This window comes from Oratosquilla oratoria, chromosome 18 (genome assembly GCF_046742065.1).
Source record: "Oratosquilla oratoria isolate Oo_2021 chromosome 18, ASM4674206v1, whole genome shotgun sequence".
NCBI classification, from domain to species: Eukaryota; Metazoa; Arthropoda; class Malacostraca; order Stomatopoda; family Squillidae; genus Oratosquilla; species Oratosquilla oratoria.
In genome coordinates, this window is record NC_134794.1 from 56,355,967 (window position 1) to 56,428,055 (window position 72,089).

The 72,089-nt window shown below is 37.0% G+C and overlaps 1 protein-coding gene across 2 annotated transcripts; it reads left to right on the forward strand.

The window, feature by feature from the left end:
* The first annotated feature begins 13,185 nt into the window (after positions 1 to 13,185).
* LOC143035252 (uncharacterized) lies at positions 13,186 to 55,712 on the forward strand. 2 transcript variants are annotated; one of them, XM_076202060.1, is made up of 7 exons: positions 13,186 to 13,265; positions 17,192 to 17,341; positions 31,080 to 31,222; positions 42,627 to 42,789; positions 45,607 to 45,804; positions 45,916 to 49,109; positions 52,007 to 55,712. In XM_076202060.1, the coding sequence occupies exons 3-7, from the start codon at positions 31,098 to 31,100 to the stop codon at positions 55,626 to 55,628; spliced, it is 7,302 nt and encodes a 2,433-aa protein (XP_076058175.1). In that variant the 5' UTR covers positions 13,186 to 13,265; positions 17,192 to 17,341; positions 31,080 to 31,097; the 3' UTR covers positions 55,629 to 55,712. The 2 variants fall into 2 exon arrangements, with proteins under 2 accessions (XP_076058175.1, XP_076058176.1); XM_076202061.1 differs by lacking the exon at positions 17,192 to 17,341.
* Positions 55,713 to 72,089: the final 16,377 nt, after the last annotated feature.

The window sequence follows — 72,089 nt, forward strand, 5'->3', positions numbered from 1 at the left end:
AATGAGCTGAATGATTATTTGAAAGAAAAAGAACCAGACATAATGGGAATTGTAGAAACAAAATTAAAAGGTCCACTACCACCCAACAGTGTAGGACATGATGCATATAATTATTGGATTAGAAACAGAGTGAAAAAGGAAGGGGGTGGAGTTATGTTCCTGACTAAGAAGGATATAAACGTGAAGTGTGTCACATATGGAAAGAATACAGTAGAGATGATAATGATGGAAGTAGAAGACAGAGATAAGAAGAGCAGAAAGTTTGTGATAAATTATGTGCCCCCGAAAACAGCCTCATGGGAAGAGAGTGAACATAAAAGTATGTTAGAGGACACAAAGATAACATTAAACAAGATAATGAAAGAGGGAGGAAAAATAGTTATGATGGGCGACTTTAATTGCAAAGAAATCTGCTGGGAAGAAATGACAGTAAAGGGTGGAGACGGCTCATGGGGAAACGCTCTACTTGAGATGGTCACTGACCATACAATGACACAATGGATACAGGAGAACACTAGGTATAGAAATGAAGAAGAGCCATCGAGACTAGACCTAATAATTACATCCGAACCTAGAATAGTGGACAAAATTTAATATAAAACACCAATAAGTAAAAGTGACCACATATTGATTGAACTGGAACTTAATGAAGAAAAATATATGAAAAGAAATGAATATAGAAAAGGAAGAATGTATGAAAAAACAAACTTTGATAAAATAAGAGAATTCTTTCAAAAGGAAAACTGGGAAGAAAGATACAAAGAAGAAACAACAGTAGAAGAGAAATGGAATATTTTGACAAAAATTTAAAAAAAAAAAAGGAGTGGAAAAGTATGTCCCAAGACAAAAACAAGAAAAAGAATATGTAAAATGCTGGTACAACAAAAGTTGTAGGGAGTTAAAAGACAAAAGAGACAAAGCCTGGACCAGATGGAAAAAAGACAGAAAACCTGAAAAATGGAAAATATATACCTGTTATAGAAATGAATATGTACAAACGTGCAGAGAGGAAAAGAGAAAATATGAAAAATATATCATAGAAAAGTGTAAATATCAACCAAAACTATTCTACAGATTTGTAAACAATAAACTGAAAAACAAACAAGACTTGGAGAAATTAAGACAAGAGGGAGTTGAATACACTGAGGAAATGGAAATGGCGGAAATTATGAACAAACATTTTAAATCAGTGTTTACAAGGGAGAACATACAACCTGAAGAGAACGAATGGAAAGAGAAAGTCCCCCCTATGGAAGAAATAGAAGTAACAAAGAATGAAATATTAACACACTTGAGTAATCTTGATGTCAGAAAATCGCATGGACCAGATGAAATAGCAATCTGGATACTGAAAGAATGCAGGAATGAACTGGCAGACAAAATACATAGCATACTAAATAGTTCCTTGAAAGAAGGAAAAGTTCCAGAAGATTGGAAAAAAGCAAATATAGTACCTATATATAAAGGAGGAAATAAAGAAGAACCTACCAACTATAGACCAGTCTCTCTAACAAGTACAATAGCAAAAATTTGTGAAAGAATTATCAAAAGTAGATGGGTAAAATATTTAGAAAAAAAACAAAGTGTTAAATCCAAGGCAATTTGGATTCAGACAAGGACGATCATGCGTCACCAATTTAATATGTTTCTATTCAAGGCTAATAGATATAATACAAGAAAGAGATGGATGGGCTGACTGTGCATTTCTAGACCTAAAGAAAGCTTTTGACAAAGTACCACATAAGAAGTTGCTTAAGAAATTAGAAACTGAAGGAGGAATACAGGGCAAATTACTAAATTGGATGGAAGACTTTTTGCAAGAAAGAAAAATGAGAGTAGTGATAAGAAACCAGCACTCAAAATGGGATGAAGTAATAAGCGGTGTTCCTCAGGGAACAGTTCTGGCCCCAATAATGTTTGCTATATATATTAATGATATGGATGAAGGAATTGAAAGCTATATGAGCTTCTTTGCAGATGATGCAAAACTACTGAAAAGAGTGAAAACTGAAGAATATTGTGAATCACTACAGAGAGATCTAAATAAAGTACAGGAATGGAGTAGGAAGTGGGAGATGGAGTTCAATACAAAAAAGTGTAGTATAATGGAATTTGGAAAAAGCAAAAACAGAATGACAAGAGCATATAAATTGGGAGAAGGAATAAAAAAAGTAGAAAATAAGAAGGACCTGGGAGTCATTGTTATGAATAATATGTCACCTGAGAAACATATAAATAAGATTTTTGGAGAAACTTATAATTTAATAAGAGCAATCAAAGTTGCATTTACATACCTGGATGAAGAAATGGTGAAGAAAATCCTAATCACCCTGATAAGACCAAGATTGGAATATGCAGCAACGATATGGTCACCAAGTACAAAAAAATGTATAAAAAAACTTGAAAGAATACAAAGAGCAATTACAAAGCTGGCACCAACACTCTCAAAACTATCATATGAAGAGAGACTAGAAAAACTTGAACTACAGACACTAGAGCAAAGAGAGAGAGGAGATTTGATAGCTATTTACAGAATCATGAAAGGCATAGAAATTACTGATAGAGAGAATCTGATAAAATGGGATGACAGAAATACAAGAGGACACGGAAAGAAAATAAAAAAAGACAGCTATAGAAGAGATTTGAAAAAGAACAGTTTTCCTCACAGAGTAATAGACAGTTGGAACAAGTTAGATGAGAAAGTGGTGTGTGCAAAAACAATACATGAATTTAAAAATAGTTTACATAAAATGAGATATGAAGACGGGACCTCACGAGCATAGCTCCCCTTCCCGTAAAATACAACTAGGTAAATACAACTAGGTAAATATACACACACACACAGACACACACACATATATATATATATATATATATATATATATATATATATATATTTATATATATAAATATATATATATATATATATATATATATATATACCAGCCCTGTGCAACCTGCGGCACTCAAAGGCTTTCATTGCGGCCCTTTCTCTTAAAAGTAAATAACCTATAGTGCGGCCCACAGAGAGAGAGAAAGAGTGTGTGTTACCAACTAGAACCCACTGAAAGTTTGACTAAGTTCATATTCTTGTGTACCAATTTCACCATATTTTTTTCTATTTCGTTCACTAAGGTACAGATCTTAATTATATTAGAACAGAAAATAACATATTACTTGAAAATTTTAATTATTAGATTGAGTGATCCTTGGCTGTCTGTTTATGGGTCTGACACGTATGATTCACGCACTGTTGTATGGTACGTGTGTTAATCATCCCAGTTAACCAATATCAAGTAATTATTTATGTTTGTACATTATAATAATAAGGTACGGTAGCCTTTCATTTGCTCATTTATAGTAAGGAAAATACATTTGTTTCGGACAATTATTATTTTTCTGACCCCAATCTAAATAAAATCAGTAGCAAACTAATTATCTATCTTTATTAGTATAATCTCACATGATATGTCTTCGATCGTAAGGTTATGTGGCCCTCCATACCAAGAGAGTCGTGACTAGTGGCACTTTTGGAAAAAAGGTTGCACATCCCTGTTTTATATATATATAATATATATATATATATATATATATATATATATATATATATATATATATAATATATATATATATATATATATGATATATAGTATATGTATATATATATATATATATATATATATGTAATTATTGGGGCAAGAACTGTTCCTTGTGGAACTCCACTAATCACTTCATCCCAATTAGTGTCTCTCTTATCACCACTCTCATTTTTCTTTCATGCAAGAAGTCTTCCATCCACTTCAGCAGTTTGCCCTGTATTCCTCCTGCAGTTTCTAATTTCTTTAGCAATTTCTTATGTGGCACCTTATCAAAAGCTTTTTTCAGGTCTAGAAATGCACAATCAGCCCATCCATCTCTTTCTTGTATTACATCTATTAGCCTTGAATAGAAACACATTAAATTTGTGACGCATGATCGTCCTTGTCTAAATCCAAATTGCCTTGGATTTAGTACGTTGTTTTTTCCAAATGCCTTACCCATCTAATTTTGATAATTCTTTCACAAATTTTAGCTATCGTACTTCTAAAAGAGACCGGTCTATAGTTAATAGGGTCTTCCTTGTTTCCCCCTTTATATATTGGTACTATATTTGCTCTTTTCCAATCTTCTGGAACTTTTCCTTCTTTCAATGAACTGCTTATTAGACTATGTATTTTGTCTGTTAGTTCATTCCTGCATTCTCTCAAAATCCAGTTTGCCATTTCATCTGGTCCATGCGGTTTTCTGACATTGAGATTACTCAAGTGATTCATTATTTCATTCCTTGTTACTTCTATCTCTTTCATAGGGGGGACTTTCTCCTCCCACTCAATATCTCTAGGTTGTATGTTCTCCCTCGTAAACACCGATTTAAAATGCTTGTTCATAATTTCTGCCATTTCTATTTCCTCTGTGTATTCAACTCCTTGTCGTAGTTTCTCCAATTCTTGTTTGTTTTTCAGTTTGTTGTTTACAAATCTGTAAAATAGTTTTGGTTGATCTTTACATTTTTCTATGACATCTTTTTCATATTTTCTCTTTTCTGCTCTGCACACTTGTACATATTCATTTCTATAACTAGTATATTTCCATTTTTCTTTTCTTTTTTCATTTTATCCAAGCTTTATCCCTTTTGTCTTTTAACTCCCTACTTCTTTTGTTGTACCAACACTTTACATATCTTTTTTCTTGTTTTTGTCTTGGAACATACTTTTCCTCTCCTTTGTAATTTTTATCAAAATATTCCATTTCTTTTCTACTGTTGTTTTCTCCTTGTGCATCCTTTCCCAGTCTGCTTTTTGAAAGAATTCTCTTATTTTATAATAATAAAAAAAATGTCCATACATCAATCTTCCCTTTCTATATTGTTCGTTTTCTTTCATGTATTTTTCCTCATTTAGTTCCAGCTCAACCAACATGTGGTCACTTTTTATTTATTTATTGGTGTCTTATATTCAATATTGTCCACTATTTCGGGTTCTGATGTGATTATTAGGTTCAGTCTCAACGGTTCTTCCTCATTTCTATACCTAGTATTCTCTTGTATCCATTGCGTCATTGTATATTTTATAATCATATCAAGTAGTACATTTCCCCATAGGTCGTCTCCACCCTTCACTGTCATCTCTTCCCAGCAGATTTCTTTACAATTAAAGTCACCCATTATAACTATTCTTCCTCCATCTTCCATTATCTTATTTAGTGTTATCCTTGTGTCTTCTAACATATTTTTGTGTTCTCTCTCTTCCCACGAAGCCGTTTTAGGAGGCACATAATTTACTACAAACTTCCTGCTCTTCCCATCCCTGTACTCCACTGCCATCGTAATCATCTCTACTCTATTCTTTCCATATATGACATTCCTCACATTTATATCCTTCTTAGTCAGGAACATAACTCCATCCCCTTGTTTTACCTCTGTTTCTAATCCAATAATTATATGCACCATGTTCTACACTGTTGGGTGGTAATGGACCTTTCAAATTTGTCTCTACAATTTCCATTATGTCCGGTTCTTTTTCCTTCAGGTAGTCATTAAATTCGTTCAAGCCTGTTATTAAGCCATCTATATTTGTGTAAGACCCTTTTAATTTTCTGCTACTTCCATCGTGTTTTCTGTTTCCCTTCCGTTTTGCTCTGCTATGAACCATTTCCTCACTTTAACATTCATTACTCTCCAATAGAATTTCTCTCTGACTCCGTTCTTTTCTCGTTTTTTTTCCTTACCTTCTAGTTGTTGTTTTTTCATCCTCTCTTTCCTCTTTATTCATTTCTCCTTTATCCATATTTGTTTATACTGATAACTTTTTGCTAGTTTCCCTGTTTTTGCTAAGATATTCTTTGCTGTCGTTTGTGACCTGAATTTAACCTTAATTGCTCTTGTCTTATCTGTACTGTATTTCCCTATTATATATATTTCTTCAATTTCTTTCCTGTTTCTTGTTAATCCTCTTGAACTAATTTTAATAACTTGTTTACCTTTTCCTTCTCCTCTTTTACTCTTGTAGTCCTATTTGGATTATGCTTCTCTTCCATCCCTAATATAATTATACATTTATTTTTGTCCGCCAAGTCTCTTACTATATTCTCCTTCCCTCTCATCACTTTAATAACTGTGTCCTTAGTTTGTGCTTTCATCTGTTGTGTCACTATATCTCTAAATACAATTTTGTTGTTCTCTTGGACTTTTCTCCAACCCTGTGCTTCTTTTGCTGTGGAGTCTTTATTCTCTTTACTATTATTCTTTAATTCCTCATTTTCATCTTTTACTTCTTTTAACTGTATTTTTAATTCTTCTATTACTTTATTTAGGTTTTGGTTCTCCTTCTTTAATTCTTCCAAATTATCAACTCTTTGCGTAATCCGTGTAAGTTGGCTGAACCTAATTTCCCAGCGTTCGATCATTTTCTCTAGTTTATCATCTATACTGGCTAATCGGGGGAGGTTGGCATACCCTCCCTCATTAAATCCATGGAAACTATTATCTCCACTTTCTATTGTGTTGTTCTTATCTATATTTCTAATTTTTGTGCCTTTACTGATATTTTCGACTTCACCTTCGTCGTGTGCAGCCCTCTTGTTGACATTTCTTCTGGCGTCCGGGGGAGCCCGTTCGTCTCCTTCCTCATTTCCCTCCATTTCCCTCAGTAACCCCCCCCCCTTTTCTCCTTTTTCCTCACCTTCCCTCTACACCTCGAGCTTTCCCCTTTCCTACTAATACAACAAAGGTACTTAGCTGCTTTTACACGTTTCAGTATACCATTCAAAACAGCTGTAGCCATCGTGTTTAGTAGTTCATTCTGGGTATCTTTTCTTAATTAGTGATTATGAATTTCGTGTGTTTTGATTTTTGGCAAATGTGTATCAAGAAGAGAGTCAAAATTGCTAAGCACCTCCACAAGACCTAAAAAGTTAATATTGTGCACACTCTCATTACTAACATTTCTTTTGTTCCTCTAAATGTTAAATTTCTCTCAGCAAGAAATAGTACTATGGCTAGTAACATTTTGAATACTTGCTGCCAGTGCTTTGTATGTTCAATAACGATTTTTTCGTGTTCTTTGTCAATGGGACCTTGCGCAGTGAGCGAGTTGATACCAGACACCGCCAGATTTTGTCATTCTTCCCGGAAAATGAATACTTTTTTGGGCAAGTTTTATAAGCTTACAGAGGTGTATCGTTGTACATTATTGTGTCTGAAATTTAAGTCAATTAATTTCATGATTGCAAACGGCATATAGCATTGTTTGAGCCTCTATTTATAATTACAGATGGTATTCGTAAAACAGCCTATAATTGTATCAAGCCAAGCAATTTGTCATTTTCTACCGACTTCAATGGACGTATACTGATATATACTTTCATTTGAATGCACCAAGCAATAGGCAAATCCATGTAATGTATAGAAAATATAATTTTGCATCGAAGACTTTATTTTTTCGGTACGATTACGGTTTGTCTTTCTCTTATTTTTTTCTTGAATCTGACGTGCAGTCTGCCACGGCACACGTAAAATTAGTCATATTTGTTTGAAAATAGCTCCCAGCAGATCTAAGAGGCTATTCTTTACACAAACGTCGCTCACCTCGTACGTCCGCCACCACTGTTATCTTTTATCTCACTGATTATCTTCATACACAGGACGTGACAGTAATATCCATTTTTCAACACACTCAGATAAAATGCACAAACCGAAATCAATATCCTCTTATTTTTACTGCTCATATTTACTTCAGTAAAAACAATTACCTATTTTTAGTTTTATCTTATAATTAAATCAACAAAGCCTTATCACACACCAGTATGTAAAAATTATAACATTAAGAGTCATGTTTTTAATTTTGAATACACTTATGCAGCAATTTATGTCGTACTTTTTTTTATCTGTTTCCAAATTAGCTAAGTCACCCCTTTGCCTCGTGAAATCCGAGATAATTGAAAATTCTAGCACTAATAGGAATCTACGAGCCTGACAGCGAAAGGTCCCATTGTCTGTCCACTACAAAGTTATTGGTGTAACTGCAGTGACACGTCAATACCTCCGTTTTATGTGGCTAAGTTTCCCGTCCCCGCCTTCTGAGTCGCTGCCCACTGAGTCGCCGGCCTGTCCTGCCCAGCCGCCGCCAGCTGAGTCGCCCCGGCCTGCCCTGCCCAGCCGCCACCTGCTGAGTCGCCACCCTGGCCTGCCCTCCCAAGCCGCTGCCTGCTGAGTCACCGAGCCGTCACCACTAACGCCGCCGACCCCAGCCACCGCCGTGAGAGCTGCCACCCCGAGCTGTCATCACCCAAACCAACAGTTGGTGACCCCGGAGATATCTCAAACCTACAAATGGTGACACGTGAAAGTGAACTCCACAGGTGCTGCTGACGGACGACGCCTGCTGCCATCACCGCCTCTACCAGTCGCTGTACTCCGAACCGTCGCCGCCCTGAGCCGTTGCCACCCGGTGTCGCCGCATGTCCCGGACCGCCCTGCCCTGCCGACAACGCTGTTTCCAGCCACCACCGCCGCTCCGAGCTGTCGTTGTCGCTGCCACCGCCGCCTATTCCGCACCGCCCTGTCAAAAACGCTACCTCCAGCCGCCACCACCGCCCAGAGCTGTCGCTGTCGTCGGCTCCAAGCGCCGACGTAGCCCCGGGCCGACGCTGCCGTCGCCGCCCGAGCTGCCACCGCCGGACTTCCCGCCACTTCCGCAGCCGGCTGCCTCGGAATGCCTGCTGCGCCAACACCGCCTGCTACGAACCAATGCACGCCACCCCCCACCCCCTCGTCCACTGACTAATGCCGGCCACTCCTACTGGAATGCAGCCTGTCCTGCTGGACAGACGCCAGACGCCAACAGCCGCTTCCGGATTGCCAGCCGGACCGCCTTCTCGTCCACAGACCCCTGCCAGCCGGACCGCCTGCCAGTCCACAGACCCCTGCTAGCCGGACCTCCTGCCCGTCCACGGACCCCTACCAGCCTACACGCTAACACCAGGCCTAACACCTCCTGCCATGTCGGTGACATCCGATCCTGCTGACAACTTCTAGACAAAAATCTCGTTCCTCCTACCTCGTGACTAGTGGGGGAGTATTGTAGTAACACGTCAATACCTCCGTTTTCTGTTGTTAAGTTTTCCGTGTATTCTGTTTTTACGTATTCCGATGTATTTACTCTGCCAATCTTATTGTAAAATTTGTATTTCACCAACATCATCAAATTACTCCATATAAAACTATTTATTTTCATATTTATTATAATCTATTTTTGTATAATCAAGCCTATGTACATACACATATAAGACTATATTTGCATATGTAATCTTTTCATCATCCACATGGAGGTGTGCACTACGATGTAATGACCTTCGACAATAAATTGATCTTATCAAATATTTCCAAGTAGGATCTGTTGGCTGCTCTGTTGTCATGACGGCAAAAGGTCCATCTTACTTTGTCCTCGTGAGAAGTCTAGCGCGAACTATCAAATCGTCCATACACTCCGACACTACATTATTTCCTGTAGTCCAGCGGATATACGATCTGGAAAGCCATTCACAAACACCATCTTAACGAGTTTATCCAAACCTTCGCTTGTGAATGTCGACAATCCAGCTAACTTCCTAATTTCGTTAGCAAAAACATCAACCTGTTCGCCAGCCCAGAGAATTGGTTGCAGCCGATTAAACGATTCGAACGGACTCTCGTCGAAAGCCTCTCGTAATCTTTACCTTCCCCGCATCCGCTTAATCACTATACCCGTTCCACTGAGAACTGGCCGTTAGGGCGGAGCACTGGGAGTTCCCCTGTGGTGCCACATCTGATTATTTTATAATTTTATTTTATTTTATAATTCTATTTTATAATTTTATAATGTTGCCACATATGATTATATTATAATTTTTGTCACACACCACCACTGAGGTAAAAATCAAAGCAATGTTTTCTATACAAAGGTTTCGTTTCTTTGAGTGTAGACATGGCATATGGAAAAGAGAGAGCGACGTTGCCGCTACATCTAATCTCTGGCCCCGCCCCCCTCACACTGCATTCAGAAAACATTGCATCCACACGCACGTTCTCGCCATGGATGCCCATGTGTGGCAACACCGGGAAATCTAGCCCCGCCTTATCGGTCATTTCTCCTTGCGCTGACTATAGCTGCCATTTCCAAGTAGATGGTCAACGCATAGTTCTCTAAGTTAAGGGCAATATAGCTCGCGACGTTCGTGACTCCGGTTAATTCAACCACTAATTCCCCCTTTTTGAGCCACCCAGCGACGTCTTCATTGCCGTCAAATGGCTTTAAGGTGATATTCTTCATCTTGAATGGCTCCTTTGTGCTCGTTACCTCGGTCATCTTTGGCGCCTAGACAACTTGTAAGAGTTGTCGACCACTTACCTGATTTCTGTGGGAATGCCGTTCTTTCAGTTGCTTCTGTTTCACTCGTTAATCCCCCTTCGTTCACTTCTGTCACTCCCTATTCTAGCTTACCTGAAACCGTTGCCTATTTGTAAACCTAATTCTAGTACAGTTCCACTTGCTTCCCCTCGTTTCACACACACACGCACACTGGGGCCCCGACGCCGTCGTGTACCAGCGGCATTCCTGCTTCACTGTGACTTTTTTGACCCCGTGTCAGGGGTGCCAGCTGCGCTCCCCCGTCTGTACCACATTCACACCACAGAAAGTAAAAAGTGGAAGAACCAAAAAGATAACATGATCCGCCAGCGTAAGACAATAACGTCCTTGGAGTATGATGGGGGGAGGGTTAAACCTCATAGTAAAATTCTAGAAGTGCACACCTACGCGATATAGCAATAGAAAATTAAATAATATTTTTGTAATTCAACAAAGACCCACTGTTTTGGATAAGAAATGAAGTAGACAATATCCATATATTTCGATCACAGTCTGTGATCGAAATATATGGATATCGTCTATTTCATCTCTTCTTATCCAATACAGTGGGTCTTTGTTGAATTTTACGAATGTGTTACGACATTAATTTGTAGTTATATTTTTGTAAATTATAATACATCAATGTAATATGCGTTATTCATGGCGGAAATAAATAATCGGAAAAAAGGCTAAAAGTTATACATAAACAAATGTAGGCGCTTCGATTGCTTGAGACGCCATCTTTCTTTTGGTTGATGCAGAGGTTGAAGAAATGAAAGTATGATAAATTCGTCTATTCTAATACACCTACCTATATAACCTAACCTAACCTGCATTAAGTAATGCGGTACCTGCAGCTTTAGAGGTCGTCAGGGTCGTCTTCGTCCTCCGAATCTATCAATACAAAGATGGCGTCTAAAGTAGTCGATGCGACTTTGATCGCTTGTGCATAACTTTTAGCAACGTTTTATGTTATAAATTTTCACCAAGAAAAAAATATTAATTACATTGATATATTACTATTTACAAAATAACATTTAATTTTTCAATGTTATATCGCGTAAGTGTGCACTTCTAAAATAACAGTGAAGACTGTATGGGGCAGAAACGTGGAACATAAGAGAAGAAGAGAGAAGGAGTTTGAATGTGTTTGAGATGAGGTGTCTGAGAAGTATGGTGGGGGTTACTAGGCTAGATAGAGTGAGAAATGAGGAGGTGAGGAGGAGAACAGGGGTGAAAAAGGATTTGGGAGAGAGGGTTGATGAAAGAATATTAGGATGGTTTGGACACATGGAAAGAATGAGTGAAGAAAGACTAGTAAAAGAGGTATGGAAGGCAGATGTGGAGGGAGTGAACATGAGGGGACGTCCTAGGATGAGGTGGATGGATGGGGTGAAGGGGGCTTTGGGGAAGAGGGGAATGTCTGTTGAGGAAGGAAGGGAGAGGACGGAAGACAGAGGTGAGTGGAGAATGGTTGTATATGGATGATGTTGTGACTGCATGAGGAGGAATGGGCGGGGGGTGGGGGGGGGGTAGTATGTGTGAGTAAATTTTGACGCAGCCCGAAGGGATTTCTCCCCGTCCTCTCCTTATATGCAAAGGGGGACGGAGAGGGGGGGTCGCCGATTAAATGAAGCGGCCTTGCTGTGGATGTACTGTGTCTTGCGACACTGCTTCTGACCCAGGGCGGTGGGCAGGGTGCAGGGATGACCCGTCATCCAGGAGGTGCTCAGATGAGAGGAAGGGTGGGAGGGGTGTGGAGTGTATTTAGGGATGAAATGGGTGGGAGTGTTTTTATGCCTTTCCCTTTTTGGCTACCTCCCTTGGAAGGGGGAAAAAGCCTTGGTATATGTATATATATATATACATATATATATCATGTATACATATATATATCATATATACATATACATATATATATATATATATATATATATGACACACAGGAAACCCACAGTCGGAGAAAATAAACTTCGAATGAAAGAAGATTCTACATTTCGGCTATCAACTGTAGCCCTCTTCAGGAAAGTACATAAGACAGAAGACAAAGGTAGAAACACAGAAAATAGAGGGAACGTGGACTGATGGCATTACTCATACGCGGGGGTGCCGGAGGAGGGTGAGGGTGAGGGTGAGGTGAGGGGGGTTGTAAGCTTCGTACCAGCCTACTCACTGCCGCGCGTGAAATAATGTCAGGAGCCCACTGCCCTTTAGAAATATTAAAGTTGGGGCATTCCTCAATTAATGCTGATTCAACTATTTTTCTCATGAAACCGCAGTGGGACTTGAACACTAATCCGGCCTTACCCCAATCGAAAGAATGATTCTTACTTTTGACATGAAGAAATATGGCCAGGTTAGTGTTCAAGACCCGCTGCGGTTTCAGGAGAAAAATAGTTAGTTTATTCAACAAAATAAAATACAATTTACATACATATATACAAAAATTTTACAAAATTAGTTGTTGAATCAGCATTAATTGAGGAATGCCCAACATTATATACATATATGTATTTTTTCCTTCTTCTTTTTCTTCTTCTTTTTCGTCAATAAAATTTGCACACAAAATCCAGTCAGTACTGTTTTTATGACTTACCAGAAATATCTGACAATGTGTATGTAAATTTTTCCTATGCCAATAAAATCTGCACACAAATATGCCTAATGTTTACTTACACTCAACATTAATTTTATGTCTTGCCAGATATGTCAAAAAATCTTTAGGTGTAAATGTGTTTTTTGTTTAAGTTCGTTTCCCCAAAAACGATGAAAGAATGTTTACGTTTGTGTGGTATAAATAAAGAGATACGTTCCAGGAGGAAGCGATAGAGCTAATGCAATGTAAGCAAAATAACAAACCATTTTGAAGGGAGTGAATTCGGTAAAATTCCAGAATCACGCAAGCACGGAAATTTAACATGAAACTAAAAATGTCCAATAGCTCCTATCCTAACAACGATTTGAAAGAAAAATATAATGAAAAATAAACCTAATAAAATAATTTGCGTGACTAGAATGTTACCGATAATTCAACTAGTTCATATTTTAAGATATAGACATGTTGAAAAAATAAGGTAACAAGAATATATATATATCTATATATACATCTATATATATATATATATATATATTATTTATATATATACATATATCTATATCTATATATATATATTTATATATATATACACATATATATATATATATTTATATATATATATATATACATATATATATATATATATATATATATATATATATATATATAAATATATATGTATAGTAGCACATTTGATTTGTGGGTTCTTTGTGATTATAATATATATATATATATATATATATATATATATATATATATATATATATATATATATATATATATATATATATATATATATCACTTGGACAAATGTAGTAGCACATATGTGGGTTCTTCATGAATATATATATATATATATATATATACATATATATATATATATATATATATATATATATATATATATATATATATGCAAAGTAGACCACTTGGAAAAAGAAACTAACAAAGCAGAGCACTTTCGTATATTACATCTTCAGTGCAAAAAGATGTAATATACGAAAGCGCTCTGCTTCGTTAGTTTCTTTTTCCAAGTGGTCTACTTTGCATAAGTGAACACACATACCCGTGTTCTTATTAGCACATATATATATATATATATATATATATATATATATATATATATATATATATATATATATATATATATATATATATATATATATATATATATATACATATACATACATTTAGGGGACCACAATTGTTTCACATGCTTTATTTGTGATCTCACAAATTTTATACAATGTAACAATGTATTTTCATATGTGTATATAAAACCAAACCAAACATGGAAATAATTTTCAAATATTTTTGTGTCATCCTCACAATTTTACACTGCATTTTAACATATGTATCCGATTGCAGAATAAAAAAAAAGTAAGTGACTGCTCACAATATGTAAGTTGTGTTTCCTTTTGGCAACATGAAATGCACCCGCAACCATCCATTCCTGTAATACAAATTGGTGAACAGACAATACTCCAGTGGACAAAATCCCAATCAGTATGTTAGGTTATATCCTCCCTCAATTTTTTTTTATTGGGGTTTTGTCTGCTGTGAATATTAGGGTTTTGTCCATTGGGGTTTTGTTATGTGTTCCAGTCAATCTGTTACCCACAGTCTCTCCTGCAGAAGACCATGGCTCCCAAGTCCCAAGTGACCAGCAATCCAGACAGGCCCACAGATCACTCAAGGAAGAAATATTGTGTTGTTGTCTTGGGATAGTGTAGGATAAGGTTTTAATTGTTCTCTATCTCATGGTTATTGTGGCCATTTCCAAATTTCCAAAAAGGAGGACAGTGCATATCGATGATTATAATATACAGTAATATATATATATATATATATATATATATATATATATATATATATATATATATGTGTATATATATATAAATATAATAAAAAAAAAATGAAAGTGAATAATATTTTTCACTTCTGATAAAACCAACAAAAAACAAATACCTGTATTTCTTACTAAGTTACAACACAAACAAAACCAAGTTGTATCCTCACCTTGATTGCCTGGAGGTTTATTTCTTTTTGTATTTCTGCCCTCTACTGGCCATCTCAAATATTTTCTTGTTGGCCAGAAGTATTTTGTACGTAGCTGTGCAATCTTCTGAGAGGTTGATATGGATTTGAAGCTCTGCCTTGACTGTGTCCACTTCCAAACAGTTTCTCTCGTTCCTCCAAGCTGATTTCATCATTGAAAAAACTCGCCCCGAGTGAGCATTACTGCATGGAATGGAGAATATATAAGCACTCACTTTCTTCAGGTTTGTGAACGGGAACTCAGATTTATATTTACTGAACAGTTTGAGATAGCGTTCATCACTGTGGCAATCTACCATTTCAGAAGTATTAATAATTGCGTCCACAATCCCATACTCTTCATACAAATCATCCATATTAATATCTGGAAGGTTACAGGTCTCAACTGCATCACTGAATTCTCCAAAAGATACATCACTTGTCAGGCCCAATTTTGATACTTTATTGTGAAAACGGTTTTCAGAGAAGTCATATCTGTCACCTAAGTACTTTCTGGCCCTTTCATAGAAAACAGTGAAGTTTGTTTTACATTTCTTAGCTACGTCTGGAGTAAGCTGGGTAAGCTTGGTGTTTATTGAATACCCAAAAAACTAATCCTTCAGTCTTCCCTCAAGCTTGTGTTTCAGGTCAGTCATTAGCTTATATACTGAAATTATGCTGAATGATTTGTCTTCTAGTGCTTCAATAATGTCTGAGAACAATTTAAGAGAGTGACTGAGGAAGAGGAAATAGATCTCTGACACTTCAGAGTCATTTCTTTCATCTCCAAAGCACTTCCACAGAACCTTGGGACATTCCTCTTCTCCTAAGCTCTAAAAATAACTTTTTAGGGCTTTCCAGTACTTCAGTATTCTGTCAATTGATGGCAAAAGAGATAGCCATCTAGTTACAACATGTCACAATAGATTGCATTCATCAGACTCCACAAATTCGCAGAACTCCTTCAACTGTTGTGTTCTGCTTGCTGAGATGCTGAAATGGCTGTACACCTTGAGCACAATATTTTCAACATCAATGTCCAGTTTTCCAGCAGCAAATTTTGTTGCATTGTGCAAAACATGAGCCAAACAGTTAGCAGCAATAATGTTGTTTTGGGCCAGTTTCAGTTTCTGATAAACACTGTTGTATTTTCCATATTGTACAGTTGTATTGTCAGCCATGTGTGCCAACACTTTATTCAGATCCAAACCCGACATTTCTAACTTAGACAATAACAGATTTGTGATAGCTTCTGATGATTCATCATTAACAGTGTAAAAGTCAAGTAACACATGTACTCCCTCCTCAAAATTAAAGTATCTCAAAAGAATTGGGAAACATTTTGTTGCACCTTTGTTTGAAGCATCAGTTGTTATTGAAAAGTCCAAGTCATGTTCTTTTACATATTCCACGTGCTTCTGTACAGAATATGGTGCTAAAATATTTCCACACAGAGCTTTTGCTTTCGCTACCGAGGAGTCACTATACACCTCTGTCAACATTCACTGCACAGTCAATGCTCCTATATGACTGGTGATGTTTCACAGTATGATACACTTTACAAAGTTCTGCAGCTGTAATTTTGTCATCCTGAGATGATCGAGCTGAAGAAATAAATGATAGCAGTGACGAGGTGCCAGCACTGCGAGTGTTAAGTCTATGTTTGTCTGTGGCTGCGTTTCGTTCAACTGCACTCTTCCCTTTACCTCCTATCTCCACATCACAACAACACAGTATACAAAAAACATGAAACTCATCCTTTCTGCGTTTAGAAATGAATCCAAACTCTTTGGCCCAGTCAGAGTTAAATATTGTCTTTCTTTTCACCATTTTCAGACTCCTTAACCTCATAAATTAATTACCAAACCACACTGCACCATGGCCACCTCAGGACTGCAGCCCAATGTATGAGATGTGAATCTTGTAATCACACATTCACAACATTGGTCCTGTGCAGTTCCTGTCTACTTCAGCTGCCGAGTTCCGACGTTGACCTTGGCCTGGGTACTCCCACATAATTTAATTGTACGGCATTATTGTATACCTAGGATTATTTATTTATTTATTTATATATTCTTTATTCATTTTTTTATTTATTTATTTGTTTATTAATTTATTTTTATCACACCCCAAGAAAGGACAAATGCATGTCCGGCATGAGGTTATGCCGGATGGAGGACAAAGTGCTCAAAAGGAGGACTGTCCGGCCTAAAGGAAGACGTCTGGCCACCCTAGTCATGGTTGTATCTAACACAGTTTGTGTGACCAGGCCTATTCTGTGCAGGTACTGTTTTAGAGCTGCATGGTGTCCTGAATGCAAATGTGTATGTAGTTCTTGCTGCTCATGAGAGGGATTTTTCTGTGGAGCTGATGTCATAATGTGTGGGGGATTGAGTTTGGTGATCTATCTTGAAGAGCTTGTATTGTGATACATGTATGAATATATATATCTTTTTTGTGGATGTATTGTATGGTACAAATTGTAGATTATTGTATATGTTTTAGTAGCATGTTGCCTCTTCAGCTGGTATTGCTTATGAGATATAATGAAATGGGTGAGTGGGGTTAAGGGCTCTAGCATAGTACTGTATACCTATCTATTTCATATATCTTACACTGGTGGCATAATTAGAAACCTGCTAGTCTTGCATTTGCTTAGTTGTAGGTTTATCCTACACTCCTCTCCAATTTCCAACAGTGACTGTTACTTAGTCCAAGTACATAGGAGGGCAGAAGTGATGGCCTTGGCCGCAGCTTTGTGCCTCCTGGTATAGGTTCCTGACCACTGTCTGTGGAGAGGATTTTGGTTTCTGAGTACTGGTGTCCTCTGCCATGGTGTAGGGGTTGGTATCTTGGTCAAGGTGTAGCAGTTTGTCCTAACCAGGTATTACACTTGGATGTGATATCAGTGGACTTGTAACCATCAAGAGAGCTGTGCCTGAGAGGCACTAATTAGCAGGTAAACTAAAAAATAAACAAGAAATGGAAAAGCTGTGCCTGGGAAATTATGAATATACAGAAGAACTAAAAATGGCTGAAATTATGAGCAATCATTTCAAATTAGTATTAACAATTGAAAGTTCGCAGAACTGTGAGGGAATAGAGAGAGATTCCCCCCTCCCCATTGAAGGAAATAACTGTAACACAGAAGGAAATCAGAGACCAAATAAAAAAAAAACTTGATGTCAGAAAATCACATGGTCCGGATGGAATTGCAAATTGGATACTGAAAGAATGCATAGAGTTGATGGACAAAATATACAATATAATTAAATACTCAAAGAAGGAAAGGTACCACAGGACTGGAAAAATGCAAATATTGTACCAATATATAAAGGAGGAAACAAGGAAGATCCAACCAACTACAGACCAGTCTCCCTAACAAGCACAGTAGCAAAAATATGTGAAAAAGTTATCAAAAGTAGATGGGTTAAACATCTGGAAGAAAAAACTATACTGAATCAAATCTAATCTGCTTCTATTCAAGACTAATAGAAATAATACAAGAAAGGGATGGATGGGCAGACTGTGCCTTTCTAGACCTACAAAAAGCATTTGATAAGGTACCACACAAAAAACTAATAAGAAAAATAGAATCAATAGGTGGCATCAGAGGAAAATTATTGGAATGGTTGGAAGACTTTCTGACTGGGAGAAAAATGGGGGTAGTAATTAGAGACAAATACTCGAATTGGGAAGAAATGATAAGTGATGTCCCACAAGGTTCAGTATTGGCTCCAGTCATGTTTGCCATATATATAAATGACATGGATGAAGGAGTGGAGTGTTATATGAATTTCTTTGCAGATGACGCAAAAATACTAAAGAAAGTAAGAACAGAGGAGGGTTGTGAATCATTACAGTTAGACTTGGAAAAAATATGGAAATGGACTCAAAAGTGGGAAGTGAACTTTAATATCAAGAAGTGTAGTATGATGGAGTTTGGAAAAAGTAAAAATAGAATATCGAGAAATTATACAATTGGTGAAGAAGTAAAAAAAAGTGAACCAAGAAAGAGACCTTGGTAATAATCAGCAAAGACATAACACCGGACAAACATATCAATAAAATAGCCAGAGAAACCTTCAACCTGTTAAGGTCAATGAAAGTGGCATTTGACTACTTGGATGAGGAAATTATTTAAAAAATATTAGTTGCACTTATAAGACCAAAACTGGAGTACGCAGCAACACTATGGACACCCAGTACTAAAAAGAATATAAAGAAATTAGAAAGAATACAAAGAGCAACGACAAAGTTGGCACCAACTCTCTCCAAATTAACATACGAACAAAGATTTTCCAAATTGGAATTACCAACTCTGGAACAAAGAAGAGAAAGAGGAGATCTGCTGACTATTTATAGAATCATGAAAGGAATGGAAATACTTGATAGGAATGATATATTAAAATGGGACAATGGAAATAGAAGAGGACACAAAAAGAAACTCAAAAAGGATAACTATAGAAGAGATCTGAAAAAAATAGCTTCCCACGTAGAGCACTGGATACCGGGAATAGTTTAGATAAAGAAACAGTGTGTGCAAACACTATTCAAGAGTAAGAAAAAATTTAATGCTCAAAGATACAAAGATGGATCACCACGGGCATAGCTCCCTTCCCATATAGTACAACCAGGTAAATATATATATATATATATATATATATATATTATATATATATATATATATATATATATATATATATATATATATATATATACATATATATATATATATATATGTAGATATATACATATATATATATATATATACATGTATATAATATATATATATATATATATATAATATATATGCATATGTGTATATATGTATATATATATATATATATATATATATATATATATATGTGTGTGTATTTACCTAGTTGTATTTACCTAGTTGTATTTTACGGGAAGGGGAGCTATGCTCGTGAGGTCCCGTCTTCATATCTCATTTTATCTAAACTATTTTTAAATTCATGTATTGTTTTTGCACACACCACTTTCTCATCTAACTTGTTCCAACTGTCTATTGCTCTGTGAGGAAAGCTGTTCTTTTTCAAATCTCTTCTATAGTTGTCTTTTTTTATTTTCTTTCCGTGTCCTCTTGTATTTCTGTCATCCCATTTTATCAGATTCTCTCTATCAGTAATTTCTATGCCTTTCATGATTCTGTAAATAGCTATCAAATCTCCTCTCTCTCTTCTTTGCTCTAGTGTCTGTAGTTTAAGTTTTTGTAGTCTCTCTTCATATGATAGTTTTGAGAGTGTTGGTGCCAGTTTAGTAATTGCTCTTTGTATTCTTTCAAGTTTTTTTATACATTTTTTTGTACTTGGTGACCATATCGTTGCTGCATATTCCAATCTTGGTCTTATCAGGGTGACTAGGATTTTCCTCACCATTTCTTCATCCAGGTATGTAAATGCCACTTTGATTGTTCTTATTAAATTATAAGTTTCTCCAAAAATCTTATTTATATGTTTCTCAGGTGACATATTATTCATAACAATGACTCCCAGGTCCCTCTCATTTTCTACTCTTTTTATTCCTTCTTCTCCCAAATTATATGATCCTGTTATTCTGTTTTTGCTTTTTCCAAATTCCATTATACTACACTTTTTTGTATTGAACTCCATCTCCCACTTCCTACTCCATTCTTGTACTTTATTTAGATCTCTCTGTAGTGATTCACAATCTTCTTCAGTTTTCACTCTTTTCAGTAATTTTGCATCATCTGCAAAGAAGCTCATATAGCTTTCAATTCCTTCATCCATATCATTGATATATATAGCAAACATTATTGGGGCCAGAACTGTTCCCTGCGGGACACCGCTTATTACTTCATTCCATTTTGAGTGCTGATCTCTTATCACTACTCGCATTTTTCTTTCTTGCAAAAAGTCTTCCATCCAATTTAGCAATTTACCTTGTATTCCTCCTTCATATTCTAATTTCTTAAGCAACTTCTTATGTGGTACTTTGTCAAAAGCTTTTTTTAGGTCTAGAAATGCACAATCAGCCCATCCATCTCTTTCTTGTATTATATCTATTAGCCTTGAATAGAAACATATTAAATTGGTGACGCATGATCGTCCTTGTCTGAATCCAAATTGCCTTGGATTTAGTACGTTGTTTTTTTCCAAGTATTTTACCCATCTACTTTTGATAATTCTTTCACATATTTTTGCTATTGTACTTGTTAGAGAGACTGGTCTATAGTTGGTAGGTTCTTCTTTATTTCCTCCTTTATATATAGGTACTATATTTGCTTTTTTCCAATCTTCTGGAACTTTTCCTTCTTTTAAGGAACTGCTTATTATGCTATGTATTTTGTCTGCCAGTTCATTCCTACATTCTTTCAGAATCCAGATTGCTATTTCATCTGGCCCATGCGATTTTCTGACATCAAAATTACCCAAGTGTGTCAATATTTCATTCTTCGTTACTTCTATTTCTTCCATAGGGGGGACTTTTTCCTTCCACTCAATCTCTTCAGGTTGTATATTTTCCCTTGTAAACACTGATTTAAAATGTTTGTTCATAATTTCTGCCATTTCCATTTCCTCAGTGTATTCAACTCCCCCTTGTCTTAATTTCTCCAAGTCTTGTTTGTTTTTCAGTTTATTGTTTACAAATCTGTAGAATAGTTTTGGTTGATCTTTACACTTTTCTATAACATCTTTTTCATATTTTCTTTTTTCCTCTCTGCACTTTTGTACATATTCATTTCTATAACCAGTATATATTTTCCATTTTTCAGGTCTTCTGTCTTTTTTCCATCCGGTCCAGGCTTTGTCTCTTTTGTCTTTTAACTCCCTACAACTTTTGTTGTACCAGCATTTTACATATTCTTTTTCTTGTTTTTGTCTTGGGACATACTTTTCCACTCCTTTTTTGTAAATTTTTGTCAAAATATTCCATTTCTCTTCCACTGATGTTTCTTCTTTGTATATTTCTTCCCAGTTTTCTTGTTGGAAGAATTCTCTTATTTTATCAAAGTTTGTTTTTTCATACATCATTCTTCCTTTTCTATATTGTTCATTTCTTTTCATATATTTTTCTTCATTAAGTTCCAGTTCAATCAATATGTGGTCACTTTTACCTATTGGTGTTTTATATTCAATCTTGTCCACTATTCTAGGTTCAGATGTAATTATTAAGTCTAGCCTCGATGGTTCTTCTTCATTTCTATACCTAGTGTTCTCTTGTATCCATTGTGTCATTGAATGGTCAGTAATCATCTCAAGTAGAGCATTTCCCCATGAGTCATCACCACTCTTTACTGTCATTTCTTCCCAGCAGATTTCTTTGCAATTAAAGTCGCCCATCATAACTATTCTTCCTCCGTCTTCCATTATTTTAGTTAATGCTATCTTTGTGTCCTCTAACATACTTTTATGTTCATTCTCCTCCCATGAGGCTGTTTTCGGAGGCACATAGTTGATCACAAATTTTCTGCTCTTCTTATCTCGGTCTTCCACTTCTATCATAATCATCTCTACTGTATTCTTTCCATATATGACACCTTTCACATTTATATCCTTCTTTGTCAGGAACATAACTCCACCCCCTTGTTTTTTCTCTCTGTTTCTAATCCAATAATTGTATGTATCATGTCCTACACTGTTGGGTGGTAGTGGGCCTTTTAATTTTGTTTCTACAATTCCCATTATGTCCGGTTCTTTTTCTTTCAAATAATCATTCAGTTCATTCAATCCTGTTATCAATCCATCTATATTTGTGTAAGACACTCTTAGTTTTCTGCCACTTCCATTGTGTTCTCTGTTTCCCTTATGTTTTTCTTTAGTATGTCGAACTGCTTTATTTTCATGTTCACTACTCTCCAATAGAATCTCTCTTTCTCTGACTCCGTTCTTTCCTCGTTTTTTGCCTTAGCTTCAATTCTTTTCTGCTTTTCTGCCTCTCTTTCCTCCTTATTCATTTCTCTTTTTATCCATACCTTTTTATATTGATCATTTGTTGCTAGTTTCCCTGTCTTGGATAGAATTTTCTCTGCCGTTGTTTGTGACCTGAATTTAATCTTAATTGGTCTGGTCTTATCTGTACTATATTTTCCGAGTCTGAATTTTTCCTCAATTTCCTTTATAATTTCTGGTTCATCTTCCTGGACTAATTTTAATAAACTGCTTACCCTTTCATTTTCCTCCTTGATTCTTGCGGTTCTATCTGGGTTATGTTTCTCTTCCATTCCTAATATAATTATACATTTCTTTTTGTCAGCTAATTCTCTTACTATATTCTCCTTCTGTCTCATCACTTTAATAACTGAGTCTTCATTATGTTCTTTCAATTGCTGTTTGACTATGTCAGTGAATGAAACCTTATTCCCTTCTTGAGTTATTCTCCAATTTTTAGCTTCTGTAGCTATTTTCTCACTGTTTTCATTACTATTCTTCTTCAATTTCTCATTCTCCTCCTTTACATTTCCTAACTGTCTTTTTAGGTCCTCTACTTCTTCAGTTAAGTTTCTGTTAGCCTTCTCTAGTTGTTCCAATCTTTCAATTCTTTGGAGAATGGAGCCTACATTACCTAACTTACGTTCCAAGTCCTCGATCACCTTATCAACTCTCTCCTCTAGTCTTATCAGTCTGGGGGGGGTTGTGTCCCCCCCACCCTCTTTAAATCCCTGGAACATATTCTCGTCACTTTCTACTGTATTTCTCCTCTCTATACTTCTAATCTTTACATTTTTATTTGCCATTTCGTCATCCGGTGGTCGTTTCATGTTGACCTTCCGCCCGTCTGCCTGGGCCAAGTCCTCCACATCCTCATTACCTTCCATTTCCCCAGTAATCCCTCCCCCTCTCCTCTTTCCTTACTTTCCCACTACCTCACGAGCAATTCCCCCCCCCTGCAAATACAAAAAGGCACTTCTCTTTGCGTTGGTATCCTCAATCTGCACTTTTCTTCAGAGCGTTCGTCAAGCCGTCCGTTCGTTGAAAGTGTGTGTGTGTGTGTGTGTGTGTATATATATATATATATATATATATATATATATATATATATATATATATATATATATATATATGTATTTACCTAGTTGTATTTACCTAGTTGTATTTTACGGGAAAGGGAGCTATGCTCGTGGGGTCCCGTCTTCATATCTCATTTTATCTAAACTATTTTTAAATTCATGTATTGTTTTTGCACACACCACTTTCTCATCTAACTTGTTCCAACTGTCTATTACTCTGTGAGGAAAGCTGTTCTTTTTCAAATCTCTTCTATAGCTGTCTTTTTTTATTTTCTTTCCGTGTCCTCTTGTATTTCTGTCATCCCATTTTATCAGATTCTCTCTATCAGTAATTTCTATGCCTTTCATGATTCTGTAAATAGCTATCAAATCTCCTCTCTCTCTTCTTTGCTCTAGTGTCTGTAGTTTAAGTTTTTGTAGTCTCTCTTCATATGATAGTTTTGAGAGTGTTGGTGCCAGTTTTGTAATTGCTCTTTGTATTCTTTCAAGTTTTTTTATACATTTTTTTGTACTTGGTGACCATATCGTTGCTGCATATTCCAATCTTGGTCTTATCAGGGTGATTAGGATTTTCCTCACCATTTCTTCATCCAGGTATGTAAATGCCACTTTGATTGTTCTTATTAAATTATAAGTTTCTCCAAAAATCTTATTTATATGTTTCTCAGGTGACATATTATTCATAACAATGACTCCCAGGTCCTTCTCATTTTCTACTCTTTTTATTCCTTCTTCTCCCAAATTATATGATCCTGTTATTCTGTTTTTGCTTTTTCCAAATTCCATTATACTACACTTTTTTGTATTGAACTCCATCTCCCACTTCCTACTCCATTCTTGTACTTTATTTAGATCTCTCTGTAGTGATTCACAATCTTCTTCAGTTTTCACTCTTTTCAGTAATTTTGCATCATCTGCAAAGAAGCTCATATAGCTTTCAATTCCTTCATCCATATCATTAATATATATAGCAAACATTATTGGGGCCAGAACTGTTCCCTGCGGGACACCGCTTATTACTTCATTCCATTTTGAGTGCTGATCTCTTATCACTACTCTCATTTTTCTTTCTTGCAAAAAGTCTTCCATCCAATTTAGCAATTTACCTTGTATTCCTCCTTCATATTCTAATTTCTTAAGCAACTTCTTATGTGGTACTTTGTCAAAAGCTTTTTTTAGGTCTAGAAATGCACAATCAGCCCATCCATCTCTTTCTTGTATTATATCTATTAGCCTTGAATAGAAACATATTAAATTGGTGACGCATGATCGTCCTTGTCTGAATCCAAATTGCCTTAGATTTAGTACGTTGTTTTTTTCCAAGTATTTTACCCATCTACTTTTGATAATTCTTTCACATATTTTTGCTATTGTACTTGTTAGAGAGACTGGTCTATAGTTGGTAGGTTCTTCTTTATTTCCTCCTTTATATATAGGTACTATATTTGCTTTTTTCCAATCTTCTGGAACTTTTCCTTCTTTTAAGGAACTGCTTATTATGCTATGTATTTTGTCTGCCAGTTCATTCCTGCATTCTTTCAGAATCCAGTTTGCTATTTCATCTGGCCCATGCGATTTTCTGACATCAAAATTACCCAAGTGTGTCAATATTTCATTCTTTGTTACTTCTATTTCTTCCATAGGGGGGACTTTTTCCTTCCACTCAATCTCTTCAGGTTGTATATTTTCCCTTGTAAACACTGATTTAAAATGTTTGTTCATAATTTCTGCCATTTCCATTTCCTCAGTGTATTCAACTCCTCCTTGTCTTAATTTCTCCAAGTCTTGTTTGTTTTTCAGTTTATTGTTTACAAATCTGTAGAATAGTTTTGGTTGATCTTTACACTTTTCTATAACATCTTTTTCATATTTTCTTTTTTCCTCTCTGCACTTTTGTACATATTCATTTCTATAACCAGTATATATTTTCCATTTTTCAGGTCTTCTGTCTTTTTTCCATCTGGTCCAGGCTTTGTCTCTTTTGTCTTTTAACTCCCTACAACTTTTGTTGTACCAGCATTTTACATATTCTTTTTCTTGTTTTTGTCTTGGGACATACTTTTCCACTCCTTTTTTGTAAATTTTTGTCAAAATATTCCATTTCTCTTCCACTGATGTTTCTTCTTTGTATATTTCTTCCCAGTTTTCTTGTTGGAAGAATTCTCTTATTTTATCAAAGTTTGTTTTTTCATACATCATTCTTCCTTTTCTATATTGTTCATTTCTTTTCATATATTTTTCTTCATTAAGTTCCAGTTCAATCAATATGTGGTCACTTTTACCTATTGGTGTTTTATATTCAATCTTGTCCACTATTCTAGGTTCAGATGTAATTATTAAGTCTAGCCTCGATGGTTCTTCTTCATTTCTATACCTAGTGTTCTCTTGTATCCATTGTGTCATTGAATGGTCAGTAATCATCTCAAGTAGAGCATTTCCCCATGAGTCATCACCACTCTTTACTGTCATTTCTTCCCAGCAGATTTCTTTGCAATTAAAGTCGCCCATCATAACTATTCTTCCTCCGTCTTCCATTATTTTAGTTAATGCTATCTTTGTGTCCTCTAACATACTTTTATGTTCACTCTCCTCCCATGAGGCTGTTTTCGGAGGCACATAATTGATCACAAATTTTCTGCTCTTCTTATCTCGGTCTTCCACTTCTATCATAATCATCTCTACTGTATTCTTTCCATATATGACACCTTTCACGTTTATATCCTTCTTAGTCAGGAACATAACTCCACCCCCTTGTTTTTTCTCTCTGTTTCTAATCCAATAATTGTATGTATCATGTCCTACACTGTTGGGTGGTAGTGGGCCTTTTAATTTTGTTTCTACAATTCCCATTATGTCCGGTTCTTTTTCTTTCAAATAATCATTCAGTTCATTCAATCCTGTTATCAATCCATCTATATTTGTGTAAGACACTCTTAGTTTTCTGCCACTTCCATTGTGTTCTCTGTTTCCCTTATGTTTTTCTTTAGTATGTCGAATTGCTTTATTTTCATGTTCACTACTCTCCAATAGAATCTCTCTTTCTCTGACTCCGTTCTTTCCTCGTTTTTTGCCTTAGCTTCAATTCTTTTCTGCTTTTCTGCCTCTCTTTCCTCCTTATTCATTTCTCTTTTTATCCATACCTTTTTATATTGATCATTTGTTGCTAGTTTCCCTGTCTTGGATAGAATTTTCTCTGCCGTTGTTTGTGACCTGAATTTAATCTTAATTGGTCTGGTCTTATCTGTACTATATTTTCCGAGTCTGAATTTTTCCTCAATTTCCTTTATAATTTCTGGTTCATCTTCCTGGACTAATTTTAATAAACTGCTTACTCTTTCATTTTCCTCCTTGATTCTTGCGGTTCTATCTGGGTTATGTTTCTCTTCCATTCCTAATATAATTATACATTTCTTTTTGTCAGCTAATTCTCTTACTATATTCTCCTTCTGTCTCATCACTTTAATAACTGAGTCTTCATTATGTTCTTTCAATTGCTGTTTGACTATGTCAGTGAATGAAACCTTATTCCCTTCTTGAGTTATTCTCCAATTTTTAGCTTTTGTAGCTATTTTCTCTCTGTTTTCATTACTATTCTTCTTCAATTTCTCATTCTCCTCCTTTACATTTCCTAACTGTCTTTTTAGGTCCTCTACTTCTTCAGTTAAGTTTCTGTTAGCCTTCTCTAGTTGTTCCAACCTTTCAATTCTCTGAAAAATGGAGTCTACATTACCTAACTTACGTTCCAAGTCCTCGATCACCTTATCAACTCTCTCCTCTAGTCTTATCAGTCGGGGGATTGTGTCCCCCCCACCCTCTTTAAATCCCTGGAACATATTCTCGTCACTTTCTACTATATTGCTCCTCTCTATACTTCTAATCTTTACATTTTTATTTGCCATTTCGTCATCACTGAGCTGGTCCGGTGGTCGTTTCATGTTGACCTTACGCCCGTCTGCCTGGGCCAAGTCCTCCACATCCTCATTTCCTTCCATTTCCCCAGCAATCCCTCCCCTTCTCCTCTTTTCCTACTTACCTACTGCCCCACGAGCAATTTCCCCCCACCCTGTAAATTCAAAAAGGTACTTCTCTTTGCGTTGGGATCCACAATCGGCACTTTTCTTCAGAACGTTCTTCAAGCCGTCCGTTCGTTGAAAGTGTGTGTGTATTTACCTAGTTGTATTTACCTAGTTGTATTTTGCGGGAAGGGGAGCTATGCTCGTGTTGTCCCGCCTTTGTATCTTGCAGTGTCTAGTTTGTTTTTAAACTCATGAATGGTTTTTGCGCATACTATTCCATTGTCCAGTTTGTTCCAAGTGTCCAAAACTCTATGAGGAAAACTGTTTTTCTTCAGTTCTCTTCTATAGCTATGTTTTTTTTATTTTCTTTCCATGTCCTCTTGTGTTTCTTTTGTCCCAGTTAAGTAAGCTCTCACTATCGAGTACCTCTGTGCCTTTCATGATTCTGTAGATGGTCAATAGGTCACCTCTCTCTCTTCTTTGCTCCAGTGTCGGTAACTCCAGTTTAGCCAATCTCTCTTCATATGATAGGTTTGCAAGTGCAGGTGCCATTTTTGTAGCTGCTCTTTGGATTCTTTCTATTTTCTTTATATTCTTTTTGGTACTGGGGGACCACAATGTCGCTGCATACTCTAATCTAGGCCTTATCAATGTAACCAATATTTTTTTCATCATGTCTTCGTCCAAGTATGTAAACGCCACTTTTATTGATCTTAGCAAGTTGTAAGTCTCCCCGACAATTTTGTTAATCTGTATATCATAGGACAAGTCGTTCGTGATAATTACTCCCAAATCTTTTTCGGATCCTACTTTCTTTACTTCTTTGGTTCCAATTGTATATTTTCCTGATATTCTGTTTTTGCTTTCTGTGTGTGTATGTGTGTGTGTATATATATATATATATATATATGTGTGTATATATATATATATATATATATATATATATATATATATATATATATATATATATATATATATATATATATATATATATATATATAAGAATTTAATTGCTATATTTCACTAGAAAGAAACCCAAATATTCTGGGGATAATATTTGATACTCATATGACATTCAGCCCACATATGAAGGACCTGAGAGCAAAAATAAGCTGTGTATGGATGATGCTGTGATGCATGGAAGGGAGTGGTTAGGGAGGGGGTGAGGGAGTATACTAAGATCAATAAAGATGGCTTTTGACTATTTGATTGAAGTAAAGGGAAAAAAAAATATTAGTCACACTGATAAGACTAAGATTGGAGTACGCTGTGACACTATGGACACCCACTACAAAAGAAAATATAAAGAAATTAAAAAGAATCCAAAGAGCAACAACAAAGATGGCCCCAACACTTTCAAAGTTGTTATACAAAGATTGTCTAAACTGGAATTACCAACCCTAGAACAAAGAAGCGAAAGAGGAGATCTATTGGCCATTTACAGAATCATGAAAGGCATGGAAGTCCTTGACAAAGAAGACTTATTAAATTGGGATAAAAGAAAAACAAGAGGACATAAAAAGAAACTCAAAAAGGATAGTAATAGAAGAGATTTAAAAAAAAAAAAAAAATAGCTTTCCACACAGAGTGGTAGATGTTTGAAACAAATTAGACAAAACAGTAATGTGTGCAAAAGCCATGCAAGAATTTAGGAACAAACTAGATTCTGAGACATACAAAGATGGATCACTACGAGCATAGCTCCCCTTCCCATATAGTACAACTAAGTAAATACAATTTGAGGGAACTTGGTTATGAGGGCTCTGCATTTGAATTGACATTCTGCTCAAAATCATAATTTTATTTTCTTTCATTTTCACTCATTAGATAAATAATTTTGGGTAATCACAAGTGCTCCCCCTCCCATTCAATACTATTGAGAATTTTTGTCTTATTCTGCAGCCTTCAGGGCTCTGGTTTAGAGGTGTTGACAGCTCAGAAGTGTATGTGTGTCTACACGTAAAAATGTATTTCTTCATATCCTTTAGACATGTGGTTTTAATTTGTTCCCATGACCTCTTAGAGCCCTCCTATCTTTAATCAGGAGGTCTCTTCTGTCAATACAATCTATCCCTTTTAGTGACCTGAATACTATAATCACATCACCTCTTTCTCTTCAGTCTTTCAAAGTTGGCAGACCCAGTGCTTGAACCTCTCTCATATGATGATTCCTACCTAGATATCATGAGGTGCAAGTGGGTATAGGATGCCAGCATCAGCATCTCAATTATATTCATTTTATAGTTGTAGCTGAGTAACCCCCTAATTCTGTGGACTGGCTTGATCGTGTTTTCTGTGTTTATTATTACTCAGAGTGAAAGAGAATGAGTAATACAGTAGCAACTTTATATTTTAAAACGTGAGTATTGTGATGCATCATCATGCATAAGGCATCCGATGTTGCATGCAAAAATGTGACTCATACTGAAGAGAGTCTTTCCTCATATGATTTGTCTGCCAGGCTGGGGAACAGTTTGCTTGCTGCCCTCTGTATTCCCTCAATCATGCTGATATCCTTCACTCCTTGTAGGGACCATGCCATAGATTCATATTCCAATCTTGGACAGATCAGGGTTTCTATGATTTCTTGCCCCCCAAAAAAAGTGGCCAGCCCCCCCAACTGAAATGAGCAAATTAAAAATTTAAAACACTCATTGAAATAATTTTATTAAGTGGAATTTTTAATTGCCAGGGCTAAAGATTTGTCAGCCATCAGTGCTAGCCCAACCATTAACCCTCTCCCCTTCTGAAATGAGGATAATATATGTGTATTATCATATTACTATTAGACCCCCAAAAATTTGCTCAGCCCCCCCTTAGCCTCCCCAACTAAAAATTCCTGGCACTGCCGCTGCATCATCTCTTCATCCATATGGTGAAATGCCATGTGAACCTTCTGCAGTTGTCCATAATCATGTCTCTCCCACAATCCTGTGTATTTGTGTGTTTTGGACAGTGTCAGATGCTTGTAACATCATGTGAAGATTAATTATTTTCTTTTGTCTTCACAGGGTCTGACAGTCATCAGAATGAAAAAGTTGAGAAAAGTCTTTGGTTCAGTGACAAGCCTAGGCAGCAGTGATGACCAAAGACAGAGACGTAACTCATCTCATCAAAATTTGGCAGGGGCCAGTGGAGTACACTCAGGTGGCAGGTAGAAATTTATCTCATCAATTTCAAGAATATTACTTTTTTAAATATTTGAGTGTGTATTCACCTAATTTTACAGGAAAGGAGCTATGCTCATGAGGTTCTCTCTCTTATTTTCCAGTTATCATAATAAGGTCTTTTTCCCCTTATTAAGGAGGTAGCCAAAGTCAAAAGGGATATGCCCACCCCCACCCATTTCATCCCCACCCAATCCACTCCCATCCACTACTCTCTCCTCTGTCTCATCTTAGCTCCTCATGAGTCAGAAGCAATGCAGCAAAACACAGCACATCCACAGCAAGGCTGCTTCACTTAAGGGGATCGTCCATCAGAAAATCACGAATTTGTTTTTAAAAATGCGAAATTCTGAAAATATTTCCTCTAAAAGGGTTGCTCATAAGCTATCTCGTGGCTGAGTATGGAAGCTGTATCTTGATTTTTACTATCTAAAAAAAAATATAATACAGTACCCCCCACCCTACTGTGGCTGGGTTGTGTACGCTGCACACTGCATATTACCGTACATTTTCTGTTGTTACATATATTTGCTAACAAAAGAAGCTGTGTATTTTGCACAATATCTATGCTTTTGTATGATAAATAATAGCATACGATATGGCAACAGGGACCTGACTGCATATTGTTCAGTATGAATTGTCCATCAGAAAATCACGAAAAAAAAAAAAACGAAATTCTGAAAATATTTCCTCTAAATGTGTTGCTCATTAGCTATCTCGTGACCGAGGATGGATGTTGTATCCTGATTTTTACTATCTAAAAAATATATAATACAGTAACACACACACACACCCCCCCCTGTGTGGCTGGGTCATGTGCACTGTGTACTGCATATTACGTTTTCTGTTGTTACATATATTTGCTAACAAAAGAAGCTGCATATTTTGCACAATATTTATGCTTTTGTATGATAATAGCATACGATATGGCAATAGGGACCTGACTGCTTAGCGTACTGTTGTACAGTATGTGAACGTGACACATTCATTGCTTGTCTTTCAAGTTAGTGAGACGTACTATTTTCTCGTTGTTTCAAGTACTTTTATTGACCCTGAAGATGCCGAAGATTTCTAAGAAGAAGTTGCGATCACAGTTATGAACTTGCATATATGCCATCAGCAAGAGGGACAACAACCAGTGATGCCATAAAACAGCTTAGGATGGCAGATGAAGATCGTCTGTCACCAAAGATGCATCGCGCCAAGAAAAGGAAGAGTGCACGCTTGGAACCTGTGCAATATAACCCTGGTGGATACTAACTGCATTCATCATATAAACCTATAATTGATCAAAAGCTGGCAACAAAGAGTAGGGTGGTGCCTATAATACCCTTTCAACACCATAACATCATAAATAATGAAAGGGGACCAGTAACCATCAACAAAAAAACTTTGACGCTCATTCCTGAAAAACTTGATTTTTGCACATTTAATTTGATTCACATCCAAAACGCCTTCACTGATTTTCAACTGCAAATCCTTTTTGGATTCAGCATAATTGGGAGAACATTTGGAGGCAGATTTATGTCCTTCTGTCAAGGACTAGTAGGATTTTTTCATATATACATTTTGTTTTGTTTTTTTGCTTTTTTCATCAACTTACTTTGATTTTTTTTTCTCGTAACAGATTGATCAGAACATCATAATTCTGCCTCCGTTTCTTCATCTATCTTATCCCATTATAAAGACAAAAAATAATCAATATCCAGTCAAAGGTCTATCCTCTGAATCAATTTCAAAATTTTCAAAAATTACCACTCGAAAAAACAAAAACAAAATTATAATAAAAAAAGTATAAGGATAAATGACATGAAAACTCTGTGGTATCTTCTCTGAGACAAGACAGTTACTAGGAAAAAATCTCAGCCACTTTCACCCCAAAATAAAAAAGTTTGATTTTCTAATGGATGATCCCCTTAATCAGCAACCCCCTTCTCCACCCCCTCATACAGAAAAATAGGCAGGGAGAAATCCCTTTGGGATGCATCAAAATATCATTTACACACAACCACTCCTTAACCCCCCTCCATCCCCCTCCCAATCATTTGCACTCACACCTATCTTCTGCCTTCTCCCTTCCCTCCTCAATGCCCCTTTCACCCCATCTATCCATCTCATCCTTGGTTGCCCCCTCATGTTCACTCTATCCATCTCTGCCTTCCACACCTCTTCTACTAATCTTTCTTCACTCATTCTTTCCATGTGTCTAAACCATCTCAGTACTCTTTCATCAACCCAATCTCCCATCTCCTTTTCCACCCCCGCTCACCTCCTCACCTCTTCACTTCTCACTCTATCCAACCTTATAACCCCTACCATGCTTCTCAGACATTTCATTTCAAACAAATTTAAACTTTTCCTCTCTGTCTCTCTTAAATTTCATGTCTCTGTCACATACAGTGCTGTTGGCACAGAAAGAAATAAGGGACCAAATAAAAAACCTTGATGTCAGAAAGTCACATGGGCCAGGACAGGTTTGCAAATTGGATATTGAAAGAATATATAGATGAACTAGTGGACAAAATACACAAGATAATTGATTTCTCACTCAAGGAGGGAAAAGTACCACCAGATTGGAAAAATGCAAATATTGTACCAATATACAAAGGAGAGGACAAAGAATATCCAACCAGCTATAGACTAGTCTCCCTTAGAAGTACAACAGCAAAAATATGCAAAAAAAAAGTTATCAAAAATATATGGATTAAACATTTGGAAGAGAACAAGATACTAAGTCCAAAACATTTTGGATTTAGATTTACCTAGTTGTATGTACCTACTTGTATTATACAGGAAGGGAGCTATGCTCGTGGTGACCCGTCTTTGCATCTTTCAGCATCAAGTTTTTTCTTAAAATCTTGAATAGTGTTTGCACACACTGTTTCTTTGTCTAATTTGTTCCAGGTATCTAATACTCTCTGTGAAAAGTTTTTTTTTTTTTTTTTTTGTCAGATCTCTTCTGTATTTGTCTTTTTTTAGTTTCTTTTCGTGTCCTCTTGTTTTTCCATTGTCCCATTTCAATAAACCATTCTTATCTAAGATTTCCATTCCTTTCATAATTCTATAAATAGTTAGTGGGTCTCCTCTTTCCCTTCTTTGTTCCAGAGTTGGTAATTCTAATTTGGACAGTCTTTGTTCATATGTCATTTTGGAAAGAGTTGGTGCCAATTTTGTTGTTGTTCTTTGTATTCTTTCTAATTTTTTATATTCTTTTTGGTACTGGGTGTCCATAGTGTTGCTGTGTACTCGAGTTTTGGTCTTATTAATGTAGTTAAAAACTTTTTTGATCATTTACTCATCCAAATAGACAAATGCCACTTTTATTGACCTCAATAAATTGTAGGCTTCTCCGACTATTTTATTAATATGTCTTTATTAATATGCAGAAGATCATGTGCCACAAACTTGATATGGTTTTACTCAAGGCTAATAGAAATAATACAAAAAAGGGATGGAAAGCTCCTAAGAAAAATTGAAACAATAGGTGGAGTACAAGGAAAGTTATTGTAATAGATGAAAGATTTCTTGAATGGGAGAAAAATGAGGGTGGTACTTAGAGACAAGAACTCAAACTGGGAAGAAATGATAAGTGGAGTCCCACAAGGTTCTGCATTGGCTCCAATAATATTTGCCAAATATATAAATGACATGGATGAAGGTGTGGAATGTTATATGAACTTCTTTGCAGATGATGCAAAACTACTAAAGAGAGTGAATACAGAGGAAGATTGTAAATCACTACAAAAAGACCAGGACAAAGTCTGGGAATGGAGTCAAAAGTGTGAAGTGAATTTCAACATCAAGAAATGTAGTATAATGGAATTTGGAAAAAGTAAAAATAGAATATCGGGACAATATGAAATTGGTACAAAGGAAGTTAAAAAAGTCAACTCAGAAAGAGACCTAGGGGTAACTATCAGCAATGACATGTCACCAGACAAACATATCAACAAAAAAGTTGGAGAAACTTTCAATTTACTAAGATTAATGAAAGTGGCCTTTGACTACCTGGAGGAAGAAATGGTAAAGAAAATATTAGTTACATTGATAAGACCAAAATTGGAGTACACTGCGACACTATGGTCATCCAGTACTAAAAAGAACATAAAGAAATTAGAAAGAATTCAAAGAGCAACAACAAAGATGGCACCAACACTCTCCAAATTGACATATGAACAAAGATTGGACAAACTCAAATTACCAACCTTGGAACAAAGAAGATAAAGAGGAAATCTACTAACCATCTACAGAATTATGAAAGGGATGGAAGTCCTTGATAGAGATGATTTGCTAAAGTGGGATAAAAGAAAAACAAGACATGAAAAAAATAAAAAGGATAGTTACAGAAGAGATCTAAAAAGAATAGCTTCTCACACAGATTGGTAGATATCTGGAATGAATTTAATGAGGAAACAGTGAGTGCAAAAACTATACAAGAATTTAAGATCAAACTGGATGTTGAAAGATACAAAAGTGGGTCACTAGAAGCAAAGCTCTCTTCCCATAGAATACATTTAAGTAAATATAATCTCCTTTTTGCATCTATTTCCAAGTGCCTATTTCTCATTACACTCTTTAATTTCCAAAGGCACTTACATTCTTCTTTCAATCTACAACTCACCTCCACCTCTACTCTTCCCTATCCAGCCACATGTGACCCTAAGTAACTAAAGCTATCCACTTCCTCCAGCCTCTCTCCCCTTGTATAGCTCATCACCTTTTACCCACATTTACCTTGAACTTTCTCCTAGCGCATACTTTCCCAAACACTGTCATTAACTCCCTTAATTCCTCCTCTGACACTGCCACGAGTGCAATGTCCTCAGCAAATAACAACTGGCTCACCTCCCACTTTTCTCCATTTTCTTTAGCCATCTCCAATCCCCTGCCCATTACCCTCACATTTTTCTTCCACACCACCCCATTCATGTACACATTGAAAAGCCATGGCAACATGACACATCCCTGATGCAGTCCCACCTTTACCTTAAACCACTCACTCTTTCCATTTTTTATTCTAACATGGGCTCTACTACTCTCATAAAAACTTGACTGCCCTTGACAGCTTTCCCCCTGATCCCATATATCTACAAAACCTCCCACAGTCCCTTTCTATCCACCTTGTCATAAGCCTTTTTCAAAAACCATAAAGGCCTAAGAAACATCCTTACCTTTTGCTACAGCTTTCTTGTATATCTGTCTTACCACAAAAATCTGATGTGCACAATCCCTACATTTCCTAAACCCACACTGTTCCTCACCAAATACTCTCCCTGTTCCTCCTATAATCCTCTTAATTAAGACCCTCCCATAACCCTTCCCAACTACACTTACGGCAAGGCCCCACCAGTTACTTAGTGGGTGACATTAAATTTTTTCCTTTATGAATTTTTTTGTGTATATTTCTTTGTGTCTATATTATAAAACCCCAAAGTTTCACTGAAATATGATCATTATTTTTGGAAATATGAAATAAAATCAATGCTGAAAAAATGACTGGCATTTTTCATTATAGCTCAAATATTTTTCAACTTACCATTTTGAAAATTAATATGGATACATTAGATACATGTGGCTTAGTTTTGATGGAGGATGGTTTCATTTATCAATTTCCAGTCTCAAAAAATGAATTAAGAAATACTGGTGATTTTTTTTTTTTTTCCTCCCTGAATTACCTTAGGTATTTTTAGAAATGTGTCTTAATGAAAAAAAAAATTCCCCTTTCCATTGATATATGTATATGTACAATGACTTGAAAAATAATGGAGTTATTTAGCTCGAAATATCAATAAATTTAGTTTTGAGATATGAGCCGTTTTTTGTTGAGTGAGTTTCATGAAGTTTGCAAGCTCTATTAAGTATGATTTTACACATATTGGGATGATAAGGTAAATCCAGATAAACCAAGGGTTATTGTAACATTCAGGCTTGTTTGGCACATGGTCCCCTTCTAATTTACAGGATATTATTCACTCACAGGTGAGGGTATAGGAGGCTTTATAGATGCATCTTCATGATCTATGCAGGTGTTACAGGTGATAGCAATGGAGTAGTCAAAGGCATTGTATGAAGCATCAATACTCTTCTCACCCCCACATGCATAACAAGATTGCTTTCGAACTAGGAGCATGAGAGTAAATATTTCTCTTCATCTTCAGATCTGGGAATGAATTTTGTCTTGCAGGAGTTGGTGACAAAAGTTTGATCTTGTGACTTGTTTTGTTTCTGTTACGTTTAGTGGTGGTGAAGGTGAATGCTGTGAAGTTGAGGGCAGTTGCTGAGATAATGAGGGCTGCAGTGAGGCTGAGAGGTGAGAGGCGGTGATGGTGTTATCGCATGCGAGGGTGACAAGGCAGCCTGTACTTGTTTCTCTCTCTTCCCTAGTAAAGCTTGAATTCTTGACCTCTGCTGCATCTTCTGTGTGGAAGAACATGGCATTACTGTAGATTTAGTTGGGAGAAGTAGTATCCAACCTGAGGAAGTACTACAAGGAAACTAATCAAGCCAGGAAGGCAGTCAGATGAGCAGCTTTCCAGCTGACTCCCTCTCCTGTGGACATTTTGAGAGATTGAGGTGTGGCGCAAGCCATGTGACGCTCATGGTGGCTAAGTTGCCAGTTTGCTTCATATTACTAAATATTGCAAAATAAAAAATGAGAAAAAAGAAAGAAAAAAAAAGAAGAAAAAAAAGACTCCAGAGGTGTGAATAGTGACAAGCTCTGTGGCCTGTGGTGCATGTGACCTTTGAATGGACCTATATATAAAAATATAAGAATGAAGGAGACTGCAAGAGACCATGAGGCCTACACCAGGCAGTTCCATGTCTATTACTATCTGTCATCCCCATCCATAAAGTTGTCTAACCATTTCTTAAAACAACTGATAGTTTCAGCACTCACTGCATGGTTACTAAGTCTGTTCCATTTGTTGACCACCCTATTATTAAACCAGTTCTTGCCTATTTCCTTCTTAAATCTAAATTTGTCCAGTTTAAATCCATTACTGCGAGTCCTGCCCTGTTGTCTTAATATAATGACCTTGTTTGCATCACCCTTGTTAAACCCTTTGATCCACTTAAACACCTCTGTTAGGTCACCCCCACACTTTGCATCTTTCTAGAGTGTGTAAGTTAAGGTGCCTAAGCCTCTCTTCACAAGGTAAATTTCTGATCCCATGTATCATTTTGGTCAATCTCCTCTGTACTGATTCTAGTGAATTGATGTCCATTCTATAAGACAGAGACCAAAACTGTACTGTATAGTCAAGGATGGGTCTAACTAATGCTAGGTCCCACTGTAAACATTTGCAGCAGAAAGCGACCCTGTTCTTTTTCTGTTTTATGAATACAAGTGGTTTCATGCAAGCATTGTGGTGTGAGAATTGCAGATCATCATGCAGGTGGTGGCGTACTGTTCTCACAGAGACATGACCAAGTAATTTAGGGTTCTTTTCCTTCAACTGTGGTGCTGTTATACGTGGACTAGCATCCACCTGTCTCCTCAGTACCTTCAGAGTACAAGGAGTAGTCTTCCTGGGCCTCCCCGTGGGCTTGCTCTGTAATGGTGGATCAGCTCCAGTATCACGAGTTTTCTTAGCCCACTGCTGCACACTACGCAGTGGAGAAGTGGAAAAATGTGTTGTGGAGTGATGAAGCCTTTTTCACCATTACTGGAAATTGTCTTGGCAAAGTCATCCTGGCAGTGACCCTACCCTTTGGACCCAAAATTCACACACAGTATTGTAAAACCTCCTGATTCACTGATGGCTTGGGGTGTTTTTGGCTACCATGGTGTGGTATCATTAGTGATACTACCAAAAAATGTAACTCTGAATGCAGACCAATATTTTGAGCTACTTTATGATCATTTGGAGGACTGTTTTATTCAGTGCAAAACAGATGTCTTCATGCAGGATGGTGCACCATGCCACACTGCTAAACTCATTAAAGAATGGTTTGCATTCTGTGATGTGGAGTATATAAAAGATTGGCCAGGTAATTCACCTGATTTAAACCCAATTGAGAACCTCTGGCCACTCATGAAAGATAAGTTACGTGAGCACAACACTTAATTAATTCCCAAGCTGGAGGTAGCCACAAAGAATATTTGGAAGAATATGGACCCTGTGTGGCTTCAAAATCATGTTGCATTTGTCCCTAAACATATCCAAGAATGTATCAAGAGGAAGGGGTGTCCAACAAAGTACTAGAGAGCTGGTAAGTACTTGATAATGTGGGTTATTTGAGGAAATTTATTTTCTTTACTCTGGCACACAAGTTTTTGTCCCCCACTGTGTGTGCATATATATATATGTGTATATATATATGTGTATATATATATATATATATATATATATATATATATATGTGTGTGTGTGTGTGTATATATATATATGTATATATGTATATATATATATATTATATATATATATATATATATATATATATATATATATATACTCACCAGACATCTGTTAGGTCATGGCCTGTCAGCTGCCAGTGCCTCGTTTACAATTCCTCGCCACTCCGTTCTATCTATGAATATTTGATTCCGTGACATTTCATCCAAGTTTATTCTTCTCCTAATTAAAGCCTCATCCACTCCCTCGATCCATCTTCACATTGGTTTTCCTACTGGTTTTGTTCCTTCTGGTTTGTTATTTAAAATTCTCTTTGGATATTTTTCTTCATCCGTGCACAATATTAAATTCAGCTTCAAACTCTCCACCATTTAACCATGTCTCGGTTATTCCTATCATATCGAGATTTTCGCTTTTGACATATGCCTGTATTTCTTGGTATTTACTCCTAATGCTGCGACCGTTAAAGTACATGGTATTAAAAAACTCATGATTATTTCTTTTTACGTTTTTTGTGTTTCAATATCATGCATTGTAATTTTGTTCTTTATTGACACCTTGCTCTATATTGACATTTGGTCCTTCATTGACATTCAATGCCTCATGGACATTTGCCCCATCACGGACATCTGGTTCCTCACGTTCATCTGATCTCTTAATACCTTGCCCCCCTACATCACTGCATTCCACACTGGCCACCTGTCATTCATTGACATTCTGTCCAGCATCCCTTCCTAAAATGATATTCTGTCCTCCACTGACATTATATCCTACCATGATATTTTGTCCTCCACTATCATTACATCCCATCGTGATATTTTGTCCTCCACTATTATTACATCCCATCATGATATTTTGTCCTTTGACATTACATCCTAATGTAATATTTCGTCCTCTACCGACATTATATCCTAAAATGATATTTTGTCCTACACTGACATATTGCTCTACATTATTGCTATACCCTACTCTGTTTTCCCCAATACACTCTATTTCCCCTTCCCTTTGAGTTTCTACCCCAAAAAAGGAACTAGTTCATTACAAACTCCCACAATGAGGTTTGTAAGAACATCTTTGCCTCTGCGAGTAAGGTGGATCCCATCAGAAGCAAAAAGTCATAATGCCTGGAAAAGAGATACCAAGGATCAAGAAAGTGGTATCACAGTTGTGTGCACAATCATAATATCCTCTCGTTGATCCCTATGGCTCTACTCTTCCAACATGAGCCAGAGTAGATCCTTGGAAGGATCCCACAGACATCTCCTGAAGAATGGCCTTGTAATTCTGAACAATTTCCTCTGATCTAACCCTACCCACATCCCATATGAATAATCATAACCGTGTTCGTCTGCCTTTGCTCCCTGATGGTCTGGGTACAATAGGCAATCCCATGGCCTGGTTGACATACAAGCATGCAATGTCATTTAGTCTTCCACTGCAGGATGTTTTCATAGCCTCGCACCATGGAGATCCTCACCACCAAGAATTCCTGATTTTTAGCCAACTCATCTTCCAGCAGAGCAAAACAATTGTATAGAGCCAGCAGTTGCTCCTCAGGGCACCCACTTACTGAACACAGGTTTGACAAATGGGACCCCACAGAGCGCCATTCGCTCACGGCAGTGGCAGAAGTGGAAGAGGTGAAAGGTTCTTTGGTTTGTCAAGAGGATTCCCTCTTCTCACAGAGCGCACCCTTGAGAAGACGAATCTTCTCCTCACACATCCTGAGACAGTCCTCCAGGTTCACACAACCTTCACAAGCCATTTTGCTCCTCTTTCAGCAATACAAATGGCAAAGAGAAAATATAAATTAACAAAAGAAACAAAAGCAGTCACTAAATACAAGAAGCTTACTCTGCTTACCTTATATGATTACTCCTACCTTTGGAGTACAGTAACAGAATATTGTTTTGATTCTAAATTACCAGAACACTACACTTTTGTAACTGTATAGTGATATATGTATACAATTATAAAAACACAACACAATCATTTGTCACTATTTGAAGATATAAACTTCACAAGAAGTAATAAATTTAAGAAGTATTCACTAGCTAGTGTTTCAGCAGAAGACGAGTTCTCAAGCTGAGGTCATGGAACAGACTGATGTTCTCAAGCTGAGGTCACAGAGCAGATTGAGTTCTCAAGCTGAGGTCACGGAGCAGAATCAACATTAATTCACTAGAACCAGTACAGAGGAGAATAACCAAAATGATACATGGGCTCAGAAACTTACCTTAAGAGGGCTTCAGCACCTTAGCTTACACACTCTAGAAAGACCCAGAGTGTGGGGTGATGTTATAGAGGTGTTCAAATGGATCAAAGGCTTTAACAAGGGTGATGCAAACAAGGTCATATTAAGACAACAGAGTAGGACTCACAGTAATGGATTTAAATTGGACAAAGTTAGATTTAAGAAGGAAATAGGCAAAAACTGGTTTACTAATAGGGTGGTCAGTGAATGGAATAGACTTGGTAACCATGTAGTTAGCACCGAAACTATCAGTTGTTTTAAGAAATGGTTAGACAATTTTATGGATGTAGATGACAGGTGGTGATGGATATGGAACTGCTTAGTGTAAGCCTTATGGTCTCTTACCATCTTCACTCTTATGTTTTTATGTCACTCTCCAATATATCATACCTAGCCTCAAATTCATATACAGTTCCAACTTAATGTATATCCTTAATTTACAGTTATCATATTTAGATTTGAATTCATATGTTGTTCCACCTTCTAAGCTATTTCAAGTATTTATGCTTCTCTGTGGAAAATTGTATTCCTTCTCATCCTATACACATGTAGTCTTCCTTAATTTGTTCTCATGACCTCTTAATGCCCCCCTATCCCTAATCAAGAGATCTCTTCTGTCAATGTAGTCTATCCTGCTTAGCAACCAGATTAATGAAATTAATGAAATATTGAGCTTCAGCGATCTCAAATTTAAGCAATAACAAGGAAAACATTTAAAAGTCTGGACAAATGGAAAGTGATAATGTGATTACAATCATTCTTAATTTTTTGTTATTACAGCCCACAAATTAGCTGTGACTCTCAGTCCCTTACTTCCCACGTAAGCAGTGTTTCTGTTGGAGGGGAAGTTGATCCATTTTCAAAAAATGACCGGCTCTTCACCAAACTACATAAATGGGCATACCTTGGAGATGTGGAAAAACTAAAGAAATTCATAAAAAAGGTAAGGATGTCTTCCATGTCATTCAATTTATCTTTCATATTTTGCAGTAATTCACAAGACACACGTGAAAATAATTTGCAGAAAAAAACACTGGGAAATAAGAAACTTAGTCTATTTATTCCTTGATAATGTCTTAGATAGACAAAAATGTTCAGACTTTCTTATTTCCCAGTGGTTTTTTCTGCAAATTATCTTTCATGTTGTGCTTGGAAAATTAGATTTCTTTTACTTGAACCCATCCACACCATGTAGCACTTTTCCTTTATTATAGCTGCTATTAGGCAGTTATAGTCACATCCATGGCATCACTTCAGTAACAAAACCCCATCAATACTAGGTTGTCCATTTCCTTTTATTTTGGGTAGTACCAGGTTATTCTATTCAGTTACCTGATACCCTTTGGTAACAAAGGGGTTTGATAGACTACCTTGGTACCATACCTATAGTTATTATTAGCATCTTTTCAGTGCATTACTAAGAATACAGTTAAATCTGAGAGGATAATTGTGTGCATAGTCTAATTATAATATACAGTACAGATGCTGAACTTGTAAGTTCCATTTCTGTGTTTCCATTGATCAAACATAGCTTTGAATTCACTTGTATTACTTCAAAGGCGGGACACCACGAGCGTAGCTCCCCTTCCCGCAAAATACAACTAGGTAAATACTGTATTGTTTCTTCTTCCATATTGTTCTGTGCATTGGAGGTCTTCCTTATCAATTATGACGACTCCTTTCATTGTTCTGAACTATCTATAACAATATCTATATACCAAGAACCTTCTTCCCCCTACAAGGGAACTAGTTAGCCAAGACATGCATCCACCCACCATCCAACTCCCATCCATCACCCATTTGTTTCCCTTTCATCTTATTTCCATGTGGATGAAGGGTCATACCTGTACCCTGTTTATTATCAGGGTCAGAAGCAATGCAGCAAGACACAGCACATCCACAGTGGGCCCAACTGCATCTTTTACTCAGCTACCCTCCCTCCTCATTCCGTCATGCAAAAATAGAAAAGATGAGGAGAAATCCCTTCAGACTGCATCAATTCATAGTCCATTCTCAACTATTTTCCAATCATACCTATCTCTTGCCTTCTCCTTACCTTGCTCAACAGACACTCCCCATTTATTCAAGAACCCCTTCACTCCATCCATCCATCCATCTATTTCATTTTCAGTCTTCCTCTCAATTCCATCTATTTCTGCTTTTCACACTTTATACTATTCTTTCCTAACTCATTCTTTCCATGCATCCATACCATCCCATTATTCTTGCATCTGTGCTATATATCAGCTCCCTGCTCTCCACCTTGTCTCTTCATGTCTTACTTTGTCCATCCACATAGCTCTCACCATACTTCTCAAACACTTCATCTCAAACGTATGGAACAAATTGAACAGTGAAACAGTTAATGCCAGAACTATACACGAATTCAAAAGCAAACTGGATGTGGGGAGATACAAAAATGAGTCAAAACGAGCATAGCTCTAGTCCCGTAAAATACAACTAGTTAAATACATTTGAATTTCTCCTTTCTGTCTCCCTTAAATTACAAGTTTCTGTCCATACAATGTTATGAGCACAGTCACCTCTTCATAAACCCTGATCTGTCCATGACTGGAATATGCATCAGTGGTATGGTCCCCACACAGAATGAAGGACATAAGCAAGATCAAGAGAATACAAAGGGCAGCAACCAAACTGGTCCCCAGCCTGGCAGATAAACCATACGAGGAAAGACTAAAAGCACTGGGTCTACCAACTTTGAAAGATCAAAAAGAAAAATGTGATATGATTATAGTTTTCAATTCATTTAAGGGGATAGATTACAGTGACAGAAGAGATCTCTTGATTAAGGATAAGAAGGCTTTAAGAAGCCATGGGAACAAATAAAGGAAGGCTACATGTCTAAAGGATATAAAGAAATACAGTTTTCCATACAGTTCACTGTGCCATATGACAGGGGCGAGTGATACACGAGCAAGTACGTGTGTCTGGCACCAACTGCCTAGTTGTATTGCAGGGTGAGCTGGCAAGGTATGCTCCTTGCCTGACTGCCCATCATATCCTAAAGTAATATTATTGGAAAGATGTTAAGAAGTACAATTTTCCACATGAAGTGTAGGCTTATGGAACAAAGTGGATGCAAGTATAATTCAAAGCAACACCATGAAAGAATTTGAGGCAATTTGATTACTGGAGGCAAAGAGATGGGACCTCATAAGCACTGCTCCAACTCTGCACTACAACTACATAAAAACAAACTATCATTCGCCATCCTGATCAACCCCCATTGAAAGGAGATATCCTTGAGTGAGTCGTGAATCTCTGATGCTTGGAGTGAGAGCAAGGAAACAGTAGGACAATGGGGTGAGTGAAACTGTGAAGGCTCATGGTCAGGATGTTTAATAAGTGAAAATGTGTGTGGGTGACTGAGGGAAAGTGACTGAAAGTACCTGTTCCATGAAGGCTGTGTAAAGGATTAATTGGTAGAGTAGTGTTGACCTACTGTTGGGGAATAATGTACAATTTTCTTATTTTTTAAGTAGGAATGGGGGGGAAAGAGATTTATGTAGTAATGTGACTGACAAGAGTGAGAATATCTCTCTCTCTCTCTCTCTCTCTCTCTCTCTCTCTCTCTCTCTCTCTCTCTCTCTCTCTCCATGTCAAGCTACCTCACTTTGTAGAAAGAGTATAGATTAAGGGAAAAATAACTTAAGTGTGTTCTCAACTATGGAAAGAATATACTCCAATAAACTTGTTTTCAGCTGTAAGGCCAAGCACCACATTGCTGTCTTTTTTATAGGTTAATGTGGATTCATGTGATAGCAGTGGAAAAACCCCACTCCATTATGCTGCTGCACAAGGCCAGACTGAAGCTGTGCTCTTCCTTTTGGGCAGCAAAGCAAATGCTCATATTCAGGACAAGGCTGGAGTAACACCTCTTCTTTGTGCAGTAGAGAAAGGACAGATTAGTGTTGTCCAGATGTTTCTACAAAGAAAGGTATGTCTTATATTTATAGTGTTCAGATATATATATATAATTGAAATGTGTATATTGGATTGTCTTTTGAGAAGTCCCCTTCACACATGATGATTACTGTCATGCTTCTAGGTTGATTACCGGATATCAGACAACCAAGGCAATGGTGTTCTCCATGTTGCTGCTAACACTGCTGCCAATGAACTTCTTGACCTCCTCCTTGATTGTGGTTGTGACACTGATGAAATCAATAAAATGGGACGAACTCCCCTCCATGTGGCTGCCATGGAAGGACAGGAGGAAGCACTGGAGTCATTGCTGCGATGTGGAGCAAGTGTTAATGCGGCAGACAGAGAGGGAGTGACACCATTGATGATGTGTGCAAAGTTTGGAAATCCCTCGATGGTTGAACTCTTACTTGAACAGGGAGCTGACCATTCCTTGCAAGATTCAAGCACATGGACAGCTGCTGATTATGCAAGGTTTACTAATCATAACTCTCTATTTGAAAGACTTTTGTCTTTGCAAACAGGAAGTGAAGGGCTCTCTGCTACTGGACTTGCCGATGTTGGTACTGATGAAACTAGTAGTCACGATGAAGAATTTGAGGAACCAAAGAAGAGTAAGGAAAGTGGAGATAATAGCAGTTCCTGGAGTGATGACAGTGATCTGGGCTGTGTCAAACCCAAATCAAAGTTTAACATCTCGAAATTTTTGCCATCATCAGATGAGTCTACAGACATGAAGGTTGCTGGTACTTCTGGGTGGGAGGGAAGTAGTTCATCCAAAGGAGAGACAGGACCTCCAAAACCACCTCGTCTGCACAGCAGTGCCTCCAGTATATCCATCCCTGAGAATGTTACTCAGGAAGAGGAAGAGATAATGAAACCGAAAAGCTCATATAAAGATATCTCTCATGAGGATGATTTGGATCCTTGGAACAGTTCTTCATCTGAAGAAAAGGATTCTAAGCCAAGGTTTTCCAAATTGACTGGTGAACTGCAGTTATCAGGAAAGGGAGATGATCCAAATAGGATATTTGGAGACAATGACATGCCAGAAAAAATTGATAGGTTTGAAGCTGAAAAGCCAAGTATTGTGAAAAATAATTCATCCTTTGATGTTGATATGGGAAATATAAAATACCATTCCTCTGAAGAAGAAGATGTATCATTTGGAGATGATGAAAGTGAAATTCTTCCTGATGTTCACACACCCAAAAAAATTGTAGTAAATCAAGAAGAATCTCAGGAGTTAAACCAAGTTGGGGGTCATTATGAATCTCAAGTAGAATTTGAAGAGGAGAAAGCTTCATTATCGTTACAAGAACCAAGCTCTAAAGAGAATGTGCAAGGTCATTCTTCACCACAAAGTATCACAAGTCATAAAAAAAAGGCCTCAATTGCTCAGCCAGAAATATCTGGGACTGACAAGGAGTCATTTTCTTTAGATTCAGACGATTCCAAATCTTCAAAAAAGGCTTCTGCCAGGCAGAGTCATCAACATAAGAACTCATTGACCTTTGATTCTAATTCTGAAGATGAAATAGATCATCTGCCACAAAAACAGTGGAGAAAAAGATCTGTTTCTTCCCTTGGAAGTCCTGACAAACTCTTTGGTAGGAAAAAAGAAATTGAAACTGGAGGCAGTAATCCTGACTTATCCAGGTCATTCCCTACTCATACAACCTATGAGGACAGTACTAATTTGCCTCGTATTACTAGCACTGGAGCAATACCCAAAGTTAAAAGTGGACAAAGTGCCAATAGAGATCACAAAATTCTTAATGAGCAGCATTCAAATACTAGTGTTGACAGTTTTGACAAAGTTAATATGAATGTTGAATCAAAGTCAAGTTCACTCTCAACAGTTGTTGGCACTTTAGGGAGGGAAGGCACAATGCAAGAAAGAGAAGAAGTATGGGAAGTAAATGCAAGTATAAGCCCAAGACATAATTCTGGGGACAGTGAGGAAGAGCAGGAAGGTGATGATAGCAAAGTTAAACAGATAGATGAGGTAGATTTGAACCGTCAAGATAGCACAACCATTGAACAATATAACACATACCACCAAGACACAGTGGAGGGAATGAGTGGAGGAACAACTCCTGTAAAGAGGACAAGGAAAATGACTTTTTCAGAAATGCGAGCTACAGAAGTCAAAGTTGATGTCAAATCTATTAGGGATAAGTTGTCCAGTTCCATTGAGGCATCATTATCACCCAGACTGAGTTTATCTCTCTCACCACGCTCTGTGGTAGAAACTGAAAGGAGTGTCAAAACAAAAAGCATGGTCAAAGAGAAGTCAGTTGATAAGGAATCGGTTAATGCTGGGAAACCTTTACGTAAAGTTTCTCTAGTAGAAGCAAATGAAGTTACTCAAGTACCAAATATGGGAGCTACTACAATGTTGACAAAAGAAGCATCTCCATCACCCAGACTGAGTTTATCTCTCTCACCACGCTCTGTGGTAGAAACTGAAAGGAGTGTCAAAACAAAAAGCATGGTCAAAGAGAAGTCAGTTGATAAGGAATCGGTTAATGCTGGGAAACCTTTACGTAAAGTTTCTCTAGTAGAAGCAAATGAAGTTACTCAAGTACCAAATATGGGAGCTACTACAATGTTGACAAAAGAAGCATCTCCACCGAGATTTACCAGTACACCAAGAGTAGCAGAACCCAAGAACAATTTGTCAAGTTGCATACCTGGTGTTGGAAGTATTGTTTTCAGTGATGAGGATCTATCCAGCCAAGATAATAAACATATACCCATAAGTTTTCTAGATGAAAGTGATGATGTCTTTTCTGTAGCATCTACAGAAACAGAAGAAAGTACTCACATCTATTCTGGTATCAAAGATTCTCTTCATGTTCCGCTTGCATCCTTACCAGATGATCTTGACGTGTCACAGCTACAGGAGATTGTCAGAGAGCTTCGCTTGAAAGTTGAAAAAGAGTTAGGAAGAAGAGTTGCCTTAGAAACCAAAATATCTCAAATGTCCCAAACTGAAAAGCACATCCGAACACATGTGGAACAACTGGAAAACCAGGAACAAAAAAGGCTGCAAGAGATCAGTAACCTAACGTCACGAATTAAACAGTGTGAGTATCAATCATCCAAGGCACAAGATGAAGCTAAGCTACATAAACAAAACCACCAAGATAACCTGTTGGAGTTGAAGAAGTTAGAAGAGGTGTATGATGGAATGAAAATACATTCACAGCAGCAAGAACAAGTCATCAATTCACTTATGGCTCAGCTGCAGACTAAAGAGAAGGTCAACAAAGGCCTACATGAAAAACTACAACACCTTTCAAATGAGAACAAGTAAGTATTGTGTATTATAGTTTACAATATAAAATATTAACATGTAGTTCAATATTTGTGTGCTTTGATCATACAGTACAAATATTTTTATATAATTATTTCCAGCCTTTAAAAATAGTCTAGTTAATTTGAAATAAGAAAATAGTTAAAGAAAAAGAAAATGAATTATCAGTATTTATGTTATCAGCCTGGGGACCAACAATTGTTACCAGCTTTTGGTGATCCTGCAAGATGGATTCAAGGAGAAATATCCCTTTGCCACTCTTTAGATATAAAGTTTTCCCTACCTATTATGAATCCCATTTCAAAGTCTTGCAACCTTGTCCACCTCATCTTCTGTTTAAAAAGAGGGCAGCCAAATCTCAAAGCTGGATTAGGAAATTGACTGAAGAAAACCAAGTGCTGTCTCACCATCTACCAATGGTGCCCTCGGATTCAACTCTTGTCTGGGAGTTGATGCCAAGAGTGATACAGCAAGTGAGACTGACCATATATTCAGTCACTGTCAAACATTTCTCCTGATAACATCTTCATTCTTCCAACTAACAACCAAAAGCCCCCTGGTAATGCTGCATAACAGTAGGGGCAAGAGATAATTATCTGTGGAAGCTCTTAGTCACAATTCACATGACTGACTAAGCACCTCTATTCAGGATCAGCTCTGCTCACACCTCATGGCATCCCCAAGCTTTGCCACAAGAAACAGACTCCAAGCATCTCAAAATATTGGCTCTTTCCTACATACATATGCCATACATATACCAAAGGCTTTTTCCCCCTTACAAGGGAAGTACCCAAAACACAAAGGCATAAAAACCACACCCACCCATTCCATCCCCAACATACTCCACTCTCCTCCACCCTCTTCCCTCCCTCTTATCTTGGCACTTCCTGGATGATGGGTCATCCCTGCATCTTGCCCACTGCCCTGAGTCAGAAGCAGTGTCAATAGACACAGCACATCCACAGCAAGGCCACTTCATTAAATTGGCCAGAGACCGTAGAGCTTGGGGGCAAATTGTTGTAGCAGCCAAAGGCCTCAATAGGCCTATAGTGCCAAGAGAGTGAGCGAGTTATTGGATGATGCTTGTGAGATCTTGATTGAACCTCCTAGAATCCATGTTGGTTTGAGTAGGAGGGTAAATTAGTTAGTGTATGTTAATGATGATTTCTGGGGTGTAGCTTCTGTTTTGATATTTCTAAGCCATTGTTCTATTTTGTCTAAGCTTGGGTGTTCTTCGTTACTATTTTCTAGTTGTTATGTTGTGCTATTATTGTCAGGTCATCTGTTTTGGCATTATTTTCTGGATCTGTTAGGATTTTTTTCTTCTTCTTCTTCCTCTTTTGTGAAGAGTATTGCTCTGTAGGTGATTCCATTGTACAGCTTCCCACACAGTGATAGATATATAGAACAAATTGGATGAAAAAAGTGTGTGCAAGCACAATACAACAATTTAAGAACAAACTTGATCTTGTGAGATACAAAAACAGGTCACCACAAGCATAGCTCCCCTTCCCATGTAATACAACTAGGTAAATACTTGGTATTTTCCACATCTACCATTTGAAATGTTGTCAAGGAGGAAGATTGTCGCTTCTGCCAATACACCAACCAAGAAAGAGAGGAAAGCTATTGATTTGGAGCTGAAAATTAAGATTATTAAGCAGTTTGAAGGAAGTAAAAAAAAAAGTTACCATAGCAGGAGACCTGCAGCTCTCTCACTCCACCATTTCCACCATCCTGAAAGACAAGGAGCACATATGGGAAGCTGTAAAAGGATCAGCACCAATGAAGTCAGTGATAGTCACCAAATAATGACAAGGGCCCATTAGTGAAATAAAGAAATTACTGGTGCTATGAATTGAAGACCAAGTTCAGAAGTGCATGCCCCTAAGCCTTATAGCCTTACAGACAAAGGCTAGAAGTGTGTTTCAAACCTCGCAGGACTAAGGAGGTGAGGACCACACTAGCACTTTTCAAGCAAGTACAGGATGGTTTATTTACAGGGAAGAATAGGGTTTCACTTTCTTTCATAATGTGCAGCCCACAGGACCATGGCTTGACTGGCAATTTGCTAGACAGGTGTTGGGCATCAAGGAGAGCAACTGGTGGCTTGGAGTGTGGAAAGAGGTGGCTGCTGATCTAGATATCCATGCATCAGTCAACTGGGAGAGGCAGAGAGGTTCCAAGGCAGTGACTTCTGCTTCAGGGAGGTGGCAAGAGAGAGACTGTTACTGAGAGAGGTGATGTTCTTCATTGGGTTCCAAGGCAGTCATTACTTCCACTGAGTTCAGCTCTTATATACCAGCAAGCAAGGTTTGAGGTGGCCTGGCCAGCCCCTGTCCTGCATGCTGATTAGCTGCAGCTGTCAATGCTCCGAGTCTTAATTCATAGTCACTACTTTTGGGTACACAGCCTATCTTGTCCTATCCTAGCTCGCATTGTGCATGCCAATTGGCTGAGAGCGAGCTGCCATGAACCACCATGCGTTTAGCAGAGGACAACTGCCTAACTTATAATGTGTTCAAATATTTGCACTTTACTATATGCATTGCAGTTTATATATTATTTACATTAGCTTAATCATGTATGATCTTGAGCATGTATTTGATCAAAAAGCTGCAGTAATACAATAGAATTGATGTATGATGGATAATCCTAATATTTTTACCCATTTATTACAAAGACTGACTTAAAACCAAGTCAAATTATGACTGGTCAGTCAGAATTTAACCTGGTCATAAGTCGGTTGTTTTGCATTACTCTGCATTCTGTTCCAGCAAAGAAATTTGTTAGCCATTTCTTTCTGTTGTTGTACATGCAAAATACATACAATTTTCTTTTTATAATTTTTTACTTATTTCCCAGAACTAATCAATTTGTTCTTATTCTTTAGGTATATATCCATGAAAGGAACTCAAACAGATGACCTGGTTGAACCAAAGAAGATGGTATATGCAGAAGTACAGGTAAATGAGATGAACAATGTACCTGTTGTAAGCACTGGTGTTCAAACAGATGAAATAAAAGGCAATTTAGTAACCAGTGGCAAGTCCTTACCTAAGGAAACTGAAGATTTAGTAGTTAGTGCAGCAGCTCAAATAGAGGATAAAAGTTGTAGTATGGAATCAGAGCACACATTAGCACAAACAGAAGTAGATCTTATAAGCAGAAATGAGTCAGTTCAGCAATGTTCTAGTCATATAAACAATATTACTGAAGAAAGTGAAACAGAGAAGTTAAAAGAAAGTGATACAGCTCATCCTCAGGTTTCAGTTACAGATAGATTATCAGAATTAACTTACAGTAGTAAATGCATTCAAACTGATGAAACTGAAAGACCAAAAATGGAGTGTAGGTCAACAGAATATGATATCAAGACACAATATTCTTCTGTAGCCACCCAGAATGAGTTTACACAAAATTCCACTCCTACGCAAACTGAGACAACCCTCCTTAATAGTGAAGTACACTTAAAGAAGCTTAAACAGACTGTGGCTATACTTTGTTGCCCCAGTTGTAAAGTAACAGCCACTCAAACAGAGCCACATATCATCACAAATGAAGAAAACATGAGACCCAGTGACTGTAGGGAAGAGAAATTATCTTTTGATGATATATCTTGTATCAAAACTATGTTGAATGATTATCAAAACGAAATAAAGATGTTACTTAGTGATTGGGAGCATCATATGGAAAAGTCTGATAGGGAAGAATGGCTCAGCAAGGAAATAAGTGTGCAAATGTTGAACCTCAAAGATAACTTAGACTCTCATTTATCCGATATTTCTTCTTCACAGCACGATCTTGCTATAAAGAAAGTGAATAGTGAAATCACAGACATGAAGAATGAATTTATGGATGAGTTAAGGAAACTAAAGACTGAAATTAATAGTTCTTCATCCACTGAAGTTGTTAGTCATATTGAAGATTTAATGCATAGAGATCTGATGAAAATTCAAAAAGAAGTGAGTAATATTAGCCATAAACAAGAGTCAGTTATCATACCAAAACTTGAACAAAGTGAACAGAGTCATAAGAATCAGTATTTGTCAATAGATGCTCAGAAAAAAATAGAGGAAAGCTTGGAATTACAAAACAAAATAGTGGATCAGGTAAATGGGAGTCTAGGTAAACAGTTGGAGGAAACTTTAACTTTTGTTAAGGATTTCTTTTCCAAAACAGATGAGAATGTTTTTGGGAAGCCAGTAAAGGATATGATGGTGACACTGAAGAATCTGGAAGATATGATTGAAAATGGGTTCAAAGAAGCCAGTAAAACCAATGAGTTTGATTGGGACCAGAAAGTGAAAGATTTGACGGGTACTCTCACAAATAAGATTGACAGTCTTCCCTCACAAATTTGTAGGCCTGATGAAAATGGTTCTGTGCTTGCTGATGTTATGAACCAGTTTATTCAAGATATAAAAGAAAGCAACTGGCAGATATCTCAGCTGCTCAAAGCAAGAGACTCAAGTATGACAGTTGAAGTTAATGAGGCAATGGAAGAGAATTTTCAGATTGTGCAGGATCAGATTATAAAGCTTCAGCAGAACCTTGTACACAAAATAAATGAAGTAGCACATCAGGGTCACTTACTTGATGATGAAAGGCTTCAGAATCACTATCAACAAGTTCATGAAGTGAGTAATCAACTTTCCAAATTCCAGAATAATTTGATCAAGATTCAGACATCACTTGACACAATGAATAGCCTTCCTGGAACTAACACTGTAGATGAATCACTTTTGGCTGTGGTAAGGTCTTCTAATGAACAAGTTGTGACATCACTTCAACATCAAAGCAGTAGTGTAGTGCAGCTGCTAGAGACACTACAAAGAGAGGTAAAAAATCTTTCTCTGAATTTCGAGAGAAAGCAGGACTCGGGAGAGGTTCATTCTCTGCATGCAGTCATTACAGAAAAGGAAAGGGAAATGAAGTGCCTTGCTGCAGATAAAGAGAAACTTCAAGAAAAGATTGTTTCTTTGAATATGAAACACCATGAAATAAGGTTGGAAGAACAAGAAGGTAGAACTAAAATTAAATTGTTAGAAGAAAGGGTTCACTCTCTGGAATCTAGTTTGAGAGATAATGAGCAAAGGCTCCAGGTTGAAGTTATGAAAGCTTCCAACCTTACTGGGCAGCTGACAACTCTTCACAATGAACATTCCCAAATCACTGCAGAAAAAGAAAAGATATCCATTAAACTAGCATTAGAATTACAAAGAACCCGGTGGTTAGAGGAACAATATGAGGAACTTAGATATACAAAAATTAATGTAGAAAGTAAGTTACACAAACAACAATTGCACCAGAACTTGTCAATGCAGAATACATCACCCACAGGAAAGGACATAACATCTCTTGAGGATGGCTCCACATCACTAAAAGCAGATATTCAGAGGCTTGAGTGTCAGAAGGAAGATCTTAAGAATCAGTTACACCAAAAAGAGCAAGAAAATAAAAAAATGGAGATGAAACTGCATGAATTTGAAGCAAGTTTGTCCTTAGAGAGGAGACTTAAGGAAGAAGTAGAAAAAGAATTAGGTAAGATAAAAGATGATCTTGCAAAGAACAGAAATTATGTTGTGGAAAAGTTTGAACTTGAATCTTCTCTTCATGAAATGAAAGAACATAACAAAGAATTACAGTTGGAGATAGAAGCTAGAAATAATCTTATTGGCCACCTTCAAAAGAAATTAGAAATGTTTCAGAATGAAAAGGTAAAAACTCAGGAAGAAATGTTAAACTTGAAAGAGTGCAAATACAGCTTTGACTTGCTTTCTCAGGAGTGCAGTCTAGGAAAAGCCTTGCAAGAAAAAACTGAAAAGGAATTAAAGGATTTGAGACTGAAAGTAGCTCATGAGTATATCCCTAAAAGTTGCATAAGCCAAGTAGAAAAGGAGATGGAAAGTAGATACCAATTAGATTTCAATACTAAAGTTCTTGAACTCCATCACCAAATGGAAGAAAATAAAAAAAGACAAAACCTTGCATCTATGGTATCAGAATCTCAGGAACAGGGCCTGAAGAACAACATTGCCAAACTCTCTCAAGAAAATATTAGATTAAAGAATAAATTAGCTGTTCAGGAAGAGGAGCAGGACACATGGAAACTCAGACATGACAAATTGATGGAAATTTACCTTAAGGAAATTGAGAACAGTAGAAAAGAACATAGAACCCATAGTTCTAGGAAATCTTCAGCACTTGATACCAAAGTAGACTTCAAGGAAATAAGTCAACAGCTCAGCCAACCTTTTATGGTCTCTTCTTTTCTGGGTGAGGTTATTCCTCAGGATTTAAGCTTCAGTCAGTCTTCTGTATCTACTATTAACAATTACACCCATACTTATTCTAATGCTCTTGATGAAACTATTAAGAAACACTTGTTTGATCTGAATGGAAAGCCACAGTCTAAGGAACCTGAAGCAAGAGAAACCAAGAGAAATGGAACAAACCTACATGAATCCTGTAGCGAGTATGTTAATTTAATGCAAAAGAAGTATGGGTTGTAAATTATTGTAATGACACTGTTTCTGTAAAATATATATAATCTAAAAATCATACTGTACAGAATAAATTAAAATATATATTTGTTACCTTAGTTTTCTTTTGCAGCAGATCCGCACACACCCAGGAATCTGACCAGGGCCACTGCTTTAGCCTATAAATCACTCAGTGAAGAGATGTTGTGGTGCTGTCCAAAGTGAGTATAGGACAGTAGTAAAATGTACTTTATGTCCTCTGTGTGGTGTTTGCAGTACTTAAAGTCTGTTGTCAGACCAGTTCTGTGTTAGTGCTGTTTCAGTATGAGGTACATACATATACCAAAGGCTTTTTCCCCCTTACACGGGGGGTAGCCAAAAAGAAAAAGGCATAGAAACCACTCCCACCCATTCCATTTCCTATATATTCCACTCCCCTCCACCCTCCTCCCTCCCTCTTATATTGGCTCCTCATGGATGACAAGTCATCCCTGCATCCTGTCCACTGCCCCGGGTCAAAACCAGTGTCGCAAGACACAACACATCCACAGCAAGGCCGCTTCATAAATTCGGCGACCCCCCCCCCCTCATGCAGAAAAGGAGAAGATGGGGAGAAATCCCTTCGGGCTGCATCAAATTTTTTCTCATACATACTAACTCACCCCCAATCTCCCACCCACTCCCCCTTATGCATCACAGCATCATCCATACACAACCCTTCTCCATTCACCCCTATCTTCTGTCCTCTCCCATCCTTCCTCCACAGACATTCCTCTCTTTTGTAATGCCCCTTTCACCCCATCCATCCATCTCATTCTAGGATGCCCCCTCATATTCACTCCTTCCACCTCTGCCTTCCACACTTTTTTTACTAATCTTTCTTCACTCATTCTTTCCATGTGTCCAAACCATCCCAATACTCTTTCATGAATCCTATCTCCCAGCTCCCTTTCCACCCCTGTTCTCCTCCTCACCTCCTCATTTCTCACTCTATCTAGCCTAGTAACACCTATCATACTTCTCAGACATTTCATCTCAAACGCATTCAAACTCCTTCTCTCTTCCTCTCTTATGCTCCATGTTTCTGCCCCATACAGTGCTGTTGGCACAATCACTCCTTCATATAACCTCCTCTAGCATCCATTCCCAAATGTCTATTTCTCATTACACTTTTTAATCCACCAAGGCATTTACTCACTTCTCTCAATCTACATTCTACCTCCACCCCCATTCCTCCCTTTCCTGCCACATTCGCACCCAAATATCTAAAACTATCCACTTCCTCCAGTCTTTCACCCTTTATGCTCACTTCCAGCCTGCTGTCACTCTCTCCCCTTGTACATCTCATCACCTTACTTTTGCCCACATTTATCTTCAGCTTCCTTCTTTCACACACCTCAAACTCTGTCACTAACTTCCTCAATCCCTCCTCTGATCCTGCTACAAGCACAGTGTCATCAGCAAACAACAACTGGCTCACCTCCCACTTTTCTCCATTTTCTTTAACCATCTCCAACCCCTGACCCACTACCCTTGCATTCACCTCTCGCACCACCCCATCCATGTAAAGATTGAACAGCCAGGGTGACATAACGCATCCCTGACGAAGTCCCACCTTTACCTCAGACCATTCACTCTCTCCATTTCTAATCCTAACACAAGCTCTACTACTCTCGTAAAAAATCTTGACTGCTCTTAACAGCTTTCCTCCTATCCAATATATCTGCAGTACCTTTCACAGTGCCTTCCTGTCTACCCTGTCATAAGCCTTTTCCAAATCCATAAAAGCTCAAAAAACATCCTTACCTTTTCCTATAGCTTTCTCACATATCTGTCTTATCACAAAAATCTGATCTACACAACCCCTACCCCTAAACCCACACTGTTCCTCACCAATTACTCCCTCTGTTTCTCTCCTAATCCTCTCAATCAAGACCCTCCCATAAGCCTTCCCAACTACACTCAACAAGCTGATCCCTCTGAAATTACTACACTCACACTTGTCCCCCTTTCCCTTGTAAAGCAGAACTATACAGGCACTCCTCCAGTCCTCCAGCACTCTACCCTCTCTTAAACAAGCATTAAATAACCTCACCAACCAGTTTAGTCATATGTTACAATTTCTACTGCTGTCCTGGACTGAATGATGATATATACAGCCTTTCTGCCACTCTTCCTCCCCCCCCCCACGGGAACCACCTTGTATTTACCCCCTGGCTGAGCGGGTTAGGGCGTTGTTACTTGCGGCGAAGGTTGAGGTAAGGGTGGTTCGAATCCTGCCACCAGCAAAGTTGGACCAAGGGCATGGGTCATTAAATTCCACGCTACAAAGCCCTCTGTGAGGGGCACTGTCCTAGCCTCCCGATAGGGGGAAATGTGTGACGTTAAACCATATCGAATCAAATCGTATTTTACGGGAAGAGAGCTATGCTCATAGTGACCCACTTTTGTATCTTTCAGCATCCAGTTTCATCTTAAATTCTTGTATAGTTTTTGCACTTACTCTTTTCTCATTCAGTTTGTTCCAGATATCTATCACTGTGTGTGTAAACTATACTTTTTTCAGATCTCTTATGTAACTATCCTTTTTAAGTTTATTTTCATGACCTTGTTTTTCTTCTATCCCACTTTTGTAAATCATCTCTATGAAGGACTTCCATCCCTTTCATAATTCTGTAGATAGTTAGTAGCTCTCCTCTTTCTCTTCTTTTTTCCAGGGCTGGTAGTTTGAGTTTGTCCAATCTTTGTTCACATGTCAATTTGGAGAGTGTTGGTGCCATCTTTGTCATTGCTCTTTGAATTCTTCATAATTTCTTTATGTTCTTTTTAGTACTAGGTGTCCATAGTGTCGCAGCATACTCCAATCTTGGTCTTATCAATGTAACTAACATTTTCTTTACCATTTCTTCAGCCATGTAGTCAAAGGCCACTTTCATTGATCTTAATAAATTGAAAGTTTCTTCAACTATTTTGTTATGTTTGTCTGGTGACATGTCATTGCTGTTAGTTACTCGTAGGTCCCTTTCCAAATTGACTTTTTTAACTTCCTTTATACTAATTTTATATTGTCCCCATATTCTATTTTTGCTTTTTCCAAATTCCATTATACTACATTTCTTGATGTTGAAATTCACTTCACAATTTTGACTCCATTCCCAGACTTTGTCCAGGTTTTTTTGTAGTGGTTTACAATCTTCCTCTGTACTTATTCTCTTTAGTAGTTTTGTATCATCTGCAAACAAGTTCATATAACATTCCACACCTTCATCCATGTCATTTATATATATATGGCAAACATTATTGGAGCCAATACAGAATGTTGTGGGACTCCACTTATCATTTCTTCCCAGTTTGAGTTCTTGTCTCTGAGTACCACCCTCATTTTTGTCCCGTTCAAGAAATCTTTCATCCATTCCAATAACTTTCCTTGTACTCCACTTATTGTTTCAATTTTTCTTAATAGCTTTATATGTGGTACTTTGTCAAATGCTTTTTTGTAAATCTAAGAAGGCACAATCTGACCATCCGTCCCTTTCTTGTATTATTTCTGTCAGCCTCGAGTAAAAGCATATAAAGTTTGTGGCACATGATCTTCCACCCAAATTGTTTTGGATTTAGTATAATGTTCTCCTCTAAATGTTTAATCAATTTACTTTTGATAACTTTTTCGCATATTTTTGCTATTCTACTTATAAGGGAGACCAGTCATTAGTTGATTGAATTTTCTTTGTCCCCTCCTTTGTATATTGGTACAATATTTGCATTTTTCCAATCTCATGGTACCTTTCCTTCTTTGAGTGAAAAATCAATTATCTTGTGTATTTTGTCCATTAGTTCATCTATACATTCTTTCAATATCCAATTTGTAATTCCATCGGGCCTGTGTAACTTTCTGACATCAAGGTTTTTTATTTGGTCCCTTGTTTCTTTCTGTGTCACTGTTATTTCTTTCATTGGGGGGAGGGGGATCTTTCTGTCTGTCCTTCCTCCAGATTTTGTGAACTTTCAATTGTGAATACAGATTTAAAATGTTTTATCATAATTTCAGCCATCTCTACATCATCTATATATTCATTGTTTCCTTCACACAGTTTCACTATTTTGTGTTTGTCTTTTAGTTTGTCACCTACATAGAATAGTTTAGGTTGGTCCTTGCATTTTTCTATTATGTCTTTTTCATAGTTTCTTTTTTCTTCCCTGCATATTTTTACATATTTGTTTCTTAGATTGCTGTATATTTGCCATTTGGTCATTTTTTTCCATCTTTTCCAGGCTCTGTCTATCTTTAGCCTCACTACACTTTTTGTTATACCAACACTTTATGCAGACCTATTTTTTTATTCTTTGGTATGTATTTATATGTTCCTTCCTTGTAATTTTCTTTTAATATGTTCCATTTCTCTTCCATCTTTGTTTCTTCATTTAAAAAAAAATTCCAGTTAACATTCTGAAATATTTTTCTATTTTTTTTTTTTTTTTTTTTTTAATCTGTTTTGTTGTGCATTAGTCTTCCTTTTCTATATTTCTCATTTCTTCTTGAATCAATTTCTTCTTTTAGTTCAAACTCTATTAGGACGTGGTCACTCTTCGTAGTTGGTGTCTTATATTTCATTTTATCCACGATTTCAGGCTCTGATGTAAATATTAAATCTAGTCTAGACGGTTCTTCATTGTTTCTATATATGGTTGTTTCCTTCACCCATTGAGTCAATGTATATTCAATGGTCATATCCAGTAGAATATTTCCCCAAAGTTCCTCTCCACCTTTTACTGTCATTTCTTCCCAACATACCGGTATTTCTTTTGAGTTAAAATCACCCATAATTACTATGTTTCCTCCTTTCAATAAATCAATTAATGCAATCTTTGTGTCTTCCAGTACTTTGGAATAATCACTATCTGTCCAAGCATGTGTTCTTAGGGGCACATATACTACTATAAATTTTCTACTTTTCATATTTCTGTTATCAACTTTAATCATAAAGTTCAGAATAAGTGTTTTTATCTTGTAAATGATCAATTACTTTGTTATCATAATCATTTTTATCCATAATAACCAAATTATAACATTTGATTGAAAATAGTTATTGGAACAAACATTTTAATCCTGACTGTGTTTTGAACTTGTCATCCAAAGTTTTGGACAATAATACTTTATGTGCTTTAGGTTATGGGTTATCTTTTGCTTACAGTAAAAAGATAAATCCTGTTGATATTGGGGTGTCTCTTTTTAAATTTGAAAAACATTTGAGTGAAAATAGTGGTTTAATTAGGGGTTTAATTTATGGTGCTATGCTTAATTGTAAAGATAGCACATTCCCTAGAAGATTTGTTAAAGCCATGTTAACTTTAAAGAAAGACACATCTCTACGCATAACTAAGGCTGATAAAAGCAACACCTTGGTTATTATGGATAAAAGTGATTATGATAACAAAGTAATTGATCATTTACAAGATAAAAACACTTATTCTGAACTTAACAAAGATCCTAGTGACACAGTTAATAAGAATTTCCATAAAGAATTAAGAACTTTACTTAAAGGCAGAGAAGATTTGATTAAATATTTCTCTACACAAAATCCTTCAACACCTTATTTGTATGGGCTTATTGAAACTCACAAGCCAAATCATCCCATTAGGCCCATCATCAGTTCTGTAGGCTCTGTAAGCTATAAGCTTTCTAAGTGGCTTGTGACAAAGCTTTCTCCATTTGTAGGCACTATTTCTAACTCATTTATTCAAAATAGTGAAGACTTGATTCAAAAGGTTAAATCTCTTAACATTAATTATCCTTACAATTTAGTTAGTTTCGATGTTACTGGGCTCTTTACACATGTCCCAATTAAAGATGTTTTAACCTTTCTCACAAATATTCCAGGTAACAGTATTGATGATATCCCTTGTAATTTTTTTTTTATAAAATTAATAAGTCTGTGTAAATAATTTTTCTTTTGTCTTTGAGTGGAAATATTACACACAGACCTTCAGGATGGCTATGGGAAATCCTCTTTCACCTGTTTTAGCTAACATCTACACAGAATATTTTGAAAAATATTTATTACCAACTATTAAAGATGAAAAAGTTATTTGGTTCAGATATGTAGATGATGTTTTGTGTTTCTGGCCTAATAACATATCTAATGATGATTTCCTTATTAATCTAGATTCACTGATACCCTCCATTAACTTCACTCTTGAGATAGAAAATAACAACACTTTCCCTTTTTTAGATGTTGAAATAACTAGACAATGGTTCTCTGAAAACAAGTCCATAGAAAACCTACCAATATTCTTTCCTATGTTCATTTTTTATTCCAATCACCACATCACTGTAAAAGGTCAGTTTTTATTTCCATGTACTTGAGAGCTTACAGGATTTCAGATCCTGAATTTATTGATGATGAAATTAGAACTATCCGGAATATTGGGGAAAAGTTAAAATATCCCACTCATATTCTCAGTGTCACAATATCGCCAAGAAACGCTTTCACAAAACTTGCAATCAAGAACAAGGAAACCATAAACAACTTAATACACTTGTTCTTACTTTTCATGAAAATTTTCTTAGTGTTGTAAACCTACTCAAAAAATTGGATATCAAAGTAGCTTTTAAATATGACCACACCATTAAGAAAACTTTAATTAAGAATAGCCCTCCTAACAACAACGGTGTGGTCTATAAAATTCCTTACCAAGATTGTAACAGATTTTATATTGGACAAACTGGGAAAAACTTGGAAACAAGGATTTCCCAACATAAATATAATGTGAGATCTGCCCAGGAAAATATTGCGTTATTTCAACACAAAGCATTATACAACCATCATATTGATTGGTCTAAGGCAACAATTTTAACCAAATGAAAAAGCCTACACGAAAGAAACATAATAGAATCCTGCTACATCAGGCACGTTTGATAAAAATATAAACCTAAGCTATGGTCATCTTAAACGTGATAAAATGGTAACCCAAATGGTCACCAAGATCTTTGCGCCAGATTGAGCCCCTCCTCACATTGTATTGTCTCCCTCTCCCCACTCCCCCCTATGGCTGCCACCTGATACTTACATTTAAACACAACTCTGTATCTCTGTCATTTAGTCTGAAGATGTAATATACAAAAGTACTTACTGTCTACAAGTTTCCCTTCTCCTGTGGTTATTTTGCGTTTTTGTATCACGGTGATTACTTGCGCATATACATAAATATATATATATATATTATATATATATATATATATATATATATATATATACATATATATATATATATATATATATATATATATATATATATATATTGCATGCGTTGTTAAAGTCAACCAGGCACGGATCCAGGATTTTTTTTTTTTTTTGGGGGGGGGGGGCGAACCGATAACCAATACTTGAATCACGCCGATATTTTAACCCCAAGAATAAAAGTTGACACCTTCAAATTCTACAAGCAGATACAAACAGAAAAACCTACGCGGCTGCCTTCACAAATGAATCAAATGTTTGATGAAAACAACATACCCCATCACATACAAGTACTGACTAATTATGAACGTGTATCATACTCGGGGCGTTGGGGGGGGGGGCGGTTAGGTCAACAGCTGTATATGGAGGATCTACATCCTACGATTCGTACAGGAAAAAGGAATTGGGTTCAGATGGAGTATTTATAAGCGTACGTGACATGACATCGTTGCACTGACGGAATTGTATGGATGTGGTCTAACGACGCGCACATCGTAGGCACACATCCGAACTGCGCACCTCGGTCATGTTACAATTCCACTGGACCACCTCTTGTCGTCCTCTTGTCTTTCCATCATATCACAACTTATATTTGAGTGTCTGCTCTCTTTTAGGTCTTTATATCGCCTACTTCCATGCATTTTTTAATCATATTCAAGGACTACAATCATGCCTTTGGTGGTGCCGCGCTAATTTTTAGAAATGAAAATCTGTCGTATAATTTCAATATTACAAAAACAACCATTCTTTTCGTACATATATATATATATATATATATATATATATATATATATATAGATAGATATAGATATATATATATATTTATATATATATATATAATGTAATATTGGTATAAAATCTAAGTATGCCATCATGAATTGTGGATTCAGATGGACAAATGAGATTCAAATACTGTACACACAATCCATCCCACCAGTGATTCAACAATGAATGTAATATCTATCCCTAATATATATATATATATATATATATATATATATATACATATATATATATATATATATATATATATATATATATATATATATATATAATAATATATCACTTTGACAAAATGTGATATATTAACGAAGAAGTCTGAATAAAAAGGAAACTTTAGAAGAATGTGTAACTTATATATTTCGGCTAATAGCAGCCCTCTTCAGGAAAGGGAAACTTTAGAAGAATGTGTAACTTCTATATTTCGGCTAATAGCTATAGCCCTCTTCAGGAAAGGTACTTTACTGAAGAAGGCTATAGCTATTAGCTGAAATATAGAAGTAATGATTTCTTCTAAGTTTACTTTATTCCGACTGTGGGTTCTTCGTGACTATATATATATATATATATATATATATATATATATATATATATATATATATATATATATATAATATATGTATATGATATATATATATATATACATACATATATATACATATATATATATATAATATCATATATAAATATATAATATACATATATATATAAATATATATACATATATATACATATATATATATATATATATATATATATATATATATATATATATATATATATATATATATATATATTAATATTAAAGTAAAGCTACATAGGAAACTACAACACAATCCCAAGAATATAGTAGTAATCGATAATAATTTTACCTCTAATTACTCGGGTGGATCAGGGAAACCTCAGTTGTTGATTTATGTAGTTTTCTGCACGCGTTAATTAATGTCCATCGTCATATATTGGTCATACATTGGTCCTCTTGTTCTTGATGCATTCCTTTTATTCACAAGGGTAGGAATAAAAAATTACTTGCTGATGTAATCCTGCATATTTCTTTTTCTAATTAATTTTATTTTTAGTTCTACTTAGCTTGTTTGGTTATTATTGTATCTTTTGATATGCAAGATCTTATTTTTAGTTCTACTTGGCTTGTTTGGTTATTATTGTATCTTTTGATATGCAAGATCTTATTTTTGTCTACATTTTTACGAGTATATCGTCCTACTCGCAGTTTGCTGATAGAGCGATTACACATTTCATAGACTTTCAATGTTATCTACCATCATATCAAAGTCATCTGCGTAAGTTAGATTATCAAATTTTTATATTGTTCTAATCCTACCTCACTATTCATCATCACACGGGCAACCTTTTCCGTTGTTATATTACGGGATTATCACACTGGGACATTTTTCCTTCAACCACCCACGTCCAGAACTTTTTTTCCGCCGTAAAATCACTATGGCAAACTATTTTGTTTTCTCAACAAAAATACATGGAATATAATTTGATTTGCTGGAGGAAGTTAGTTTTCCTCCAGCATATATCAGATTCCTTATTCCCAGAAGCCGCGGGCTGAATGCCTGCTCCAGCAGTCGAAGAAGAAATAGCCTAATGTGATAACGCTTACAGTCCCCCTTTCTTTAATCAAAACTTTCAAAACACATTTTACCTGTAACAGGTACACGAGTTCGATTCCCGTAACCCATTGCGGGCTATGTCGATTTGGTTCCCGACCGTCCTGCTCTACTGGCAGTTTGTTAGGCGGGGAGGGGACCTAACATCGGCTTAAAAAGAAAAACAGCTGCTTGCCACAACTGACAGGGTTCTGCTCTACCAGGGGTTTTTCACTTCCCTCTGCGTGGGAATATAATATTTTTTTCTTTCTATAAGCCAATCGATCAATACATGAACGAACAAATAGATAGATAAAGATAGAAAAAAAAATAATAAAACTAAATAGAACAGAAATAAAACATAACAAAAGTGAAAGAGGTGTCGTCGTCACAGTCACCACCCCCAAGAGTCTTTCCTCTCAAGAGGCTGCATGTTCCCACGCCCTGACAGCCACCCAAACCCCCCAACCCAACCCCCCGCCCCCACGCTCGAGTGGAGGGCCACGGAGCATGAAGAGCACCTCGCCCCCCAAAAGAACCTCGAGGGTGACCTTGAGGACAGTGGGAAGTCTTTCGAGGTCTCCCTCTCTCCCCCATCCCTTCCCCTCCCCGCCCTCTTCTCCATAATGTGTTGTATAGAATGGGGTGAGGTGTTACATCCTGGACAGTATCTGGCGATGCAGTCATCCTGCCTCTTTTGGCCACTTAGAAGGGTTGGGTGGTGGCCACTTAGAAGCGCTGGGTGGTGGCCACATAGCAGTCTGGCCAAGTGGACTCTGGTCCTCTCGGGGGAAGAGAGGATTCAGAGGGATGGATATCAGGGGGTCGGGCATCCCGCAATGTGTTGTCTTTCAGTTTGTTGATGGAGCAATGAACGATATGATTATGGATATACTCCTGGAGGCTGGTGGCTATGGAGGAAGAGTATCTGTGTATGATAGAGGTACTTGGGTGTTTTTTTTTTTTTTTATCTTACGTGTGTCGGTCTTCTGCAGTGTAGTATAGTGGGTGAGCTGTTTGTTGAGGCTGCGGCAAGTGCTTGTGTCCCTCTCAGGTCAAGTTGTCGGATAGTTGTTGTTATAGGATATAGTTCACCAGCGCTTTTATCCTTCACCTTGGTCTTTGGATCACGTGTTGGACTCGTGATCGACAGCTATTTCCCTCCCGGAAGAGAGCTCAGAGCTCGTACGACCGATCTATGGGTAATGCTGTGACCTTACACGCACACACACACCCAACTCCCCGCCCACGAGAGTTGGAGTAACGACTCGAAGCACAGCGATACTGAAATAATATCAGCCCTGGGCAGGATTCGAACCAGGTACCGCCGGAACCTCCGTACTGAAAGTCTGAGACTCTACCAACCGCGCCACCGAGTGCATTCTTACACTGCTGTCCTGTGTGTGGTTATTACTGAAAGTTTATATTCTATATTCTATTTATCTATTTATTTATTTTATCTATTTATTCTAACCCAAATATTCACTGCATTCAACTCAAGGGATGGTGGTTTTAACTCTACCGCTGATACCACGTGTAATCCTTTTAAGTTTTCTTTTTCTTTGATGGGTTCACTTACTGAGACCAACTATAAGGAGGGGGGGTTAAAATTCCACCTCTATTTAGTCCCGTGTAATACTGGGCGAAATAGAATTAAACTTATATTTCATCCGAATTTTATTTGTACCCTTATTATTTTATTTTCATTTAAATAACCAAGTAAAGATAACAATTGATAAACAAGGAATTTAGGAACACTTTTCACTATTTTGATACAAGATATCTACTATATACAATAATTCTCCTGAGAATCCGGTATGAGAAACTCACTACATAATAATACTTGGATAACTTTGTGGTAGCAATGTTTCGAGGAAATACGGCACTTGGAATTAAAGAAGATTTTTATTGAATAAGGGGATAAATGAGCGAATCAAGTAAATCACGTAAGCGAACCAAGAACATGAGCTACTACGCGTGCATGACTTTCCTGCCGGTCTTGAAACAAGGAAATTCTAATTACGCTAATGTGTGTGTGTGCATATATATATATATATATATATATATATATATACATATATATATATTATATACACACACACACACACATATATATATATATAATATATATATATATATATATATTTCTGTTGCCTCCTATTTCGGTAAATGATTTTTTTCTTTAATGTGAAATATTGTGTATAAAATTCCATGTAGTGGTTGTGAACATTTTTACTTTGGAAAAACACACAGAAGGTAGAAGAAAACTTAACCAGACAGAAAAGGAAAGTACCTGAAGCAATATATATATATATATATATATATATATATATATATATATATATATATATATATATATATATATATATATATATATATATATATATAATTCCGACTGTCGTCCCCGGATTCGAACCTGGGCTCGTGAATTCACGAAGCCCAGGTTCGAATCCGGGGACGACAGTCGGAACTATTTGATCGACATCACCGTCACTGGTGGTTCTATTCAGATATACATATATAAATATATGAATATATATATATATATATATATATATATATATTGTGTGTGTGTGTGTGTAATGTATGAAAATAATTACTATTTTGGTGAAAAGACGTCAGAGAATGGAGCATTACGTTTTAGACGTCACGCGTAGAGAAATAACTAAACGTTTTGGGTCGACGACTTAATATTCTATTGAATCATGTTTAGCTTGGTAAGATGCATTATTATTATTATTGTGTATTAGTCTGTAAACATGCAAATACGAAGACGTTAAGCCTCGGGCAGGATTTTCGGCTGTATGTAAAAAAGTAAGTCCTTCCTCCCCCTCTTTATATATTTAACTCAGCTAATAAGATTAATTAGAATCTTGTGTGTGAAGTCTATGGCAGTGACACGGGAAGCCTGGACAGTGAATCTCTTAGTAATTATTTCTCTTTCACCACCGTTACAAATTGTGTTTAGGAACTTGGAATCATGTTTAGAATTAATTTGTAATTCCATAATTCAGTTATATGTCCTTGATTATAATTATCTTGTTATTCCTATTGACTTTAATGAATAGTGTTAAACTTTCACATTGTTTCAGTTTTTTCAATTTACATGAGGAAAAATTGAATGGTGACCTATATTAATTTATTTCTGTGAGCAGATATGGTCTTGGGAATCATTCATATCATCTTTGAATATTTTTATATTACAAAACCAAAATACTCGTAAGATTCGCAACAATATATATATATATATATATATATATATATATATATATATATATATATATATTATTTGGATGATGGAGAACATAAACACAGGGGAAGGCTCGGAACCCTAAACACTCTAACGTTTCGTTCGCGTAGAACTTCTTCAGAGAGTGTATGTAGAACTGCAATTGAAGTTTATGTACTAAATCTAATTATCTTTTCGGACACTTGGGAAAGGTCGTTTTTCTGGCGTGCTTTAGAATTAAAATACTAGTTTCTTTAGCTAAATTGATAAACCCTCCTCGATGATTCGATGAATTATTAGTTGAAATATATGCTGATTCAACAATTCTTCTAGTGAATTTATCAAAACCTTTATGTAGCACTTCAGCTTCTCTCCAGTTTGGTAAATGATCGAATTTTTCCGCATGAACTACTAAAGAATTAGATGTCCTATGTGCTTTTATGTCGTTTTTATGTTCATAAATTCTTTTTTCTAATCCTCTTGACGATTCGCCAAAATAAGCCATTGAGCAACTCAAGGTCTAAGTAAACAGGTCTAACCGCTGTATCAGTTCTGCGCAGCTTCTGACGTAGTTTGGATGCGTCCATTTTCTCTTTGTGATACACTGAAGAAAACTGTGAAACGCCAAGGAAGACAGGAACTATAATATTTTATATATTATATATATATATATTATATATATATATATATTATATATCATATATATTATATATTCATATACATAGACAGGAACTATAATATTTTATATATATATTTTATATAATATTTGTCAGAATATAACTAATTGAGTGGAGCGGTGCGAGCGAAGGCGACGTCATTTTCGTACGACGGACCAACTTCAACTGACAGCTATAGGACCCGCTAACCCTACTTTGAACAGCCAGGTGACGTTCACGGGCTCGCTGCGCCAACTCCCTCGAAATTCGGTCGGAAGTGGTTAGACCTTATATTCTTAGATCTTGGAGCAACTATTGCACGGGATTTTGTATACGACGCTGATATGTAGACGACGTCCTCGCAATCATCCCCGAAAACACCAATGTAAATAATAAAGTGAGAATGCTTAACGCGGTCAACAGCGATATTCAGTTCACCGTAGAAGAGGAACAAAACGGACAAATGCCCTTCCTAGATACGTTAATACGACGAGTGGAAAAAACTGTAACTTTCTCAGTATACAGAAAGGAAACAAACAAAGAGGATTTAGTACATTACTTCTCCGCACATGATGATAGGACAAAGAGTGGTATAGTAATAGGATTTTTTCTCAGGGCACTACGAATCTGTAGTAATGAATACCTAGAAGGCGAATTTGATTACATTATGAAAACCTTTGACAATTATTGTATGCATGTATTGGTTAGAAATTAAACTACGTGTAGAATTAGATAAATGCGTAGTTTCTGTGTACGTGTGTGCGTGCGTGCGTGCTTTAGCGTGAGTTCCAGAGTTCTAGAAGTCGTTGTACCTGTTAATTATTTGTCATATAAATTGTAATGCGAAAGTTGAGTGAATGGGATATAGATCTTTATTACTATCAAATTTGAAGTTGTCATGTAACTGAAAGTGTGTAAATGTAAAATTCTGTATGCAAATGATTAATTGAAATAATTAGATAAATAAAAGTTAGCAACTGTTTTGGATAGGATCCCGAGTGCTTTGTCACGCAGCACGAACAGATCATTGTGCGAGGTCGTCCTGTACGCATCAGTGCATTTCCGTGACTGTGGTGAAGAGTGGAAAGACGAAGTGTACCTTACTCGTACAATATATTAACTTTTGACGTGCAGCGTTTTACTTCACCTTATTGTTAACCGAAAAACAATAAATGGTGGCGCGGTGTCGAAAGTTAAGTGCTCCCCAACCGGCCTACCCACAGCGTCTACGCCATTAGTGCATCGGCAGTGTACAAGTCTCTCTGCATTGTTTACAACAGAGTGAAGATCTGTGTGACCCTTTCCAGTCTGCGCTCCTTGTGTGATCCCATATTGCATTTTCAAGCAATTCTCTGCCCTGCAAGCGGCATTCCACCATACACAAGCGCCAGTGCTATAAGGTCACCTCACCACGCTACCTCCAACCACGTTCGTCGCTACCCAAGCCATCGTTCGCATTTCCCGTCTTTCACTCTCACCGTCACCCTTCAGCTCGCACCCCCTACCCAGCTGTCAATCATTCTACGAGTCAGCTCACCAACTACCTTACAGTATACGCGTGACTCCAATTCCTGCAAACGCGTACTTCCAGCATCATCTTCTTCCTCAAGTGGATTACGCAGTTCCAGTCTCTGCTCCACTTCTCCACTTCCAAAGTGGAATCCAGAAACCACGACCGTTTTGAAGTCTCCGCTCCAGCTTCAACTACTTCCACAAACGTCCGGTACTGTGCTTTGCAAAAACGAGGTCACCAGCCCAGCTCACGGCCTAGCTCCATGCGTGACGTCACCGTCCGCGCAAGGCACCACTCCACCTCCATCCGCTCTCCGTTCCTCACAGCGAGACCCAACGGACTCGCCTCCACTGCGACACCAACCACCTCCGCCGTCTTTGCTGAGCGCTCCACCCTCCACATCACCCACCCGACGTCGTCTCCGTTACACGACGATTCCAGTTGGTTTACTGAGCCCCTCCTCCATAAGTGACATTCTTACAGTTTCTAAAGCAGTTCTTATACTCGTAAAATCAGTGTTGTGTTATAACTTAGCATTGCCATACAAACAATAGTGTTACTTTTTGTTTTCTTTATATCATTACCATTATTACTTGTATTATTTTGTGTATGTATATATTAATGTTAAATACCTTCATAATTCCTTATAACTCCAATAGATTTCTGTGTACCCTTACTAAAATCTTCCACTGTTTGCAGCAAGTTCCACTGCTCTTCCATTTCACCTGTGTGTTTCTCCATCCCTCTGTGTCTTCTCTCTACATCTCAAGACGTCTTCTTCTAGTATTTCTAAGGTAAGTGGAAAACCATTTTGGCAGTCAGTACATCCTTTATGACAGACCTTCCTTGTAATATTTTTCGTAGCCCCTCCCTCCAGAGTCTACCTTCATCCACAGACTCAACACCTTCACCTCATCCCTCCCCAAAATTCTCATCGCTACTCAGTGTGTCACTAAACGACCTTCCACCCCTACCTTTTTCTCCGTTCTCATCCCCAAGTTTAAGCCCTACCAACATGGCTTCTTCCTCAACCCAACAACCCCGTCAACTCATGACTATTGTACACGACACGGTAGACGTACCCAAATTCACAGGTTCCAATATTCCCTTCCATTCATTCCTTAACAATGTCGAAGCAGCTATTAATCGTAGAAATTGCACTACTGATGATGAAAAACTCAGTGTCCTACGCAGCTTTGTTGATCAGAACTCCGTAGCTGGAGACATCCTGCAAACAGATGCATTTCAAGAATGCAACACATATTCTACTTTTGTTGACTTAATTAAGACTCAATTTGGCCAACACACTACCCTTGGTGTTCTCACTCCCCTATATGACCTTGCCTTACAAATAAACTCTCCTCCTTATGTCAGAAAAGAAAAGGCTGCAAGACTTGCTTCAGACATAAAGGCTCGTCTAAAATCCACTCTAGCATCTTCCAACTGGGTTGATGCCGAT

Coding starts and splice junctions, on each gene's coding strand:
- LOC143035252 (XM_076202060.1), top strand. CDS start 31,098: ATGAAAAAGTTGAGAAAAGTCTTTGGTTCAGTGACAAGCCTAGGCAGC. Junction 31,223..42,626: donor GGAGTACACTCAGGTGGCAG/GTAGAAATTTAT, acceptor TTGTTATTACAG/CCCACAAATTAGCTGTGACT. Junction 49,110..52,006: donor CACCTTTCAAATGAGAACAA/GTAAGTATTGTG, acceptor CTTATTCTTTAG/GTATATATCCATGAAAGGAA.